The sequence below is a fragment of the Chanodichthys erythropterus genome, chromosome 8 (assembly GCF_024489055.1).
Source record: "Chanodichthys erythropterus isolate Z2021 chromosome 8, ASM2448905v1, whole genome shotgun sequence".
In the NCBI taxonomy this organism is placed as follows: domain Eukaryota; kingdom Metazoa; phylum Chordata; class Actinopteri; order Cypriniformes; family Xenocyprididae; genus Chanodichthys; species Chanodichthys erythropterus.
In genome coordinates, this window is record NC_090228.1 from 40,652,305 (window position 1) to 40,724,393 (window position 72,089).

Sequence of the window (72,089 nt, forward strand, 5' to 3'; positions counted from 1 at the left end):
ATACTTTTTGTATTGGCCGGCTTGTTTGGACTGCCTGCCTGTTTATTGACCTGTTGCCTGTATATTGGATTACGTATCTGGATTGTCCCTCTTAATAAAGCTGCATTTGGTTCTCCAACCTTTCAAGTTTCGGAGCAGTACGTAACAACTCTCATCTTGCACTGTTGTCACTCCTCCTTTTATCCTTTCCTGCTCTTTCATGGCAGTGTTAATTTCATTGACGAAACTGACGAAAACGAGACTAATTAACTAAATAAAAACCAGTTTTGAATGGCAAAAGTTATGATAAACTTTTGAAGTTTTCGTCAATGATAAAATTTGATTAAAATGTTAGGGAGGAACAAGTTTAGGAAGAGATCCAGTTTTTCTACATTTGAATAGTAATGTGCTGATCTACCCAGCAAGACATAAGTTGACATACACTTGCTGCATTTCTCATAAAATGTTAAAAAATGTAAACATCTGGGAGAAAGAGAAGAGCAGACATATGGATGAATCTGAAAAAGTGTGTCACTTTTTGCGATTATTCAAGTCGTTTATGTCTTATGTAAGTGAACAGAAAAAGAAAATCGGATGTGTATCAATGAATTAGATCCTTGCATTAGAGGCACGGTGACAGTTAAGGGGTTACAATGAGAGCAGTCTAATAACATTAATAACATGCTGCTGTCATTAATGGTAATCAAACAACAACAGAAAAAGAAAGATCACTCAATGTTAACTGAATAACTATAATAGCTTTATTAAGGATTAATCAATATTATTTATACAAATGTCTGCTTGAAAGAATGAATAACATTGTATGCAAGTTGCGATAAAAAATGCAGAAGCCTATATCATTAATTAAAAACAAAACCAAGTACATGTACAACCATGTACCATGTACTTGTTTCTTTATGAGAGGTAGCTGGGTCATTCAGTGTCAATTCATCCCCAGCTCAAATTTTTTATTTTGTTAATATTTTTCTTTGGAAAGACAAACATAAATAGTGATGAAAGCCAAAATATTAAATGTCACAGATGTATATTTACTGAGTAATCCGCTATTTTGTAGAGGGGGGTCAGAATGACAATTTTCACCTGAGATTTAGAGCTAATTTACAGGGATGTAAAATGACTTTAGTAAGATGGCAGCTCCTTTTGGTATCTTCAATTTAAAAGCCCTTGATGGTTCAATCCCAGAGATATGGACATGTAAATGTGGCTCCATGAGTAAACATTTTCAAAAACCAAATGTGGGTCACTTTGTATATAGCTGATACTTCTTTCCTTTAAAGAGAAATATACGTTACAAATAACACTGAAACTAGAAAATGTATCTATTTTTTTTTTTCTATCATCACATAGTCTGTCTGAGTGCCATAAATACTCTTTTTCCAAAGTTGTCATGCCTGTAACTCTAAAAGTATTCAAAATGTCTTAATATCCTTCTAGATTCTAATTATTAATAAACTTTTCTTTTGGGACTCCATGTCCAAATTGTTTGGGAAGTTTCGACCCAACTTTATTTAATTTTAAGATAAAGTTCGAGATAAAGGTTCCTGAGTTTGTTTTTAATGACACCCATTTGACTGAACAGCCTTTTTTACCTCAGCATTTAAGTGTGGGAGGGAGAGGGCAGAAACTGTAGCTGAAGCTAAGTCTTTGTATGGGTTTATACCTGCTAAATCCGTATTTTTTTTTTTTTTTTTTTTTAATTTTAGCCCAGAATGCCAAGGTGTTTGTTGTTTCCTCCCCTTTCTGAAGGTGAATAGACCTCCACTGATTAATAATTTTATCAATTGGGGCCAGGCAATATCCTAGGAGGTTTGCAAATTTTGTCAGGCCTTTGTTGTGGTTCAGAGTCTCCTCCACTTTGAACAAAAACATGTGCTGCAGTATCTCCATATTATTTGGGAACTTTGCTCTAAGTTCTTTTCCTAAGGAGATGGTGTAGCTCACACATCTTCACACACAATCCTCCTCCTTGGGAGAGAGGTTCAGCTCTGCTGCCTTGGACTAAAATATATAGCCAAGGTATGGCCGGGGAGAAATGTGTCCATCTGTTGGCTCTTAAAGGACATCAGTTTTTGTCACTGGGTTAATGACTCTGCTGCAGACAGTCTTTATAAGCCTCATTAAACAGTCAATCAGCTTGAGCGGATCCGACTGTTCCCCCTAAAGCCTTAACTACGGACTGCACCTCACTAATGATAGATTTTAAATAAGTAAGATACTGTGGAGGTTCTGTGGGTCACTGTACATGGAATGTAGAACATCTGCCATGTAACAGTGTTCACTTGACATGGTAAGGCTGAAATAAAATTTTAACTCCTCCCACTGATCCACAATTCTGGACACAGCTGGCACTATGGAAAGCCAGCATGTGGCACATACCTTTCTTATCAGTAAAGGCTTCTCCCCACAGTTTATTGTCTGAAAGACAGTCTTGTTTGCCTCTCTGCGCTTTGGAGAAATAGAGAACCAATTATGTTTCTCTAACAAGAAATTCCACACTACTAGGAAGAATGTTTTTGGAGGCAGATCTTACAGGTAACTGTAGTGAGTGATACACACAGCGGATGAGGACTAGATGTTTAAGACCAGATGTTTCTCCTCCCTCAGAATTTTGTGCACACCATTGTACACTCCTGTCATTACAGAGGCATCATCTGTGCCAATTCCACGCAAGTTCTCCTTCTTGAGGCCACACTTCCCAAGAAAAGCTAGAACTTGGCTATTGATCTAGCATCCCCTCCCTCTAGCTCAACAAGGCCTAGGTAGGTGGCCACCACATTTGCCTTGTACTCACTAAAATTCAGAATTACGATCCCAAGATACTTTGAGACATTTACATCTGTACGTTCATCAAGAATCACCAGTCTTTTAATGAAATATGGTGCCAACACCCCATTGATAATTTCAGTACACTTGGTACGGTGCATCTGAAAATGTTTGGCTGCACTGGAATCTGGAAAAGCAGCTTTGCATGCCTTACCAATGTGGTCACAATTGAGAATGGAACAGTGCTCTGCAATAGCCATTGCTGCCTCTGCCTGTTTTGAAGAGTCTGTTTTTGGAGCAAATTTCAATGTAGATTGCTTTGCTTGATTATAAGGTTTGGGCTTTTCATTGTGCTTCTGAGTTGATGCACGCTTTTGATGCATGCATCTCTGTCCTCATTGTATTTTATGATGCTACAAATGATATCCAACTGTAAGAAAAAAAAAAACATTGTTAAAAAGAGTCAGAAATTAGATTCGAAGTACAGAGTTATTGCTATTCAGCATCATAAAACACCGTCCCGTCTCATCTTATTGGTGTAAACTGACAACTTTCAGAACACTGCAGACCGTAGCATTGTAAGGAGTTGAAGGTTTCAACTCGTCTCATTACTGGGCTTTCCATGCTTCAAGGCTTGACAGCTTCTACTACTGAAATACTGAATCTACTACTTTAGAATGCTGAACCATAGCCAACCACTCAAACATGACATAATTTACAGGGTAAACTGGGATGTGTGGGAACCCTGAATTAAGCTCTATTGTAGAGATGGTCATAGAGCCTCTTGAATTTGTTGACCATGCCTTTTGAGTCCAGCTCTATGTCTTTCTGGACATATTTAAATGTCAGTTTAAATGTATATGTAACAAGGTTATTAGATGTGGGAAGAAGCAGGCGGGAACCGGCGAACATTCAACAAACTTTAATATAAAATAAACAAAGAACAAAACGAAAGTAATGCCGGTAGACCCTCGCGGACAAACATAATAAAACATAACATAAAGTCCAGGCCTGGTCCTCTCTCATCCTTCACTGTAGTCGCTCCTCCGTGAGAGACTCGAGGCAGGCACGCCTCGCAGGTGACGCTCATTATCACTCGCGTCACCGGCCTCGCGCCGTTCCCTCACGGCTCTCGCCCGCCCTGCTCGTCACAGTATAGTTCACCATAAATGTGAGACATATTATTGTTTCTAAAAGCCATGTTAACAGTACAAATTTAAAATATTACATTATTTTTGTATTATAAATCTGTAGGGTGAATTCACAAAGGCAATAGGAGCTCTGTCATCTCCTCCTGTCAAGAAGTCAGCCACTGCTGAATGTTTAATGAGCTCTTTAGGACTGAAGTGGGAAACAAGCCTGCCTTACAGCTGCTGAAGTAAGAAGTTACCTCATATATGTCAGCAGTTTCACTTGATTTTAAGTCACCTGCATGGTAGATAACCAATTAGCCTAAATATCCCTATGTTGATATATTAGCAAAGGCCTACCTGGCTGTATGTGCTACCTCTGTCCCTAGCACAAGAAACTGCCCTTTGTGTAAATAAGGCAGATGTAAATTTTTCTGGGAAAAAAAGAAAGAAAGAAAAAATACAATGAAGTACATTCTGGGACTTGTTTCACAGTCAAAGAAATTATAAATACCACTGTTTATGTCTAATTACCATAACTACCACTGTTCACTGTTCCCAATCCAGAGCAATTCAGTATTGTTATGAACTTTTAAAGGTCTATGGGTTAGAACATATCATTTAGTTGTTAATATTGCTGTGATGGTGGAGGCAGTAGCGAAGACCAGGCACAAAAAAACAATTAAACCCAACTGAATGATTAATTTTTTCAAGCCGAGAAGAAACTAAACACTGTGTATGAGCTATTTACAATGTGTGATTTAGAAAAAAATAAAGAAAATACACTAAACTAAGGGTGCTTTCACACTTGGTTCAATTGCCTGGACCGAACCCGAGTTCGATTGCTCCCCACTGGACTGTGTTCATATTATATTATTTGGGTCCGATCAGTGGTTTGTTTGTCATCAAACCAGCAGCTGTTTACTCCATTGCTTAGTAACGATGGCGCAGGAGAAGGCAAAATGCATAAAGTTGCTCTCCCCACTTTTATATTTTTGTTTTTGAACCGTTGGTTTTGTTCATAATGGCATTGCGTCTATCTGCCGTGAATGTAGAACACTAAAGGCAAGCAGAAATGAGATCTCTGCTTGCAGCACGTCAGTCACACTCATTGGGAAAGTGAAACACACACAAACACACATTTTTATCAAATAATACGGCATTAACAGCGGTTCACTTTCACAATTTGGTATGTTTGCGTTCATATCAGAAGCGAACCGTATCCCAGACCACCCTTTTTAAGCGGACTCAGGTACGGTTCGTGGGTGCGCAACCAAGTTCAAAAGACGGTGTTCACATCATCCAAACGTACCGAACTCTGACATCAATTGAATCCAGGTACGCCAAAAATGCTAATGTGAAAGCACCCTAAAGGGGAAAAGGAATGAGGGTGGTGCCAAATTAAATAATTAAAAAAAAAAAAAGGTTCCTACACTAAATCCTCAAAACCCTCTAACTTTGCTAACCACAGAAAAATGTGAAAAACAAACCCGAAATCTTCGGTGCATAGGACACCACAAACAATCTACAAAGAATACAATACAAAATTACAAGGAGGGCGCTTACCCCTTACCTAGCATCTAATGTCTCCGGTTACTCACATAACATTGGTTTCCTTAGAGGAGGGAACAAGACATTGCGTTACCACAATATGGGGGTTATTCCCTTCCTTTCACAAATTCTGAAGCCTGATTGCATCACGCCGGTTAAATAAACCGGCCAATAATGTGCAAGTGCACAAGCTGGTCTGGTCTGGAGTGCCACACCAAACCCTTTGCTTGAGATAACAGATCCCTCTGCAAAGGGATCAGCCACGGAGGGACTGTTAGAAGCTCCATCAGTTCCAGAAACCATATAGCTGGTTGGGCCATTTTGGCGTCACTAGCAGCACATTCTCTCGCTGCTCTTTGATCTTGTGCACCACCAGTGGTACCGGGGGGAAGAAAAGACAGTCAGGCCAGTCCAGGTGAGCTCTGCCTAAGCGGAACATGCAAACGTTGTGTGCGTCGGAGAGCTCAATCGGTCCTCCGCACACACTACTCTCCTTAATCGCCATCTTCTTTGCAATCGCAACAGAAACGGTTTGAGGGCATCATTCTTTTAAAGTGTCTTCAACGGCAAGAAGAAAAATATTTTGATGCTTTTTGCTTGTTTGTGAAGGAGAAGATTCTGATGCAATGACGGTGACCTCCAAGTTATACAGGTGCTGGTCATATAATTAGAATATGATCAAAAAGTTGATTTATTTCACTAATTCCATTCAAAAAGTGAAACTTGTATATTACATTCATCCATTACACACAGACTGATATATTTCAAATGTTTATTTATTTTAATTTTGATGATTATAACTGACAACTAAGGAAAATCCCAAATTCAGTATCTCAGAAAATTAGAATATTGTGAAAAGGTTCAATATTGAAGACACCTGGTGCCACACTCTAATCAGCTAATTAACTCAAAACACCTGCAAAGGCCTTTAAATGGTTTCTCAGTCTTTGGCTGTGTTCCACTCCAGTTGTAGACACGCACTCGCGAACTTCCCTAAACACTTCCCCTCGGGGGAATCCCTGCCGCCATTTTGAAGTGCGTTCCACTTCGTGAAGTGGACGAGGGAAGTTTACATAGACACACACTCGCTCCCTCGATTTTAATTCCAAGGTCAACGCAGCCATATACCAGGAAGTTTTAGAGCACTTCATGCTTCCTGCTGCTGACCAACTTTATGGAGATGCAGATTTAATTTTCCAACAGGACTTGGCACCTGCACACAGTGCCAAAGCTACCAGTTCCTGGTTTAAGGACCATGGTATCCCTGTTCTTAATTGGCCAGCAAACTCGCCTGACCTTAACCCCATAGAAAATCTATGGGGTATTGTGAAGAGGAAAATTTGATATGCCAGACCCAACAATGCAGAAGAGCTGAAGGCCACTATCAGAGCAACCTGGACTCTCATAACACCTGAGCAGTGTCACTGACTGATCGACTATATTCCGCATTGCAAAGGAGCCCCAACTAAGTATTGAGTGCTGTACATGCTCATAATTTTCATGTTCATACTTTTCAGTTGGCCAAGATTTCTAAAAATCCTTTCTTTGTATTGGTCTTAAGTAATATTCTAATTTTCTGAGATACTGAATTTGGGATTATTCCTTAGTTGTCAGTTATAATCATCAAAATTAAAAGAAATAAACATTTGAAATATATCAGTCTGTGTTTAATGAATGAATATAATATACAACTTTTTGATGATATTCTAATTATATGACCAGCACCTGTATAGTGGAAGGCTCCGCCCCCAGCTTGTGCGCTCGCACGTCATTGGCCTGTTTATTTAACTGGCACGATGCAATTAGGCTTCAGTATTTGTGAAAGGAAGATAACCCCCATAGCATAGTAAAGCAATGTCGATAGACTGACTCGAAAGGGAACACTTGATAACTGTATATCACACAACCTGCTTACATGTTCATTCCGCAAAAAATAAAGAACAGTTAACTCTTAAAAACAGAATACAATCATATTTGTTTCAGTTAGAGACCAAACTATAGGCCTACTGATTTTTTTGGTAAGAAAAGGCACCACATATGCACAAGTAAACAGTATACACATTAGACTTTTGCACCATGTTTTGGTTTGTAACTTCACAAAACATTAGTAAATTTATCGATATTTGAGGATCCGATTGCGTTCCATTGATAATGTAGTATTTGAAATGTTGACTAGTCCAACCAATGTAAACTTGATCTAGGATATGGTGGGTAGGGACAATAAATAGAGACCAATCGACCACTGTTACAATTTTACGCCCTTGAATTCAATTCAAGGGATCGCTCAAATGGATAGGTCTACCATTTACTGTGCACCCTAGAATAGGATGCCAAACACTGAAAAAGACATCGCTGGAAGATCATCATTCTTCCACCAGGATTTTATTACTTTTCACTTATTCAATGTTATTATAATAGTTTAAGTAAGCCACTTAGGTGTGAAATCATTAGAAATGATGGAAGAGGACGGACAGAAGAGCTTAAAAACTATTGTATTCTGAGCTTTATTAAACCTCAGAGAGACATCAACAGGGGGGAGAGACCTCAACATGGATATTTTCCCCCAGGGACATCTGGTTGAGTTGACACAGAATTTACCATTTACAGTGCCATGCGGAAGTTTGGGAACCCCTTGCAGAATCTGTGAAAATGTGAAAAAAATAGATCATACAAAATGCATGTTATTTTTTATTTAGTACTGTCCTGAGTAAGACATTTTACATTAAAAAAAATAGCTGCATGTTCACCTGTGCATTCTCTCACTAAAGATGAATCAAATAATGCAGTGCAATATTCATTATTTCATTCGGTTTGTCTTTTTATTTATAGTTTTTATAGCATTTACAAATCAGCATTTCACTGCAAAACAGAAGTTGAATTATAATATTATATAATATAATATTTTAATTCCAACATATCAATATGGACCGTTCTACAGAATTGGTGCAAACTGCTTTTTTTAAAAAAATAGCAAAAATAGTAGCAAAAAAAGTCTGATGTAAACAAAATCTTACGTGAATATAACCCTTCTTAAGTTATTTATTATTGTATTTCGGTAGTGACATTTCCTGAAAATAGAATGAAAATTAACTGCACAATTACTAGAAATTAGTACCTTGGATATTATTTAATTTGCATACATACAAAATTTGTGGAAAAAGATCAATTGTTTTCAAGACGTTTTCCAACTCTGACCTTGAACCAATTCTGTAGAATGGCCATATATGAAATGGAGTGACGCCTATACACAATGGAACACCTTGAGAAGAAAATCCAGTTTGTCCCACATTCATCTGCGGCGTGAACGTAGCCTTAATTTCACACAGATACGTATTTTCTGATGCCATTTTAAATCGCTGAGCCATTTGAAACTTTTTCCACATAAAGAACACGAATAGGGTCTCAAATCTTTGTGACTTTTCAGGTGTATCTTTAAGTGTGCCGGCAAAATAAATTTTTTATCACACTGATCACAATTAAATGTCTTTCCTCCAGAGGGAATTTGCAAATGTCGTTTCTTGTCTCTTTGATATGTGAAACTCTTCTTACGCTGAAGACATGTGAAAGGCCTCTTTCCACTGTGAAGTCTCATGTGAGTTTTAAGCTTCCCTTCACTTGTAAAACTATTTCCACAGTGATGGCATATGAAAGGCTTCTCCCCTGTGTGAGTTATTACATGATTCTTAAGCCGATTAATGTCTGTAAAACTTCTTCCACACTGATGACATATAAAGCAGTTCTCTCTGGAGTGAATCCTCATGTGTCCTCTAAGGTTTTCTCTACATCTGAAACTTTTTCCACACTGAACACATGTGAACGGCTTCTCTCCAGTGTGAATCCTCATGTGGGTCTCAAGGGTCTCTTTACGGCTAAAACTCTTTCCACACTGACCACATACGAACGGCTTTTCTCCAGTGTGAATGTTCATGTGATACCTAAGGCCTAGTTCCCGTGTGAAGCTCTTCCCACACAGTTTGCAGGTGTAAGGCTTCTCTCCGGTGTGAATTCTTAAGTGCTTTTTAAGGTTTCCATTTTGAGTGAAAGTCTTCCCACACTGTTGGCAGGTGAAAAGGCCCTCTCCAGTGTGAATTCTCATGTGTTTTTTAAGATTTCCCTTTCCACTGAAATTCTTCCCACACTGCTGGCAGTTGAAAAGACTCTCTCCAGTGTGAATTCTCATGTGGACTTGAAGGTTTCCTTTTTGAGTGAAACCCTTTCCACATTGTTGACAGATGTAAGGCCTCTCTCCAGTGTGAATTCTCGTGTGAACATTAAGGTTTCCTTTTTCATTGAAACTCTTTCCACAATGTTTGCAGGTGTGAGGCTTCTCTCCATTGTGAATTCTTATGTGTACTTTTAGGTTCCCACGTTGGTCAAAAGTCTTTCCACACTGATGGCAGGTGAAACACTTTTTAACTGCTGTCTTTTTATCTCTTTTTTGCGAGGTCTTTTCAATCAGTGTAGACTTTTTTCCAGTCGTGAAATCATGATCTTTTTCATCAATTTCATTCTGCTCTTGACCCTCCTCTTTCATCACCATCAAGTCTAAGGTGAAAAAAGACAAATACAAGTTAACACATCTTACATTCTATATCCAATAAGGCAGTGGTTTTCAATACTGGTCCTAGGGACCCTCTGCTCTGCACATTTTGTATGACTGATTAATCTGATCACCAGTCCTTTAGGAGAGACCTTCATGAACTGAACGGAGTGTATCAGATAAGACATGACAGGATTGAAAACCACTGCAATAAGTTACTATTTACGTTGCTTCATAACATTAAAGGTGCCCTAGAACATTCTTTCACAAGATGTAATATAAGTCTAAGGTGTCCCCTGAATGTGTCTGTGAAGATTCAGCTCAAAATACCCCATATATTTTTTTTTATTAAATTTTTTAACTGCCTATTTGGGGGCATCATTAACTATGCACCAATTCAGGCTGCGCCCCTTTAACCCTCTGGAGTCTGAGGCTGATTTGGGGCCTGGAGAAGTTTTGACATGCCCTGACATTTGTGCTTTTTTCAATTGTTCATAAACATATTAATGTAAAAAGTATCATTACACTGTATTCAGCACAAACTAGGCTACCATAATATGCGAGGAACATGTATGTACATGTTTGTATTTTTGAAGAAATAACATTTATGCGTGGTTATTGAAAAAACAAAAAACTTAAGTCACTGAAATAAGGACAAAAAAATAATATTAAATCTGTGTTCACAAGACTTCTGGGTATTGGAGATTGTAGACGAGTTTTTGCTTCAAAATTATGTAAAAATTATCATTCCTACTCCTTCATATAAAACAATAGACAGATTAAAATTTTCTAAAACATCTTTGGTCAAGAAACACTATGCGTGGAGGTGTGAATCATCATGAATAATGGGTGATTCTCACCTTAGAAGACAAAAGAATCACATAAAGAGCTCTAATGAGCTGCATAAATAATGAGCTGTTTCAGACAGGTAGGCTGTGAAAAAAACCTCTGTGATCATGTCTCAAAGCTCATCATGGTGTAAATCAAACATACAGAAAAAACAGCAATACTGTGAAATATTATTACAATTTAAAATAATGGTATTCTATTATATACTTTAAAATATAATGTATTTCTTTGATGCAAAGTGTCTGAACAATTATGTTACCTCTATGGCATTTCATATAGGCTTTTAGCTTAAAAGCATGCACATTTGGAGAAATATTGATGGATTCTCATATGTTTGTCAATTTTCTATACAGAGGAGTAATATTTATTCAGGAATTATTGTCATTACTATGAGCGCTGGATACTGGGTTTTCAATTCATACTTGCAGCCGGAGGGCGCTCTGTGCACCTTTAATCCACAAATGCCTGCTAAAGAAGAATATGCAATCCAGGAACTAACCGAACTAACAAAGGCCAGAGATCGATAAATACACAATAAATACACGATTGAGACGATGTATGCATGTATTGACTGAATTTGTGTCTGAATAGCGCTCCCTCCGTGGGCATGGCCGCATTAGGGGATAATGAGCTGAATCATGGACTTCTGACATGGCTGTCTTTTCATACAGATTACATAAACACAGAATATTTGTTTTTGATTTGACTTACACGATTTAAAACCTGACAACGTTTCTTTAGACATAAGTGTAATTTTTTGTGATTAGTATTCACAAAGTTACAGTTCATTTTCTGAGAAATGAGACGAGAGATCACGCATCATGTTGGTTTTCTTTATTTTACAAAAAGCACAACATTTTGTTTTTACTCTGAGTGTACACAAATAAAATAAGATATTCCACAGATTAAAATGATGTATAACTCTTAATTGTATGTGCAACAATGACAGTATTTTGAGTCTCTTTCACACTGGTAAGAAAAAAAAAATGCGGTGGTAACGCCGGCGATACCTCAGACTAGGCCTGGGACGGTATTGAATTTTTCTTACCGCGGTTGAAAAGCAATAAATTCCCGCGGTATTGTGGTAAATTATTTTCCATATTTTTACCTTCAGATTACGCTACAGTCGTCGTCATCAAACAATCACTTAAACTATAATGACTTTTGCGCACACAGAGGCTAAGGCAATTGAGCATAAGGAACACGTTTATTTAACATTTATTATTTCACATTTAGAATAAGAACATTTAGAACAGAAATCATGTCTGAAAAAAAAAGTGCTGGAAAAACGAAACGCGCTATGGTTTACATCCCAGCCTTCATATTTTTTGCTAGAAAAACTAGCATGTTCACTTTGTCAGGTTTAAGGGAGGCCCTGAAAGACGTAACGACGTTACCTGCAGCACTGAACACACGTTCTGAGGGAATGCTTGTAGCGCAAATGGTCATATATTTTCGGGCTACTTTGGAAAGCAGAGGGAATCGGACACTAGTGTCCCACCACCAGACAAGAGGGTCTGCGTGGTAATCCAGGGCTTCCTCCTGCAAATACCTTCTGATCTCTGTGTCTACACGAATTCTCTTGGGGGTCGGAGTATATGTTTTTTCTTTTTTTCCCCCCCAAGTAAGTCAGCCAGATTTGTTTTTGTCAGAGGATTGAGTGCACTTGCTCCCTTTCCATCACAGTCATCACGCTGCTCTTCTGGGACATTCATCATCTCCTCCATGAGCTCATCCTTCACCTCGTCAGAAATGTCAATGTCCTTATACCTAGGGTCGACAAACGCGGTCTTTGCCAATAGCTGTTGAGTTGAGGGTACACTGTATTTTTCCATCAAAACGGCAGACATTTTTTCTTTCAGGTTGCGCGTCAATTGGGTGTCCTCCTCAGCGGGGAGTAGCAGATCCTCGGTGACTAGCTGCAGCACCGGTTTCAAAGAGGATGCAATCACTGCTCGCTCAGAAGACAGTGCATCCGTGAAATCTGCAACATTTTTCAGGGCTGCATTCACCGATTCCATGACCTCGATTCCATGACCGATTCCATGTCCTGCCACGTCGGAATTAGGTGTTGTGTGCGCCAGTCATCCAAAACCCTCCGAATGGCAGGGCCTTGTTCAAGAATACGCGCAATCATTTTTTGCTTTGTTCCCCACATGGTGGGGCAATCCTGTGAACAAATTAAAACACATTTAGGATAGACTTTGCTTTAACATTATTTAAATTTACATATTTTTATATTACTTGTACAGATATGTAATATAAAATATAAATCATATTAAATATAATTCATATATTATATATGTTTAGCTATATTAATATTTATATAGATATTACGTGTGCGCTTTGTCTCAGTGATTAATGAAGGCTATTTAACGAAGGCATATAGAGTAATATAAATATGTAGACATATAGGCTAAATTAATATAAATATTTAAAAATCTATAATATATATAAATATTATTTATATTATATATTTTTACATATTTATATTTATTTAGCCTATATCTCGTGTGCGCTTTGGTCTCAGTGTGGTACAAGGCTATAATTTAACGAATGCTATTTAATTTAACAAAGTGTCACACACTGCCGTGATTGTAAGCCTGGATATCATTTTCGATGGCCTTTTAATGAAAATGGAATTTCAGAATCACATACTTAAATGTTTAATTGCCTACAATAGATTATTTATTGATTATATTGAATTAAATCTTGCAGGCCTAGCCTATTTGTAGTCAATCTTTCCAAAAACAGAGTTGGAAGAGAGTTCAAACTTACCAGTACTAAGGAGTGCTGAGGCAGGTCCAGCTCAGTTTGTTCTTTCTGAAGCCGTTGTTTCTTTTGCCAGCTATGGGAGAAAGCGTTCACAAGCGTTCGACACATTCATGGAGTTAGTGACAGCTAAATGGAGGTTGTGGCCGAAGCATGGTAGCCATCCCCATCCAAGTTTTCTCACCGTAGCCACAATGTTTGCTCCGTTATCACTAGTGACACAAGCCAACCTCTTCTCATCCAGAGACCATTCTTTAAGAGCTGATCGCAAAGCCTCGGAGAGGTTATCATTTGTGTGACTTTCTGGCATGAAGGATGTCTCCAAACACCTTGACTTCAGCTCCCAGTTGGTATTCAGGTAATGAATTGTCACGCTCATATAGGGCATCATATTAACGCTTGACCACATATCTGTTGTGATAGAAAAATGGTCAGCGTCCTTTAACTCACGTGTCAAACTGTCCTTCATTTTCATATACTTCTCTGGTACTGCCTTTTTTGAAAAGTATTTTCTGTCAGGGGGGACATATTGTTTGTCGAAGGCCTGTAGCATCGCCTTAAAGGCTGGCTTCTCAACTAAGTTAAATGGCAACTGTTCCTCGACTAGGAGGAGAGTCACACCATCCGTCAGGGTTCACCACTAATGGCTGTCGCGTTGGTACTTAGTCCCTTTAGCAAACGAGTCTGCAATGCCCAGCTGTCATCCCTGGCCTGAGGTTGTGGGCCGATCTTCAGACGAAGCACTTGTTGTGCTCATAAGGGCAGCAAATGTTGCCGGATGATGGATTCGAAGATGCGTCCTCAGGTTGGACGTATTTGAACGTGATACCGGAATCTTTTTGTAGCAAATTCTACAAATGGGCTCATTAAAATTGCCTGGAAGTCCTTTTTCATCAGGTTCAAAGCCAAAATGTGCCCATATTGGCGACGTGACATTTGGCTTTGCCACCAAGTTAGCCCTCTCTGCCATGTTTTGATGGAATAATAGCTTAAATGAGCAATTGTCGGCTGCGCAACCACGTGAGAGAATTGTGTTAAGCAGAATAAGCATGTGCAATTAAAAACTGAGGTCCTGCTTTTTTGGCTTTCTCATGAGTCATCCGCCTGTATTTTATGCTTTAGTAAAATGAAATGAAATTCAATATATAGGCTAAAAGACATTACACAGGTACTCTAGGCCTAATAGTCAATACAAATGGAATGCTATTAGCCTATTAGAGGTGCATAGATACATTTTTTAATCTAGATTAATCTCACTGTAATCTTGGAATTAATCTAGATTAAAATGGCTCATTTGACTTCTGCCGAAGGCATTCTGATGTGCAGGCCAATGTTTTTTTTGTGCGGTGACGGTTACAGGTTTAGACCCGTTAGGCGTCACGTGACCGCGGTATTGCGGTAACCGTCCCAGGCCTACCTCAGACCTCAGAGTGTTAAATCTCACGCTCCCCGCCCCCAAGCTCTCGACTATAATACAGTGCATAAACAAAGTTCACACTGCTAATATAACCCTCAAATGGATCTTTACAAGATGTATGCTGCATGCATGCTTCGGATCATGGGAGTATAGTATTTATTTGGATGTTTACATTTGATTCTGAATGAGTTTGATAGTATGCTCCGTGGCTAAAGCTAACATTACACACTGTTGGAGTGATTTATAAAGAATGAAGTTGTGTTTATGCATTATACAGACTGTTTAAAAATGAAAATAACGACAGTCTTGTCTCCGTGAATACAGTAATAAACGATGGTAACTTTAGCCACATTTAACAGTACATTATAAATGTTTTATTATTTTGCTAAAGACAATTTACAAATATCACAAAAAATATCATGATATCATGGATCATGTCAGTTATTATCACTCCATCTGCCATTTTTCGCTATTGTTCTTGCTTGCTTACCTAGTCTGTTGATTCAGCTGTGCACAGTTCCAGACGTTAATACTGGCTGCCCTTGTCTAATGCCTTGAACATGGGCTGGCATATGCAAATATTGGGGGCATACATATTAATGATCCCAACTGTTACGTAACAGTCGGTGTTATGTTGAGATGTTTTTCGGAGGTCTTATAAACAAATGAGATTTATATAAGAAGGAGGAAACAATGGTGTTTGAGACTCAGTCTATGTCCTGTCCATGTACTGAACTCTTGTTATTCAACTATGCCAAGGTAAATTCAATTTTTGATTCTAGGGCACCTTTAAGGTTGAACCACTGTAGTCACATTAACTGTTTTAAATTGGGCATCTGAAAGTGTTGATTATCTTGCTGTAAATGGAGGCCTCACTGAGCCACTGGATTTTATCAAAAATATCTTTGTGTTCCGAAGATGGATGAAGGTCTTATGGGTGCGGAACAACTAACCTTTTAAGCCCCAGGTATAATCAATTTTCTGTGTTAATTCGTTACATTTATATAGCACTTTTCTCTGCTCTCAAAGCGCTTTATAAATGGAAGGAGGGAATCTACTCAACACCACCAATGTGACAGCAGCCATACTGCAACCAGAATGCCCACCACACACCAGCTTATTGGTGGAAAAGAGACAGTGTGATGAAGCCAGTTTATATATGGGGATGATGGACAGAGGTCAATAGGCAATTCTGGCCAGGACATCAAGGATAAGACTCCGATATACTTCAAACGAAGTTCTTTTTCGTTCTTCGTTTAGGGTTAAAACGAAGTTTGAAATACGTGAGCAGCGATATACTGTAATCGAACATCTGACACCACCCACACTGCTGAGAGCGGTATTTAGATGAATATTTAAATATGTGCAGTGCACTTTCTTCTCAGTAACAAAATAAACTACAAAAATCCGGAAACAGCAAGCATTTGTATGTTAGTTAGCACAAGCTCTGCAAATTAGCACTCCAGTCACGTCACGTTTATTTTTATAGCACTTTATTCAATAGACTGCTTAAAAGCAAGCAGCTTTACAGTATCAAACATGAAAAACAGTGTCAGTGACTCATTTCATCAGAAGCACAACTTAATTTTGTACTATAAAGTGGCTATCTAACGTGTTCATTTTTTCAACCGCAGAGATCTTACCTCAATGAACTCAACAGATGAAATGAGTCAGAAAACTTCCACGTTAAAGAAGGTGGAGCCTCAGCGCACACCTCCTGTTACATTATCGTCACAGACCAATGATAGTATAAAGGTGTTTTGCAGCTGGAGCAAACTTTTCCTGAAAGTTCGCTTTGGCAAGCTGTTTCGAACTCCCAAAAAGAACTTCATTTTGGTCTGGTTTTGTTCGAAATTACGTCACATCAGTTCGCTGTTCGTTTTCATTTGAAGTATATTGGGGCCTTTACACCCCTATTCTTTTTCAAAGGACATCCTGAGATTTTTAATGACCACAGAGAGTCAGGACCTCAGTTTAACATCTCATTCATCTCAAGTCTGCACAAGCTTTTCAAGGTATACTCCATGACCCTGAGTGTGGAAAGACACGTTCGTTGCGTGCGCTCTAGTGGCGGACTTTTGTTCTAAAGCGCTCAAATCACTCACACATGCAACGTTGTGCTTGCACCATCCAGTATCTAAAAATAAATGTTAAAATTGATGGCTTTCAATTATACTGTAAATGTTAAATGGCTAAAATTGCAAAAAACAAACAAACAAACAAACAAAAAACAACAGCAACATTTTCATAGACTCTTTCAGTAGCAGTATTGATATCAATGATACAGACCCTTATTCATAAAAAAAAAAGATGCAATTAAACAAAAGTTTAAAATATACTGTTTGTTGTTTCTACATTAATTTGGAGATTCAACGTGAAATGAAAATGTGATATATACAGTGCCCTCCACAAATATTAGCACCCTTAGTAAATATGAGGAAAGGTGGCTGTGAAAAAAAAATCTGCATTGTTTATCTTTTTGATCTTTCATTCAGAAAATTCACAAAATTCTAACTTTTCATTGAAGGAAAAGAATTGAAAATGGTGGAAAAAGCTCCTTATGAAATAAATGTTTTTCTCCACGTTTGCCACAATTATTGGCATCTCTAGAAAGAGTAAAATGAGTACAAATATGTGTAAACACAAAGGCCAAATCCCCTTAATCATTCATCACAATGAGAAAAAAACAAATAATATAATTTTGATGTGCAGCAAAAGATCGTTGAGCTTCACAAAATAGAAAATGGCTGTAAGAAAAAAGCTAACGCATTGAAAAATCCCCATTTCCACCATCAGGGAAATAATTAAGAAGTTTCAATTAACTAAAGATGTTACAAATCATCCTAATGCGCAGTGAGGAGGAAAGTTTGAGTGGCCAAAGACTCTTCAAGGATCACAGCTGGAGAATTGCAGAAATTAGTTGAGTCTTGAGTCTCAGGAAACCTAAAAAAAAAAAATACCAAACAGCACCTACATCCCCACAAGTTGTTCGGCTTCTGTGGTAAGATGAAACTAAAAAAAATAGCTTTTTGGCAGCAAACCCACCAGATGGGTTTGGTGCACACATGGATAAAAAGTACCCCATGCCCACGGTTAAATATGCTGCTGGATCTTTAATGCTGTGAGCCTATTTTTCTGCTGGAGCTCCTGGACATCTTGTTCAGATCCATGGCATCATGGATTCTATCAAATACTAACAGATAAAAAAATCAAAACCTGACCACTTCTGCTAGAAATCCAATAATGGGCAGTGGTTGGATTGTCCATCAGGACAATGATCCAAAACAAACATCAAAACCAACACAAAAATGTGTTACTGAGCACAAAATGAAGCTTCTGCCATGGCCATCCCAGTTCCCTGACCTGAACCCTAAAGAAAATGAGTGTAGTGAACTGAAGAGAAGAAGCACCAACATGGAGCTGGAATCTGAAGGATCTGGAGAGATTCTGTATGGAGGAATGGTCTCTGATCTCTCCTCAGGTGTTCTCCAAACTCATCAGGCATTATAGAAGACGACTCAGAGCTGTTATCTTGGGAAAAGGACATTGCAATAATTGGGTGCCAATAATTGTGGCCAACATGAACTAGAGAAAAACATTTATTTCATAATGAGCTTTTCCACCCATTTTCAATTCTTCTCCCTCAATGAAAGGTTAGAATTTTGTGAATTTTTTTGAATGAAAGATCAAAAAGATAAACAATACAGATTTATTTTCACAGCCACCTTTGCTCATATTTACTAAGGGTGCCAATATTTGTGGAGGACACTGTATTATATATATATATTAGTGGTGGGCCGTTATCGGCGTTAACGTGCTGCGTTAACGTGAGACTCTTATCGGGCGATAAAAAAAATATATCACCGTTAATCTATTCTCAAAGTTGGGTTGGGAGCTGGGTCTATACTACGCAAGCTATGATGACTTTCACCTTGATATTTTAGCGCAGATGTATACCTAGCCAAATTGACCCTTCACAAAGACCCGCCCCCCTTAGTTACTGTTGCTTTGTCTGACAAGCCGTGGTGCTGTCACGCCACAGTGATAAATGCATCACGGAGCAAAGAGGACACTGACAACACGTCGACAGACAAGACAGAGCAGGTTACTTATGATATTTAACAAAGTCCCAGCTTTAAAACTGTGTAGTTTTTTAAGAAATTCAAACTATAAAAAACGTTTTGTTGCTCTTTATTGTGTCGTGACCATGGTCGTGACAGATTGCTGTAGCACCTCAGCTCAAGAGGCTCGTAAACCAATCATCTCTTACTACGAGTTCATTTATAGCATCAAATAAACATGAATGAACATGAGAATCAATGTTGTTTCAAAGGGGGAAAGATGTCAATATACACAATTTTTCAAATTTAACTCCACCGAGGTTAATCTTCTAACTCCTGACTGCTTTGTCAGACAAAATGGCGGATTACTTTGTCATTATTTGGGTAGCACACATATTCTGAATGTCTTCGGCAGAATTCAAATGAGCCATTTTAATCTAGATTAATTCCAAGATTACAGTGAGATTAATCTAGATTAAAAAAATTTATTTATGCTCACCACTAATCTATGCCCACCATATATATTATATATTATATTATATTATATTATATATATATATATATATATATATATATATATATATATATATATATGCATGCATGACAGCCATCTGAATTGTAATCAAATTGAATCCTGAGGTGTCTAGAGATTCCTACCCATACTGCTCAAGAATTGACCCACTAAATGTCGAATAAAACTGCTTTAAATAGGAAACTCTTGAGATTCTTCTAAAACGAATTCATTTCTGTAGACAATTTGACTAAGTTCAGATTTTGAGAATGAAACAAACCTATTTGTTTCTCAGTATCTTCTTGTTTTACTCTGAATGCTTCTTCAATCTTCATTTCTTCACTCTCCTCTTTAACAAACGCCATTTTGTATGTCACGTGGATCTCAGTTGTATCACAAAGAGTTTTCCGGTGTGTTCGGATCCTCTGTCCTGTTTAAGATGAGAATAAATAACAGAAAGAAAAATAAATCAAAGCTAAATCTCTGGGTGTGTCTCAATCAGCTCACTAGTTTAGTAGTCAGCGCACTGGTAAGGGAGTCAGTCAGAGTGAGAGTTAAAGGTGCCCTAAAACTTTTTTTTAAAAGATGTAATATAAGTCTAAGGTGTCCCCTGAATGTGTCTGTGAAGTTTCAGTTCAAAATACCCCATAGATTTTTTTTAAATTCATTTTTTAACTGCCTATTTTGGGGCATAATTCATTCGGGGTGTGTGGCCCTTTAAATCTGGTGCTCCACGCCCCAAGAGCTCGCGCTTGCCTTAAACAACAAAGTTCACACAGCTAATATAACCCTCAAAATGGATCTTTACAAAGTGTTCGTCATGCAGCATGTCTAATCGCGTAAGTACAGTGTTATTTTGATGTTTACATTTGATTCTGAATGAGTTTGAGGCTGTGCTCCGTGGCTAACGGCTAATGCTACACTGTTGGAGAGATTTATAAAGAATGAAGTTGTGTTTATGCATTATACAGACTGCACGTGTTTAAACATGAAAATAGCGACGGCTCTTGTCTCCGTGAATACAGTAAGAAACGATGGTAACTTTAACCACATTTAACAGTACATTAGCAACATGCCATGCCAAACATTTAGAAAGACAATTTACAAATAGCACAAAAAATATCATGTTATCATGAATCATGTCAGTTATTATCGCTCCATCTGCCATTTTTCGCTATTGTTCTTGTTTGCTTACCTAGTCTGTTGATTCACCTGTGCACATCCAGACATTACTGGCTGCCCTTGTCTAATACCTTTCATAATGTTGGGAACATGGGCTGGCATATGCAAATATTGGGGGCGTACACCCCGACTGTTACGTAACATGTGTTATGTTGAGATTCGCCTGTTCTTCGGAGGTCTTTTAAACAAATGAGATTCATAAGAAGGAGGAATCAATGGATTTTGACTCACTGTATGTCATTTCCATGTACTGAACTCTTGTTATTTAACTATGCCGAGGTAAATTCAATTTTTGAATCTAGGGCACCTTTAATAGTCTTTGTTGGATAAGGCTGGTACACACTGAGTGATTTTGGCTACGATTTGGTCTTCTGGGACAAATTTTGAGAATCCTAAAAGATTCCTATAATCCTAGACAAAAATCTTTGATCACTAGTTTGACATGTTCACCAACAGCCGATTAATGACAGCTGCGATAAAATTTTACCTCAGACGAAATTCTGGCAGTGTCAGAAGATTTGGCGCACAGTCCTGCAGTGTGACTTCTACGACAAATGTCAAATTGTCTTCGTTTTTCAAGATAAGCCGTGATCAAAATTAATGCTAGAGATTTCTTTGTTAAGCCACCATTTCAGTCCCGCATGTAATGCAGCTCACAGTCACTGAACATGTATGGGTTGATGATATAAAACTCTGGACAAGTTTTCATGGGCACATCCGTTTTTAATGCGTCTTGACTGTCGTACAGTCTGACATTAAGGACAGCTGAGATCCCACAGTGTGACATGAGGATCATGTTCGTACGGTCTGACGAGCAACAATCGTAAAGGACTGTTATAAATCGCACAGTGTGCACCCAGCTTTAATTGGGCAATTGTGGCCTTGCGGTTAGAGAGGCGGACCCGAAGGTCACGGGTTGAGTCTCAGTATTGGTAGAAAATGTAGGTGGGGTAGTGAATGAACAGTGCCCTCTTCCACTCTTTTTATTCACAATTGAAGTGCCCTTGAGCAAGTCACTCCCAAACACTACCCAGGCGCCACAGCAAAAATGGCTGCCCACTTCTCTGGGTTTGTGCACTTGGATGGGGGCACAAATTCTGATTATGGTACACCATGCTTGGCCACATGTCATGTCACTTTTCAAAAAAAAAAAAGAAAAAGTGGCATTTATTGATTTAATAATATCACATATGGCTCCAATTTGTAACATGGCTCCAATTTGTAACAAACGAATTTCCGTCACCATTGTCAATGAATGGTTGCCAATTAAACGAAAATTAAATGAAAAGAAAATTAAACTTAAAGGTGCAGTATATAAGACTTCTGTCCGCTAGAGGCCTGTTCAAAACAAAGGCTTAACTTGACGTGTGGTATTCACCTCGCTGGGCGATATATCGCATGCGATTGTCACACGCATTTCGTCAGTAAAGCCGGTTCCCTGATTGCCGCTAAATCGCCATCACCTGCTTTTAAATGGAGCAGCATTTAATAGACAGAGCCGTAGAACACTGATAAGCCACGCAATATCGCAGATGTATCGCCTTCGATAATGAACGCGATATTGCATGGCTTATCAGTGTTCTACGGCTCTGTCTATTAAATGCTGCTCCATTTAAAAGCAGGTGATAGCGATTTAGCGGCAATCAGGGAACCGGCTTTACTGACGAAATGCGTGTGACAATCGCATGCGATATATCGCCCAGCCCTAGTACTCGCTAAAAATCAAGAAAATGTAAACAATAGGTTGTTTGCACATGACATCACCTTCTCAACAAAGGCGAAAATTGTATTACTGTCCTTTTTTTTTTACACGAACGATATCATGAGTTCCTATTACAATTCTCGATTCAGCATAAATTACCTACAATGGCGACATTTTTCACAATCCCGACAGAAAATCAAAATACTGCTCTAACTTCACTAGTAGAAAGGCAGCGTGATATAAACAAACCCAGACTAGAACTGAACGCGGCGTGACGGCAGCTTCACATCCTCTATATCTGCCTTCTCGATGGCAGGAAAGTCTTTTAATTCAGCGGAAAAGTCGCTCTTCTTCATAACATAAGGATCACGTCCAACATGTGTTGTGATTTTTTTGTATTTATACCTTTCTAAACCAGCAAAGAAAGGACTTTTCCCCATCTCTTCCATTCTAATTTTCACTGCTTGCCCTCCACCAGATTTTCGCGCATCACCAGAACCACATGATTGCAAACAACCTATAAGACTAAACGTGTTGAGATAACAATAATTAGTTTTCTGTCTATATATCAAAACAGTTGTTCCCTTGTCTATTAAAACATGTAAATATTAAAGCGTCTTTGGTGTTTCCATGGTTTCTACAAAATAAAACCTTAAACCGAGGGTAACGCAGGTACGACGCAATTGACAGGCGACTCCTCACACGTCCCGGAGCCTTAGTTCAAATTACAATTTTTTTATTAGGATTTCCAAATAGTTGGAAACATTTGGGATATTGTAAGTACTCAAGTGAACAAAAGGTCTAATGGTTTTTGGATATTTTACTTCAAAAATCTTACATATTGCACCTTTAAGGTTAATATTTCAAATGGTTTATTTAGCCTCATGTGATTCCACATCATTTGTGTAATTTTCCATTTTTATATGCAACATTATGTGAGTGAACCACTTGAGGATGAGTAAATGATAACAAAATACTAATTTCTGAGTGAAATACCCCTTTACGTATAGCTACCGATAACAAAGTTAATTAAGGAAGCTGATACTTTAAAAAAAAATATATATTTTTTTTTTTTAATCGCTAAAACAAATATATAAAGCAGACTAACTGCCAGTCTCGCTATTCAATTCGTATTGGCTGCTTTTCTACCACTGTATTCAATGATGGTCAATTATTGTTTTGCTTTCTCGGTAATTCAAAGTAAACAAGCCGTGTTGTGACCCGGAGGCGCAAGAGAAAAGGCTAAAATGTTGTGTTTGAAGATTTATATTACATTAGGGTCGAATCTACAATAATCAACCAAGAAATTGAGACGCACCTTTTCTGTTAACGTTAAATCGAAGGGATGCGCTTTAGTCATTTATAACTAAAAATAACGCTAATGAATGTTTCAGCATTAATGTTACTTTGAATAATAAGTCATTCATTTTATCACACTTTCAAAAACTATAAACTTGTCTGAACAGCTTGTATGTATTTAAACACTTTAAAAGCTTAAAAACACAAACCTTTCTTCAGACACTGGAGCGCGGCGCAGCCTTATGACGTGTTATTCTTCTGTGGATTTACTGGCGAGTTGCAAACCGAAGGGTGCATACCGCCACTGATGTGCTGGAGTGTGATAAAGAGCTCATTATCGCCCTTATATATAATGGAATACATTCTAGTTTCTGGTCCAATATTTAACATATTGCATGAAGGGAATTATATGCTTCCTAAAGCTTGTAACTCACTTATAAGTTTTTTCCTGTTCATATTTGGCAAATGGCAATTTGTTACATTATATCAAAATATGTTTTACATTTTCAATTTTCTGACATAGACATGTGTTGTATCTGCCTATAATGTGAAGTGTAGCCCATTCTTAAATTTGCTTTTCAAAAAATGCATATTATATATATATATATATATATATATATATATATATATATATATATATATATATAATATATATATATATATATAATATATATATATATATATATATAATATATATATATATATATATATATAATATATATATATATATATATATACATATAAATATGGCTGTGTATTCCCAAGTTGTGGAAATTAGAAATGATTGCTTAGTTTTCATAGGTTTTAAAAGTAACCAAATGCTAAACATTAAAATTAAAGCAGAACAAACATGAACAGAAATGTTTGATCCGAGCTTGTTCAATTTGGTAATGATCTGATGTGACTTATATTTTTAAGGTCTAAACAACAAAAAAGATAACTATATTGCAAAATATAATTGATCAGATTTTTTAAATATTTTATTGTTGAGACCAGTGGTGTAGTCTAGTTTTTTGTAGTGAGTATACTGTGATTTTTCCCTCACAACCTCATACTCACGCACCCCCATAAGCACCACCACACCCGCTAATGCATATAGTATGTATCTGATCTAGGCTACATGAAATTGAGGGCATTTTGAAAGACTATGTGTGTGTTATCAACATGTCAATTTATTATAATCAACACAAGACTTTAACAGCCAATGACATTAACAGCTCTGGACTGATTTTCTACTGTTTAGTGTCAATCACCATCTAACTCAGCCAGTTAAGATCTACATTTAGCCTTAGATGGTAGATGAATATGGTATCTGAATCATAGGTTTTATCAGCTGGCAAATTTCAATGCACATTTAAGAGTTCAAGTTGCAACTATTATTACAAAATGCTGGATTAAAAACAACCCAAGTTGGGTTGAAAATGGACAAACCCAGCGATTGGGTTAAATGTTTGCCCAACGTGCTGGGTAGTTTTATTTAACCCAACTATTGTGTAAAAATTGCTGTATTGCTTGCTTAAAATGAACCCAAAATATGTTGGGAATATAAGAAATTATTTAAAATATAATAATTCAACAATAAACATTTATTAAATAGTTTATTATTAAATGATCACCTTTTGATTATTATTGTTGCCTCTAGTAATTGTCTGATTTTTAATTTCCAACCTATTTTGGGTTCATTTTGGCCAGCCACAGTCATTTTTAAACAATAGTTGAGTTAAATAAAACTGCCCAGCAAGTTGGGCAAACAACCCAAGTGCTGGGTTAAAACAACCCAGTCGTTGGGTTTGTCCATTCTCAACACAACTTGGGTTGCTTTTAACCCAGCATTTTTAGAGTGTAACAATAATGGAAAGATTATCAGTATGTCACAATATCACCCTGTTTGGACTGTTTTGCACCATTTCCTGCCAGTCTGTCATCATAGTTATGCATTTCAATTCACTAACTTGAAATTCGATTCAATATCAGTTATTTTGGATATACTGTATATCAGGTCAGTATATGGCAAATTTCCAAAATATCTCAACTGATGTAAAATATACATGGAAATCAGTTACTACATTAATATTGAAGGTTAAAATGAACTGATTTGCATACAAACTTAAACTACACTTAAGGATTTTTTTGTAATAAGAAAGTTATAATAGCTCACTTTAAATTATTTCTACTCCAATTCGTTTTTTTGAAATATAAAACATTTAAATGGTGGCTGTCAACTTGACAGATTTATTCAAACATGCATTAGGTTATATAGGCTATTTAAGAATATTAAAAAATTATAATGTAATATGGTGCATATATTTAGCTAAATGCTCCTCTCAAGAGTTCATTTTTTCTAGCTGACTAATGAGTTTATGGTCACTGAATATGTTTCTTCTGAGGTAATGTTAGCCTAAATGTGACATTGTTTACAAGCTGTAACGTCTTTCCGCAGTTGAAACACTGATTACTCGTATACACGAAACATGATATGGATTTCATTAAGTTGTTCTGTATCTTTTATCATACCTTCAGAAGTTCATTCATGTTTATTTCACACTGTAACTGATATCAAAGCGGAAGAGAGAACCACGTGCGCTTCACACTGCCGCGTCTGTTGAACTGATGAGGTGATCACGACATATTAAAGAGCGCCAAAACAGTATTTTTTTTTTTATTACGTAGTAAAATGGGCAGAATTTGAAATATGAGACTTTGTTTCATGTTAAAAGCAACAAACCACAAATCTTATTGTGATTTATTGGATGGTTACGTATCCTCGTGCTTTTTTAAGTGGGTATACGGAAATCCTTAACCTTTCCTAGTGGGTATACGCCGTATACCTACGTATCACGTAGACTACACCACTGGTTGAGACCCATTCAAAAGCATGGAACATGTAAAATTAAAAAAACTTGCAGAAACTGAGAAGAAATAATTAAAATTACAATTTAAAAATGCAATTTATTTACAGTAAAGTTGCCCTCCCGTCCATTTCTTTCTTTTTTTATATACATTTGACCTTTAAGTAATCCAAAAGTAATCAGATTACATTACTTTCATATTGTGGTACGTTACTGAATACTTTTATGAAGTAATTTGTAACTGTAACGGAATACATTTTTAAAGTAATCCTCCCAAGCCTGGTTGGCTCAGACCGCGAAAGGTATCGGACCCATTGGAATTCTGCACAGAATGCTGTATATAAGCGATATAAAGGACATTATGAGGAGAAACGGTTAGAGATTAGCAGGAAACAGAGGTTTTACAGAGTTTAATGGCTCTGGTGTGCTGTAACGCTATTGGCTATTTAAAAAAAGGGGCGGGGCTGTTTGAAAGATCGCCCTGTGTTCCTGTTTCATTTGAAATTACATCAACACACTGAATAATGCTGCTCATTCCAACACTCTTCAGTGGGCCTTTAAGACAGAATGATAGATGTGTTACATAGCCTACACTTTCAGTGGTATTTATTTTCAGCACACCCTTGGAAAACATAAGAATGTAACTCTAAATACCTCTGACAATTGTCGTTGTGTGTTTTCATAAATTATAATTTTCTTCTCACTTAGATTTCTATGCACTATAGGTGTCTATAAACGTTACAGGACTTTTATTTTGGTCAGGTGCTGTGACGTTATAAGTAAGCGCCGCGCTCCTGCGTCTGTGATTCGGCTGAAGGTTTGTGTTTCTAAGCTTTTAAAAGTTTTTAAATCGATACAAACTACTGAGGTAACTGTATAGTTTTGTAAAATGAATTATTTTTTTATTTAATGTAACAATGCATTGCTTTATCTGACATTTATGAACGTTATTTTTTGTGAGTAAAGCGCATCTAACTAGACTAATAGTAAAGCTGCGTCTTCGGCTGCCTTTACACTGCAAGTCTTGCCCCTGGTTTCACAGACAAGGCTTAAGCTAGTCTCAGAATATTTTAAGATACCATTGTTTTATTTTCAAGATGCTCAATGGTAATGTTTTTTTCTAAGGCATGTTTATAAAACCTACTTAAATGTTGCAATTAAGCTAAGGCGTAGTCTAATCCTGGCTTAGTCTGTGAGGTCTTAAAGGGGACCTGTTATTACATAATTCACTTTTAAATGTTGTTTGAACACAGATGTGTGTCCACAATGTGTGTAAAAATCCACCCACTCCTTTTTTATTGCAAGAAAAGAAACAGCACTGCATTAAATACATTAACATAAATGGAAAAAAACATACAAATAACAATGGCACCTCAATATGGTCATAGTCCTTAAGAAACTTGTTGTTCTTGTTATTATCGTTGAGTTTAAGAGATTTAACAACAAGGAAAATTCAATGTAGACATCAAGGCAATCATCTAGGCAAAGTCTTGAAAATTTTGTTTTTGTGAATACAAAATTTACAATGCAACACAAAGAAATTAACAAGATCAAATAGCATAGTCACTCCTAGAAAAATAAAGGAATATATTATTCAAAGAAAAGTTTAAATCACATTTGATAAAAGGAGAAAGATAACAACTTAAGCTCTCCCGAACATGATTGCAATGGTAGATTAAGTGAAGCAAAGTTTCTTCCTCAACTTTGCAAAGAGAGATCAAAACACAAAAGTGGCAATTTGGGAGTTGGTTGGATAAACATTATGTAAAAATTTAAAGTGTACCTTTCTTATTTTATTGGACATATAATATTTTTCAGGGAATAACCATGCTCTCTTCCAGTGAATACTGTATAATACTGTGTAATGTAACAATTGCTTAAAATTTTTAAATTTTTTATTAAGAAGGGAAACTCCATCCAATAAAAGTTTAGGCATAATTGTTTTTCTCTCATTAAAGAAAAGTTATGTTTTAAATAAGTGCACATAGCTTGGAGATAAAGCTTTGATGACAGAATTGAAAGTTTTAGCAGGCAAAGGGAAATTATACGACATAAATTCTTCATATTCCAGTATACTGCCATCATTATTAAAGAAATCCAAAATAAAAACAATATCTCTATCATACCACTTTTCCATAAAAAAGGATTTGTTTCAGATTAAAATATTCAAGTTATTCCACAGAATTTCTTTGTGGGGAGAAAAGTTGTGCACATAACACAATTTCGAAACAAGTAAAACTTGATTTTGAATTTAGAGAGAGAAATCTGTAATTTAGAAGGGGTAAAATTGCATTATAAAAGAAACTCTAAGCCACCTAATCTATGAAATATGGCATTAAGGACATAGTGCCAAATTGAGTCATTACTACGAAGACATTTTTTTTAATTAACTAATTCTAAAAGAGCTGACAAGACCATTAAAATGTAAAACTTTCAGTCCACCCTCAGAACATCTATTAGACAAAACAGATTTCCTAACTTTGTGAGATCTGTTCTTCCAAATAAAATTTTGTCAATATAATCACAAATTTTGTTGCTAACAAATAAAGATGAAGAGGGATAAACACAACGAGACAAACCCTCTGCTTTGGATATAAGAATTCTGACATAAATTGACAAGTCTTCGTTGTAACCAACAATTAAAGATTGTTCTAGTACAATAAAGAGCAATCTATCTTTAGTAACGAAAATCCCAGGTACTTGAGGTGTGTTCACACAGCCTCGGAATTCCTGTAGTTACGAGATTTTAGCTTGTAAAAAGCGTTCACGTCCTCGTAGAGCTCGTAATTACAGCTTGTAAGCTGGGAGTTTTCTGAAAACTTCCAGATGTACCACGTGGCCGCTGTACCACCTGACCGCTGTAGATTCATAGGCGTTGATAGTGGTGCCATAGAAACGTGTAATTCCCAGTCAAAGGATGTGAACAGCTCTGAATATAACGTCATGTGTTGTCATCTCAAGATTCTGGTAAAAACGAGGTGGCTTGAACGCAGTCTTTTACTATCCGTAACTCTTTTTTTGTTCAAAATGTACAAAAATTATATAACTAGTTCAACATGCTGAAACCTCACCCTCACCCCATCCCCACTAGAGCCAATGATGCGGAACACATGGCTTAAAGCCTGTACACACCGGGATGAATATCGGACGCACTTATTGCCAGCATTTTTCGAGACATTTTTTGTGTTCATACCCAAGCGATTTTTACTGGCGATGCGTACAAATTCACTCCCTGACAGTATATGGCGCTTGTGCTGAACAGTAGTGCAAATAAAAATATTTATGATATTAATAAAGTTAAAGAAGATAAAAATACATATATAAAATGGCATATACATGACATATGAGAGATGGTAGTCAGAAACGCGGTAGTGCAAATAAGTCACAATGACAGTAGTGCAGGTGAACGGTAGTGCAAATAAACATTTATGAAATAGACATTCTCAACTATATTTCTTGAATGTAAAAGAAAAAAACAAACAGTAAAAATACAGAAATAATACACCTCTATTGGTGTGGCCAAGAACTGACAGAGCACCCATAACGTGCATCTTAGTCAGCTCCCTAGTTCAGTAGTCAGGGCACTGATCAGGGAGTCGGCCAGTCGGCCACATTCATTTACACGGTATACTGATACGTAACCTAGGAAGCTAGGGAGCTGTTTGAGACGCAGGGCTAGTTTGTAGGGGTCTTCCTCGTCTACTTACTTTCTCTTCATCTTATCAAAGGTGTGTACAGGCCATTTGTATGTCCCAGCCTTAACTTTTCACCCTTGTTTTATATGGAATGAGAATGTCACATAAACCATGCGAAATCCGATTAGAGTGGTCAGACTGAAACTGATTTCCAGAAATGCTGTTTGAATATGTTTTCAAAACGCATATGAATGTCCCTCAAAACTGATCTGTAAAAATTGCATTTCATGTGAATTTTTTTTTCTTTATTTTTTTTCTGTTTTTTTTTTTGAAAAAATTTTTTTTATTGCTAAATATGATCAGATTCTAATTGGATATGCACAAAAATTTGATTTGGACTGACAGTCTGAACAAGGCTTTTGTCACAAACTTCAAATCATATTTGATCTTTTGACATGCACACTCTACTCATATACAGTTTCATTCTGTTTGTGCATACTAGCCATCCTCCTCCTTCTATCTGTTCTCTAACTCAGTGTTACCCAACCCTGTTCCTGGAGGCACACCAACACTACACATTTTCCAACTCCTCCTAATCAGATACACCTGATTTAACTTATTAGCTCATTTGTAGAGACTGCAAAAAGAAGACCTAAAAATGTATGGGTCAGATAAGGGAGACATCAAAAATGTGCACTGTTGGGTGTGCCTCCAGGAGCAGGGTATGGATACACTGCTCTAACTGACTACTGAACTAGGGAGCTGAATGAGATGCAACCAGAGATTCAGTTTGGGTTTATAATTCTGTTAATTATTGTCATCTTAAACATGACAGAGTGTCCGGAACGAACAGAACAACTCCAGATGAACCAACTGAGAACCACATGACACTAATAAAGATGGCATTCATTAAAGAGGAGAGTGAAGAAATGAAGATTGAAGAAGTATTCAGCCTGAAACAAGAATACACCGAGGAACAAACAGGTTGGTTTCTTTCTCAAAATCTGAACTCAGTCATTTGATTCTGTTTAAAATGTCCTAATACTAATGCTGCCTTCAACAAGGTCTCCATGGTTCCTTAAAAAGTCTTTTCATTTCTCTTGGTTGTTTTGGTCTGGACCAAAAAGAAAATTATGTATTTAGTCCTGGTTGGCTTTTATGACGTATATTTTAATAACTTAAAACAAACGAAGAGCTTATAATATGTCAAAAATGAGTCAAAAATGCACTATAAATTCCTCCATTGCACACAAATCTCCTGTAAGTAGACGCGGTTCTGACACCTGTACCAAACTGTGCTACTATGATTAGAAAAACCAGGTATGCTTGAGCATCCTGTAATTTTTGGGGTTGCATCTTAACAATTTTATCACCGAACCAAAAGATACCAAACCTAAAGGCATAGCGATATATTTGCAACCTCATTGGTCGGATTTTATGACGTATTGCCTATTTTGAGACGGAACTTACTGAATATCCAAAACAATGCGCTTGTTGTGTGTGTGTAGTTTGCATATGATGGTATTTTGGCCAGAAACTGTTATAAACTGTGTAAAGTAGTCAAAACAGCAGCGGGAATCCCTCCGTCACGCACAAATGATCTGCTGCGTGGAAACGCGCATCTGATGCCTGTCATGCGCAAACTCGTGACTATGATGAGAGAAAACCGATATGCGTGAGGATTATGTTGTTTTTAGGGTCTCATCTTCCTGTTTTTGGTTCGTTTACATGTCTTTGGTCCGTGTTGCATTCATATATCATTCAAACCGCACCAGAGTTCATTTGGAAGAATCTTTTCAGTGGTCTCGGTCCGCTTGTTTGGTGCGCACCAGTGTTCAGATGGCAGCATTCACACATGCTCAAATGAAATGCACTAACAGAGCAATCGCACCAGGGTAATCGAACCAAACATGACAAGTGTGAATGCACCCTTATTTACACTGTTAAAGAGTTGGATTCTCACGCTAAACGTGACCAAAGTTTCAAAACCTGAGTTGGACGTATGACGGAGTATTTCTGTGCCAAAAATACTCTTCCATATCCTCATAAACTTTGTGGTCTTTTTTTCGGGTATGGGGCTGTGTGACGTCATATAGCTTGGAATTCCTCGTACAGGCACTTCTCCCAGAAGAGCATACGTGCACACGTCGACCAGAGTGAGAGAGCAAGAGCACGCCCATCAACACGCTTCGTTCGGCTTTACGGAAGTTGTCGGCAGCGCTGCACAGGTCACAGGACTTCACAAAATCAGCAATGTCACCAAAAAAATTTGTTTTTGGTTGTGAGGGAAAGATAACATTGCTTCCCAAGAACCCAGCGTTAAGTGGAGCTGAGAGTTTTGTGATCACATATTACATTGATGCGCTCTCGATATTTGTTATTAAAATAACCATAGAAACTGATCATGCACCTAAGTGCATATAATATAAACAACACGAACATAGTGAATTAATAAATTCATTATTCATCATTCACTATATGCTCATTATAGTGTTTCAAGTTTCTAGCGCGGCCCGAATAGGCTGTTGATGAGTGAATGGCACAGCCCAAATTGAGCGTTCACACGTCCGACGCCCTAGACGCCCAAGTTGTGAAAATTTGCACCGCGTTAACCAATCAGGAGCTTGCTCTAGTAGTGACATGATGTAGCGAGCTGAGGCAGAAATCCAAAACAACAATGGAGGGCAAAATCATCGTTGCTGTACATCTTCATACTTTTATAGAAACAGGAAAAAAGAGGATCTTGCTTGAAAGAAAGTGAGTGAGGAGGTCAGACAATCTGGTAAGTTATAAAAACAGTCTTTACTCAATCTGAGATATATACACACATTGAGGCTACAGCGAATAAGATCAATTTGCCAGCTTTAGCTAGCTTGTAATTTACAACTATTTTCCCGCTGACGAGTTGTTTATTCAGAAGAAGTGTGCAGAAAGAAGTGGAAGAGTCTGGGACACATAAAGGAGCGGGAGAGCCCCTCTCATGAAATCGGCAAATTCGCGTCTGTTGTGAAGTGAATGTCACGCACGAATGAAGCGAGTAAACTCGAAATGTTCAAGTGTCCAACTAGACGCGCAATTTGTGTTTGGTGTGAACGCAGCATTAGGATGGCCTCTTCGGACACCCAAAAGTACTTCATAGAGTCTGTGCTCTGTAAAGCTTTATAAAGGTGTCTGAATATGTGCTCCCATTTTCTCCCTCTGATCACCCATGTGCATTATCACCCGTATGCCATCAGGTGCACCTTTACCATGGGTTTTCTCTGAGAAATTCCAGGTCACCTCCTTGAACCCCAAAATAAAGGGCAATATGGTCAGTAGATAGAAGTTATTCTTGTACTGGGTAACAGGCCTGTCACACATGAAGTGGAGTGGGTTTCTGCTCCTTCAACTTCACAGCTCTTTCACCATGACATAAGCTGTCTGAGATTGTGCCATATAATTGAATCTCAATGTGCGCACTGCAACCTCAGCCGAAACCTGTTGATTCAAAGCAAACTACACTGGATAATAGGGGTGTAATGGTACATAGAAGCCACGGTTCGGTACATACCTCGGTTTTGGGGATATGGTTCGCTACAATAGGAAAAATGGTCAATTTAGTTTTAGGGTCCAATTCTCACTTTGAACTAACTATTAACTTCTGCCTCAATAAACCCCTAATTACTGCTTATTAACACAGGGTTCCTACGCGGTTTGGAAAAGTATGGAAAAAAGAAATCAGAGTATGGAAAAATATTTGTGTTTCCAGACTATTGTCTCTCTTCAGTTTTCTAATTTATTATACCTGCAAACTAGACACTTTACAGCGAAATTAGCTCTTTTGAATCAAAATACATAATTTATGTGAATCGTGTAGATCCGAAGAGGTTTTTTTCAGGGCGAGCGCGTGTCTCAGGATTCTCACAAGAATCGAAAATGGGCTACTTTCCCATAGACTGGAGTGAGTCGTGATCTTTCTTGGTGCTCTGTGGCGTGATAGATCGCTGTAGTGCTCGTGAACCGACCATTTCTTCTGCTTTACTAGTTACAGCACAAAATAAACATGATTGAACATCCGCAGGAATGTTGAAAGATAAAGTACAACTTACTGAATTCTGTATCACATGCAATCGATCAATCATTGTTTCAACTGCAGAAAGGCATCAATAAAACAGCATGTAAAAATATCACATTTAGCCTACCTCAGAAAAGCCGTTCAATGGCCAAAATCTCATTATTCAGCTACAAAAATGAACTTCAAGAGGAGCATTTTGCTAAATATGTGCACTATAGGCTATCGCATATTCATTGTATTTGTACTTAACATGTGCTTCGATATTAAATGTATAAATCTGTTTCATGACAGCCACCATTTAAATGTTTAGGCCTAAATAATAAAAAAAAAAGAGAAAAATAATTGTCATTAAAAATTTATATAAACTTCCTTATGTGTAATTTAGCCTATATGAAAGTAGCTTGCAAATCAGTTTTAACCAATTATTATAATGATGTACCAGCTGTGGTTCCTTGTATAATTTACAGCATTAGTTGATTTTTTTTTTCTTTGAGGAAATTTGCCATGTATTTGACCTGATAGGCCCCAAATGAATCAATATTGAATCGAAGGTAATCAAATCAAAATTTTCAAAATCAAAATCAAGCAAGCTTCTGAATCAAAATCAATTGTGAAATTTGTCAATTCTCAGCCATACTGTCAATAATTTATTTTTATTTTTATTTTTTTTACTTGAAGGAAATGTTGGTTTTCCCATTTATGTTGTTGTCAGAGTGCACCAGAATGCTTCATTTACATGTTAAAATCACAAAAATCTTCTCCTGGGGGAGGATGCCCCTAGACCCCCCTACACATCACCTTTTACACCTCTTTTTACTTTGCAGATGTTTAGAAACTTGTGAATTTCTAAAATATTTCTAAAGTTTCTAAAACTGATACTGCGCTTTTGTAGGCTACTCGTACTCGTAGGCTACTCTATAGAAATGTTTTGATACCAACAAATACTGACAACAGAACAGAATGGATAAATCAGAGAAGGATGTCTGTGAAGTAAATGTGTCGAATTATTAGAATGTTAAACAAATTAAATATTTACGTCTATGTAGCGAGTGGTATGGCAGAAAGGGAAACAAAGTCACTACCCTTTTAAACAGGGAATATATTAGTACTTGTAAATTAATCCACAACAGAAGTCACACAGCAACGTAGTTTTAAGAAGAGAAGGGCCTTGACGTAAATACTAAATACAAAAGTTTATTTCAACAATCAAACACTGATTTAAAAATCACTAAAAGACTGTAAGAACCCTACTACAAACATGAAGCAGAGAAAACATAGAAAAGGAGACAGAGACTAACCAATGGCAGAAAAACGTTTGGAAGGAGGTCTGGAAATTTGAGTCTGGAAAAGTATGGAATTTTGAAATGGAAAATGTGTAGGAACCCTGTTAACATTAAGTTTAGGTATTGGGTAGGATTTAAGGGATGTAGAATAAGGTCATGCAAAATAAGGCATTGATATGTGCTTTATAAGTACTAAAAAAACAGCCAATATATTTGTAATATGCATGCTAATAAGTAACTAGTAAACAGTGAGAATTGGACCTTAAACTAAAGTGTTACCGGATAAAGCATTTCATTTATTTTGAACAGACAGTAGTGCAAATTACAGTTTGTTCTGAAAGCGGCATTTAGTCTCCCTGAGCATTTAGTAAACACATGAGTAAATTATCATAAAGCTATACTACTAACTTTTCCTTTCACGTTTCATCGACATCCTACTATAATCACCAATGTCCCATAATAGTTGTGTCCACCTGATGTGTGTAAGTAATCTTTAATTGGAAACATCTTATCTAACTCAGTAACTTCTTCCCAGCTATCTGACCTTGACGACAAGTTGCTTCTCACAGAAACTGTAGATTGCTTTTCCATTTTTCGTTGAAGTTGCAAAGCTATACAAAACAATATATCTGAGTTTTTACCAAATTTATGACAGAAAAGTAACCCAATACTTAGACATAAAAATAAAAGGTAATGTGTATATCTGACTCATCAATCAAAATCTAACCCTTACATGTATGGCATAACCTCCGTTGGACAGCGACCTGCTTGAAAAACTTCGGTTTGTTTGATCAATCCAGTTGTTACAAGGTTTTGAGATTTTGGGTAACACTTTTTGCAGTAGTCAAGTCACCTTCATTTATATAGCACTTTTTACAATGCAGATTGTGTCAAAGCAGCTTTACTGTGATAACTGGTATATAATTTTGGCAGTTATTATGATTCAGATGGGATCACAACAGTCAAAGTATTTATTCCAGTTCCATCCAGTTGAGGATGGAGCAGGAGACAGTAGCTTAGTGCATATAAAATCTAATTGTTTTGTGCCATTAAACTGGGGATAACCTGTATTTGTCTTCTTTCTTTCTTTTTTTTTACTTTAGACCTGATGACACTGAAAGAGGAGAGTCAAAAATTGAATGAAGTGGAAGAAAAAAAACTGTTTGAGAAACATGATTTCATAACTAGAGATAAGTCTCAATGCTCACGGAATGAAAAGACTTCCTCACAAAAAAACCCTCAAAATTCAGGAACTAAAAGTAATTTTACCTGCCTTCACTGTGGAAAAAATTTCAATCAAAAAGGAAACTTTAATGTCCACATGAGAATACACACCAGAGAGAAGCCTTATGCATGCCTACAGTGTGGAAAGAGTTTCACAATTAAAGGAAACCTTAATACCCACATGAGAATTCACACCGGAGAGAGCCCTTACACCTGCAAACTGTGTGGTAACAACTTTTCACGAAAAGAAAGTCTTAAGAATCACACGAGAATTCACACTGGAGAGAAGCCATACACGTGCCTTCAGTGTGGAAAGAGTTTTACACGTAGAGGAACCCTTAATACCCACATGAGAAGCCACACTGGAGAGAGTCCTTACACCTGCAAACTCTGTGAGAAGAGCTTCACACGAAAAGAAAGTCTAAGGACTCACACAAGAATTCACACCAGAGAGAAGCCGTTTGTATGTAGTCAATGTGGAAAGAATTTCAGATGTAAAGAAAATCTTAATCAGCACATGAAAATTCACTTAAGAGGAAACTCTTTTCCATGTCATCAGTGTGGAAGGAGTTTCACAAACAGGAAAAACCTTAAGAATCATGTAACAACTCACAACGGAGAGAAGCCTTTTATGTGCCTTCAGTGTGGAAAAAGTTTCAATCTTAAAGGAAACTTCAAGGTTCACATGAGAATTCACACCAGAGAGAAGCCTTTCACATGTGATCAGCGTGGGGAAAAAATCAGGCATAAAGTAACCTTTAATTACCACATGAGGATACACTCAAGAGAGAACTGTTTTTTATGTCATCAGTGCAGAAAGAGTTTCAAAGACAGTGAAGAACTTAAGAAACATGTAATAACTCACACTGGAGAGAAACCTTTTATGTGCCATCACTGTGGAAAGACTTCCATAAACAAAATAAACCTTGATATTCACATAAGAGTTCACACTGGAGAAAAGCCTTTCATCTGCCTTAAGTGTGGAAAGAGTTTCTCACGTAAAGGAAACCTTAAAGTTCACATGAGAGTTCACACTGGAGAGAAGCCTTTTACATGTCTTCAGTGCAAGAAGAGTTTCACATATCAAAGAGACCTGAATCGTCACTGGCAAACTCATTCTAGAAAGAAATTGCAATGTTCTGTGTGTGGTAAGAGATTTATAAAAAGGAACAATTTCAAAAATCACCTGCGCATTCATTCTGGAGGAAGGAGATTTAATTGTGTTCAGTGTAATAAAAAGTTTATTTTGCCATCACACTTAGAGATACACCTGAAAAGTCATGCATATGTGAGACCCTATTTGTGTTTCTTGTGTGGAAAAAGATTTAAATGGCTTGGCAGTTTAAAATGGCATCAGAAAATATGTAGAGTACGAAATTAATTTCAATTGTATAGTGCCATTTATTAGATTCAGTTAAATACCTTGGAAACAAATATTCTTTTCAAGTGAAATGAATATTGCTGTGAAATGCCACAATGTAAGTGAACAGTCAGAAATAAAGAGACAAACTGAATGAAACAAGATAATGAACATTACACTGCATTTTCTGATTCAATTTTAGTGAGTGAATCCACAGTTAAATATAAGGAGGAGTGGGGGGATAATGCATAGTATTGCAATATTTTGTGTGAGGATATTTTATCAATACAAGAGCGACAAGTATCGATCTTTTCAGTGCCTGGGAATGATGTCACACCAGAGTTGACCACATTCCAGAGCACAAGTCGAAAAACCAAGATTGATGCTAGAACTAATAGCTGAAGTACCCGGATTTTGCGTGTTTGCACCGCAGGAACTAGGAACGATTTTTGTTCCAGGAACTCTTGGGGAACTAAATTAGCTCCTACTTCAGAGTCTTATAACCACTACTCTTTTTTTTAATTTAAGTTATATATCAGAGTAAGGATTGAATGCTTAAAACTAGGTAATAAAAAAAATGAATATTGACCTTAAATATTAACCTTTGGTTTACCCAGCAAAGTACATGAAGTAACAAACCTAAAACTTGCAATGAATTTCACGTATATTATATTCAACAACCCAATCAATCATCACAAAACAAAACAACAAATAAACCATGTAGAAAATTTTTTTAATTAAATTATCAAAAATATTCAGTGTTTGGGTGACATTGTTCAATTAATGGTAATCCAATTTTGACAAAAGTCAAATTTGATGCAAAAAAAGAGTCCTCCTGTCTTCCACATGTAAAATCCACCACCACTTTGTGTTCATGTAAAGGCAGGAACACACCAAGCCGATGCCACCGAACTAGTGGCGACAAAAGCTGACTGCCGGGTTGGCACACGTCGACAGCGTCGGGGTCCCAAGTTGGCCTGACACATCAAACCGATGCTCAACAGCCAGGTAGCACATCCATTCTATGTCTGCATAAGATGAAATGCCTTTCTGTACCAGCAGGTGACAGTAGCTGAACAGCCAATCAGAATGATCAGATGGCCCGACGAGCTCCGACGCCGATTCAACATGTCGAATCGACCGAAACAAAGCCAACGAGTACGAACTTCAGCTGATGGTGCGGAACACACTGAGTAAACCCAGTCGGCCAACAAACAAAAACTGCTCGATGGCCAACCATTAGTTTGGTGTGTTCCTGCCTTTAAATGTCCCAAGTGTCCAGCAACAAACAACAAAGCGGGCATTTTGTGGAAGCAAACCTTTTGAACTACTTCCCTCATATGAAAGAACACCTAGGAATAAAGGTCCATCTAAATAAAAACACTTTCACAATTAACATGCATGATTTTCTCAATGATCAAATACATACTCAATACAACAGTTACACATTAATTCAAAATCTCCAAAAACATATAATGCATAAAAAATAACACTACTTACTGATTGACCAAAAGGAAACAAATTCCTCAATCATAGGTCCTCAGAAAGAAAGTTGGAATAATACAAGAAAGCCATTGCTTCCTCTATCCAAACATGCGATTTATTTTATTTTTTTCCCCAAACGGTTCAGCAGAAATCCCTGCCCTGCAACCAATTTCATTGGCTGAGGTTACAGTGACAGCTAGGTTTTGGATCAGGGTTAGGTGTAGGTAATTGACATGGCCAATGAGATGTTTAGAATCGTCTCCAGGGCGGGATTTCCGCTGAACTGGTTTGGGGGGGGGGGAATCACGCCTATCCAAACACTTGCCTCCTCCTTCAGGCACAGTACCTGGCTAAATACTCAGAAGAGAAGATGGTTAGCGCCCCCTAATGGCGTGAGAAATACAAAACACAGGTAACAGTAAATTATGCATTTACATTCCATCTCCATCACAAAACCCACAACACAGCACCGATCATGGCATCCTCCTTCCACTGGTTTTTAGTGTATGTAAATGGCGTGCTTAAAGACGCCACTGTTAGCCAATTCAGAGTTCCTATTTCCGGTGCGAATGCAACCAGGAACATGGCCTGGGGGAAAAATTAGTTCTCAGGGAACTATCCTAGTGGCTAGTTCCTATAAGTGGCTAGTTTCTAGAACTATTCTGTGTGAAAGCCCCTTATTACTACTGTTTCACTTACTGTTGATGCGCTGAGCATCCATTTTGAATTCTGAAGTCAGGGTTGTTGCAGTTCCTCCTTGTGATGGGAAGAACAGATCATTTCACTGACTTGGATCTTTGAATCTCAAACAGCAAAATAATTTAAAAAAAAACTTTATTCAATACATTTTGTTCATCTGAACAGAATTACATTTTTTTAATAGCCATATTACCCCAACACATCTACATATGCAAACTTTGATCATAGTCCAAAAAATTATGACAAATTATGAGAAACATATGATTAATTTACGGTCAGAGTTGTTCCTTGTCACGTGAATGCCACATAGGCTTAGGCTCTGCAGGTGTCACGGTTAGCCAAGGATGATGAAGTAAGGGTCTCAATTTCAGCAATCTTTATTTAACTAAACATAACAACAACACTCTGAAAATCAACAGGAGAACCACTAAGCAAAACAACCTTCCCACAGACGAGGACTGACAAAACTGAATTGAAAACACAGACATAAATAGACAGGTGAAACAAGATAATTAAGAGGACATTGTTTGGCTAACTTCAGTGGACCATAGATCACCACTTCAGATTTTGAATTTTTAATACAATTATCCACAGAACATTGAGCAGAATAACGGAGTATATACAGATTAAATGAGTTAATTAATAGAATGACAAGTGAATGGAATCAATAGTCAATTTAACACACTAGGTCACCAAAAAGAAAAAAGAAACCAAGCCAAAACAGAGCATACATACACCCCCCTCCCCCTCTTCTGGAAAGGCACATCCTCGCGCAGAAAGTCCAACTGAGGAGGGAGGGCAGGGGCTACGGAGGAGGACGAGAGGAGAAGGACAGTCAGGGGCAAAACAGTCCATGGGGAGTGGAGGGAGGAGCCATGGGCAAAGGGGGCAGGATGATGATCGGGACTGACCGGAGACAGCGGAAGACTGGCCAGAGGAACTGACTGAAGTTTCAAGGGGAGAAGGAGGCTGGGAGGGATCATAGGAGACTTGGAGCTGGGTGGGACCAGCAGGGACTTGCACTGATAAAGTCAGATATTTTCATTTGGCTGCTCAAGGGACTTTGGCTCTTTATTCGTGGTGGGCTTGGGCTTTGAGACTGTGGTGGGCTTGGTTGTGTGGTCCACAGGTGGCTTGGCTGCTGGTGCCATGTGCACTGTGGGTGCTAGTGGGTCTTGATTCTCCTCACTCTTACTGATGGTGTAGGGGAATCCGTATTGATTTAATACCGATCTTGACTAATTCTTTTATCATCCCTCTAGGGGATGCAGAGGCTGACGTCGTTGTTATGCACAAGAGGGACCAGATCTAAAAATCTCTGTGTGTGTACCTCGAGGGAGAGAACCACCTGGGAGAGAAAGAGGATCTGAACTACTGCTAGATCCATTTTGACGGCCAGATCTTCTGTCATGCAGTGGATGCAGCGTTTCATAATTAGAATATAATTTCATATTTTCATTTTCAAAGCTTCAAAAAGATAACACTGATACATTTAATATGGTAATTATAAAAATCTATAAAAAAAAAGTTTGGATGCTCAAACTTCACAGAAACGCCTGAACAGTAAAAATCGGTTTCTGCTGGAACACAAGCTATACAGCAGAAGAGCTTCAATGAGTCTGGATCATTGATTTAGTTCATTAATTTATTATTTAAAGCCACATCAGCAGAAAAGGACATTTTTCATGGTAAACTAAGAGTAAATTATATATACTCCACAGTTACAGTAACTCTGTGTTCATCCATCCAGATTGGTGACAGAAGTGGATGATACAGTGTTTCTTATGACCAGCAATATGTGAAATATTCAACTATTTTGACTCAATGTCTTTTGAGTCTAACATATCTACATGTTGTAAGATAATTTTTCCATGGAATCAGATCTGGGAAATCCTTCATCAGGGTCTATGAGAGAGAGGAAGATCAAAACATCAAGTCATGAATGTTGATGTAAAATAAATATTATTCTTCATACACATGGATCTGTGTCAGTGTGAACAATAAGTAAAATGTCATTTCTTTGACATGCACAGCATGTAAAAGATGCGATTTGTGATTCGTAATCTTTAGCTAATTATAAAAACATCAGATCTACTTTTAAAACAGCGAGCAGTGATTTAATGTCTCAATGAAGTTTCAGCATGTGAAAGCATAAATCATACCTGTTCCTTCACCTCCACCGGGCATTTTCATCAGAAAGAGAAGAAGAGATAAATGTTTAATGTTATAAAACTCAAGTGTTTGATGATCTTCCAGTGGATCTCTTCCAAAAATCACCCGTAAGAGATCTAGATCTGACAAAAGACAAACATTAGTAAAATATGATGAACATCTCAAATGACATGTTGACACACGAATATGAAAATAATTTGTAGGCCTACATTCACAAATGCTGCTTACGAACAGATAATTGCATTTTATTTATTGTCTTAAAGTGTGTTATCTTAGGAGACTTACCAGGTGCTCCAGGAATCTTCTCTCTGAATTTCTCCTTCAGTTCTCTGATGGTGGTTTTATTAAACTCTTCTAATGAATCCGCTACTTCTAATACTTTATTCTTGCTGTCAGTAAAGTTGACGAGGACCTGATAGATCATTCTGAATCTTTTTTAGCAGAAAATGACCATGAACAGAGAAGAAACAGGAATCGTTTGATCGCTGTAAGTTAAATCATGAAAGTGACTGTCAGTTTCACTTTCACTTTCATTCAGTGTCTGTTAAAGGGCGTGTTTAACTGATCATAACCCAGTAGTTAGTTCAGAAGGTAAATGAGTACAGAAACATGAACATTATAAGGTCAGTAGGCCAATGTGTTTATTAAACTTTAGTTTCACTTTATAATAACTTTCAACCTTAATAATATTATATATATATATATATATGGATGCACAAAAGTTGTCTCCATATACACAACAAGCTATAAAGGTAAACCTTGTTTTATTACAGCACAAACCCATCTGCCTTTATCAGAGATCAATATTTCCAACAGTTCTTTTAAACTGATGTAACATAATGGCAGTCCTAGTCGAGTGAGTGGCTGCTGTCATTGCTAAAGAAAATCGAGTTTCCCCATTGCATCCTCCAAAACTTGAAATCTGTTTCCCCTGAATGAATTTCTTGAAGAAAGATAAGATCAGGTGCACTTCATGCACATCATTTAAAATTACAACAAACCCCAAACAAATAAAAATATAACCTTTCCTAGATTTACCCTGAATGTAAAGGGAGAGGTGGATAATAACCCATAAAGCACAGGATTGTCAAGGTGATAAACAAATAAAGAGATTAATAGTTAATGTAATGTTCCTTCGTTTCATTCATTCTCGTGTTACTCAGCACATTTGAGCTTCTGCTAGAAGTTTGTTCGCTCATGTCAAGCAGGTTTGGTTTATATTCGCTGATCAATATTTATATGGGAATAAAAAGCCTAAATTCAATCTGTTGATCATTATAAAGTGTTTGTGTCTCTTCAAAAAATGTTGACTAAAACCGCTCAATACATATGGATTAGTTTTATGATCTCTTCATGAACTTTTTGAAGCGTCACAGTGGTAGTTGTGTAACTGTCAACGGAGAGACAGAAATATCTCAGATTTCATCAAAAACATCTTCATTTGTGTTCTGAAGATGAACGAAGGTCTTACGGGTGTGGAATGACATGAGGGGGAGTAATTAATGACAGAAGTTTCATTTTTGGGTGAACTAACCCTTTAATATTAGAGCAAGCAGCAATGTAAAGTGACTAACTTTAGGCTACGGCCCGGTTTCACAGACAGGGATTCAGGGCTCTCAAGTCTCACGCATTGGGCGTGAGACACATGCATTTCACACGCTCACACGCCACACCTTGTATTTCTCATGCAGAGAAATCTCCAGGATAACGCACAACAAGTTGCGCCGCTATTAGATGAATCAATCAAGCGAGTTCCCCATAGAGTTCAGAAGGCCCTGCCACGCACCAGTTAATCTAATAAAAAAATAGCTACCGGACAGCCAATCAGAAAATAGAATTGCTGTATCTGGGTAAGATTTAGATATTCCCGCCACAACAATGTTTACGTTCTGATTCCAACGATACTTGAACGATACATTCTGTGATTCACGGGCTCGCTCACTGATTCAGATGCTCGCTTAAGTAGTTAGAAGAGGACATCTGTCAGTCACATTGATTCACATCTGGCTACAGACTGATCGTGATTGATATGGGACCATATCCTATGAGTACAGTAAGTCATCTTTGTGTCCAGGCAGCTGGTAGGTTAGTTATCAGTTTGTCCAGAGTACTTTACGTGAACTTTCCTAGCTAGTAGGATGGGCATTTTTCCAAAATATAGTATTCGAATATTTGGGCTAATAAAAAAACGAATATTCATGTATTTAAAGCTGCAGTCTGCAACTTTTTTGTGTTAAAAATTTACAAAAATTATATAATGAGAATATACAACATGAATCCATTTTCCAAACCGTGTTTTTGTTTTATCCTGAATCATTATGGTACACTTATAATAAGTGTTTATATTCAGACTATTTCAGACCTGACTGGTAGGACCCGCCGCAGAGTATCACTGTAACTGCGTGACTCACCATAGACATACACGGAGAAGAGCTCCAGCTAAAATGTTCCTCCGCAAGACGTGTGCAGTTCTGTTTATTAACCGCTAGAGGGCCAAAAATCGCAGACAGCAGCTTTAAATTACGATTATTTTGAGAAAATGATTCAAGTTGTCAAGTTTTTATTCAAGTTGTCATCACCATTTCTGAACAAACTTATTATTAGGTAATATACAAAACAAGTTTAAGCCTAAAGAACAAGCATTATAAGCTCAAGCAGTGACCGGGAAAAAACACTGCAGAACGTAATGTACATATAATGTATACTAGAGTCAGAATATGGTTACCATGATTATATTGTTTCACATTATAATGTTGAGGAAAAAAATAAAATAAAATGTGTATGATTATATTACCATTATCTCTCTATCTCTCTCACTCACTCACTCACTCACATACACACTAAAATGCTGAATTAAATAAATATTTTTTTATTTGTACGAATTTGTGTCATTTTTCATATCAGACCCCCATCCCCACCCAAACCCCGTCGTTGCTGCCGCCACCGCCGCCGAATTCTCACTCTGAACTCAGTTCAAAACTTGAGAGCCCTGGGGATTAGACTAAGCCAGGATTAGGCCTTAATTCAGTTAGGGTATTTCAGTAGCTTTTATAAACGTACCTGTTGTGGAAATTTAAATTTTTCATATGCTTTTTACCTGTATTCTTATGAAATATGATGCTTATGGAACATGGTATGATGTTGGCTTAAGTGGTAATGTTTAACATAGTGTTAACATAGATGTTAGAAATAGAAAGAGCAAGATATGGTATGGGGACATGCAAGATGTATGTTAAAAACATGTCTGTGCTAACAATGTGTGGAAAGTTGCAGCCACTAAGAGATGTTCCTAATATGGTGGAGGTTAGAGATATAAAAGTGAGGGGAAGCTTTCGTTCTTTGTGTTTCTGTATGACCTTTCTGACCTTTCTTGCAAGAAATAAAACCTTTAAAGACAATTGGACATGTTTGTCTCTTATGCAGTAGAGTCGGGTTGATTTTTTGCCACATACCCTAGAGAAAAACATTATTGGTGTACATAATGAGACAAAACAATGACACTGGCATATTGTAAGATCTGAAAGCAACTTGTACTGACCTTAGAAAAAGCTCAAACATGCATTTTAGTCTGGGAATAACTTATATGTTTTAAATATGTTTTAAATCAGTCTTTTGAGGTCACATGTCAGCTTTTTTGTGGTCATTCTTCACCCTCTACAAATGTTCCCACACTTTGATTTTCTACCCAATACTAACTAAATAATGTAGTCAATCAAGCCTGGTTTCCTCGGCTATCTATTGACACTGTTTTAAGAAGAAGATCTTTATTTTGACATTAAATGATATTTAAATTGTGAGATAATAGCCCAAGTCACCATGTACTCTCTGTAGTCAGAGGATCGACCTGCTGTCTGTTCTGTCTTTCAGGAAAAGCCTCAAGCCGGAGGATTTAAGAGGTGAAAACCTGCTTCGGGAGGATTCATCAATTTAGACCCCTGAAGGTCAAATAAAATCTGCTTCAAGAGAATGAAACAGACTGAAATTTTAGTCTTAATTAAAATCTCCTTTGACTATTTTAACACTGGACAAGCCATTCAATGTGTCACACTTCAACTTCTAATGAAAGAGCAAAAGTTCAGTCCAAGGTATGAGGGTAGATGGAAAATGGAGTCCAAATGATGTATGTAGTACAGGGTCGAGTGCCCTCTGGTAGCATTGATGGGCACTCTCACTGGTGATCGTGACAGATACACTATGGCAATTCAAAGTGGTCTACATAAAAAGGAACAAATACATAAGAATTAAAAAAGATTGATATAAAATGCATTAAAACAGTTAAGAGAATACAATAAAAGAATAAAAAAAAGAGAATACTTGAATAAAATACATTGCAGTCAGTTTGGACGTATCACAATGCTCATTCAGTAAATGCACAGCTAAACTGAAGTGTTTTGACTCTGGATTTGAGTGTGACTACTGTTGGAGCACATCTGGAGCCTAATTTCTGTAGATTTCATCCTAAAAGTGTACATATGCACAAAAGCTAGATTCTGCATATGCACAAGTTTTCAGATGTATAAAACCATACGCCAGAACCTGTGTAAAAGGAAGATTGCAAAGTAAATGTATACAGTTTTGATGATAAGGTGAACATATCTTTTAGGATGTTTATAGGCTATTTTTAGTGGAAACAGATCAGATATTTATTGGCAGTGTATATACAATTGTCTGTCCTGCGTGTCACTGACAAAGTGTTTTAAAAAGGAAACATGTAAATCTTAAAATAATCCACCCTGCTGGAGATGAAAACATGAACAAGTTTCTCCAAGTCTTGCAATATTTTTGAGATGATAGTGTGCAGATTTAAGTTATTGCTTTTTAAGAGACTACTGAAACTAAGATCTGACTCCAGAATCACACCAAGATTCCTGACTTGATGTTTTGTTCTTTGACTCCAAGAGTCAAGGTGTGCGTTCACCTTGAGATCTTTGTTTCCAAATGCAATGACTTTAGTTTTGTCTGTTCTACTTAAGGAAGTTTAGGCACCTCAAACTGTTAATTTTATCAATGCATTGGCACAGTGAGTCAATGGGGCTGTAGTCGTTAGGTGATAGGGCAAGGTAGATCTGGGTGTCATCTGCTTATATGTGATGGGCAATTTAGTTCTTTCTCATTATTTGGCTCAGTGGCAGCATATACAGATTGAACAAGAGCGGTCCAAGGATTGAGCCTTGAGGGACTCCACATGTCATGGATGTTCACTCAGACTTATGGATACTCACATAATAACCTCTCCATTCTGAGTTTGACCTGAACCAATTCAGGTCAAGTTTTCCCCAGTTTTCCAGCCTGTCGAGAAGTGTTCTGCGATTGACAGTGTCAAACACAGCACTGAGGTACAGTAAAACCAGCACTGATATTTTACCTGTATCAGTATTTAAGTGAATATCATTTATAATCTTTATGAGCGCCTTCTCTGTGCTGTGATGAGGTCAGAAGCCAGATTGAAAGTTGTCAAAGTGTCCAATTGAACTTAAGAACTTGTTCAGCTGATTGAAAACAGCTTTTTCAATGATCTTGCCTATGAAAGGGAGATTTGAGATTGGTCTGTAGTTGCTCAATATGGTGTTATCCAGACTGCTCTTTTTTCAGGAGGGGCTGAACCACTGCAGTTTTCAGAGAGTTTGGAAAAGTCCCAGAAAGAAGTGAGGCGTTTACCATGTCTAGAAGATCTGCTTCTAAACAGTTCAACACACTTTTGTTGAGTTTCTCCAAGGCAGGGACGTGCACAGGGGGGTTGCTCAGGTTGCCTGGGCAACTGCCCATATGCCCTTCTCGACTTACGTTGCCCTTCCGAGGTGAAAAAAAAAAAAAAAAATCGTACAATGGATGCAGAATTTCACGTAGGCCTAGATAAAAAATAAAAAATCGCAAAGCCTCATTCACTTCCATATTCGGGCACCCGTCCGAAAGTGAAAGTCAGTAGGGGAAGGGCAAACTCTGTTTACTTGGCTGCAGCGCTGCACGCGACCGGCACCTGAGCTGAGCCTGCATGAGCGGCACTAGAAGGAGATTGTCGCGGTTGTCGGGTGAGACGACTTAACATTGTCGGAAAGGTGAGTAAGGTTATAATCGTTAACGAAAACGAACAAAAACTAGGTGGGAAAAAACATCGTCGTTAACTGAAATAAAAATAAAAACGAGGCATTACAAAAAAACGATAACTAACCAAAACTGTAATGTGTGTTTGGCAAAACTAACTAAAATAAAATAAAATTATAGATTAAATGTCCTTAGTTTTCATCTTTGTCATGTCTTTCATAGAGCAAACGTTCAGCTGCATTTCATTTCCCTGCGTCTCTCACTCACGCGTCTCTCTCACATACTCGCGCGCGCACAGCCCCACCCCTCCGTGCACACCGCGCCTCCATGAGAACGAGTGTTGGAAGCAAGTTCGCGAAAGGTTGGTATCTCGTGAAAACCTTTACACAATCACACATTAAAAAGTGGTATAAAAATATTTTTAATTCTGAATATAATTTTGTCAGTGTGTTAATGTCGACCCGAGAAGCGATTGCTAGTTAACTAGACGCAAGTTTGAGGTAAAATGCACTTGGGTTGGCGATGTCAAAACACTATTTAAGCTGTGATTCAAGTAAGGGGCCGTTGAATCATTAGAAAAATAATGCACACCTGAGGTGGTGATTCGGTCACGACTCGAAGCGGAGTCAATTATTCCGCTTATACCATATAGACCGTGTGGTTTTTTTTTGTTGTTTTTTTTTGGGGGGCAACTGCCCCTCAAAATTCCTGTGCACGTCCCTGCTCCAAGGTGTTTTGTGTCTGCCACTCTTCTTCCTGACTTTCACTGGAGCAAAATCATCAATTACACTCTTAAATTTTGAGTTATTTTAATCAAGGAGAAAATCAACAGAGTCCACAGATATGTTTGGTGTTAAATATAAAGCCTTCATAAACAGCACACTAGTGTTCTCATTTAAGACACTTAAATGTATTAATATAAAGTTTCCTTGAAATAAAAACAACTGAACATGCTCATGTTGAATTATTATACTAAAGATGATGATGATCATGTCTAGTAAACTAGATTCAAAGTCATGGAAATATTATAAACATCTGATCATACATGTCAGAGCAAAAGCCACTGCTGTTTGAATAGCTGAAAACAAATGATCCGTTTCAATTTTAGATTCACAATCAATCCAGTTATTATTATCAATATTAAATCTATGTCTACTGTGCTGGAGTGTGACACGGATGAAGTCAATCATACTTTTGAAACTTCCCTGTTTGACCGACTTGAACCTGAAAACTGACATTAGACTTGTTTGAGATGCGCCTAGCCTCGCCTGAAGTTCAGCCGAGAGTAGGCGGCTGCAGTGAGGGGAGGAGTGAAAAATGTGCAGGCAAGACGGACAATTCTCCGTTCTTGTAGTGCATCAGACACCTGCGAGATCAAAGGCGGATATTGCGGGATTCACACTTGTGCGCTGTGTTGCTGATAAACTGGGTGTAATTTACTCTGTTGCTTTTAAATGAAAATAAACATAATGAACAATACACCCAAAGTACTTGTTATTTACTTCCATTCGAAGGATGTGTGTATCAATCATTTTTATTTTAATTACAGACATGTTTTTATATATTTTTATAAATATGATAACAATCACATAACCCATAGAGAGATCACACTGTCAGAGACTTTTGGAAAATTCACACATAATTTATATGCATAAAATCATGGTATTAGTGTTTTAAAATCAAACATTTTAAAAGAGATCAATACATCACGGTTGTTTAAACCAATAAGCTTTAAGCTGTGTCGTCAGCAAGTCGTTTCCCATCATGCTTTTGGTCAGCGCAGTCGGTGGAGAGCAACTGCGCTCGACTGCAGAATCCGATGAGGCCGCCTCGCCCTCACGAGAGGTTTTTGACACACGTCAGCATGACATCAGAGCAAGGCGGACCACCCTCGGACACATTTCTAACCGGCATGCATCTCGCGGTGATCACCGGTGATCGATTCTGCGCAGAATTTGCTCATCTCAAACAAGCCTATTCAGAGAGAGAGATGCAGTAAAGGAGCTGATCACTCACTCATGGCCTGATTACTCTAGGCTCCTCCCACTCGTCCTCCTCCACGAATCAGAATTCTGGAAGACTCATTGATCGCAGCTGCACTGCAGTACAGAAGCTTTGAAAAGCTCTTGTGATGAATCAGTGCCTGTCTGACGCTCGCTCAGATCTCTCTCATTTTCCTCCCTGTGGTATGGTAATATAATATTTTCTCCTTTCAGCTCCAGTTTCTTCTGGGCTGTTTGTTCTTTTGGCTTTTTATCAGTTTGAGCCTCTATGTTGGGCTCATTATGGGGGAAACCTTTAACAAAGCCATTTTCAGACTCTTACGCATTTGCTCAGGAGTTTTTGTCCAGCTAACAATCTACATGAAGAATACAAACTGACAAAATAAGTTTAAAAATTCACAGTCTTCTGATAAGATGTGTGAAACAAGAAGCCATGAATGAAATCACAAAAGCAGCTGATAACAAACATGTAATTTCTGCTTTGGTAAATAAATGATCTGTTCATTTCTACAGCACATTCCCAGAAAGAGTCCCAGCGCACACAGCAATCCATGACACTTGCTGAGGAAACACCAGCGCCACCTAGAAATCAAACACTTGATGCTTCCTTGCAGTCATTCTTGTATCACTACAGGTTTATATTTCCCCATACAGAAACACAGAACGAGGCTCGTGTTTGATTTGTCATCAAGAAATGACTCAAAATAGTTTCAATGGTAGCGCTCGCTCTCACCTTTGTGATGGAATACTAGACTTGTTCGGACCACAATTGTTCAGTGGATCATTGTTTGAGAATTTAATACAAGTTTCAAACAACTGCAGTGACCGAAATCTCTCAGTAACTGATGTGTGTGTGTTTGTGTGTGTGGGTGAAATGTGCTTTTCCAGCAGCCAGACAGTCTTTACTGACAGTCAACAGCGTTCACACATGGCTTTCGTCTTGCTTCAGAAAAACACTTCAATCACGTTTGATGTTGTTTCTTAGACTGCACACTCTGTGACCCACCAGTTGAGAAATACATTTCATAGATTAATATATCATGTCTTCTACATTTAAAATAAACACATTGTGCACAATGAGGCTCAATATGTCATGCCAAAACCGACTGACTAGTAAATCCAGTCAAGAGTCTCAACACTAGTGTTACAGGTTCAACATTCACTTTATTGATGATCATCAGGTTACAGAAACAGCAGCTGTTGAGAGAAACTAACACACTTGAGAAAGCACTAGATGTTACCTGGGCACATGTTTCGGTCCAGATTTACCTTAATTTACAAAGGTTACCGTGATCCCCTTTCTTGGCTGTAATTGTACAAAGCTGAAACTGGGTGTTCCGTTGGTGGTGGTGGTGGTGGTGGTGTTGTTTTTTTTTTTTTGTGCTGGTTCATTACCATGATTCTCTCATGGAGTGTCAAGCACCCGTCTCAAATGCTCATCATGCTTTTTAGTGGACAGAATTCATGTGTGAGTCCAGATTTGCATTCAGGCTTAAACCAGATGTTATCTTTCATGGATCCTCTTCTCCTGATTGAGATCTTTGCCCCGGTGTCCTCCTGAGGGCATCTTATTGTTCTGCAGCCCCAGAAACCTCCCCACAAAGTTCACCTGACAGGAGAAATTTGTTAAATTATGTGCAACAATCACTGCATTGCACAGACAAAACTCAGTGTATGATGACTAGGGCAGGGCAAAGCAATTTTATTTGTATAGCACATTTTATACCCAATAGTAATTCAAAGTGCTTTACATAAAGAACCAAATACATAAGAATAAAAAATGGAACACATAAGAAATAAAAATAACAGTACAATAAGAATACTGCTATCTGGATGGAAGAGTTAGGAAGTTTCAGGGAGTTTTTTGTTGTCCGTCAGAGCGGATCTAAATGGATCTTCCTCACGCGGAGGAATAACCATAAAAATATTTGTCAGGTAGCTGTGCGTTTAAACGGTACCCTTACAGACAAATCTTCCTGGACTAACTCTGTCAGAGCTCCATCCAGGGATAACAAATGCTTACTTCCTAATTCTCCCAGCTCTTTCAACCAGACAGTAAGATTTAAAGTGCATTAAAAGACAGAAATAAAAAGATGATAGAAAGATGACATAAAAGATTGATATAAAATGAATAGAAAATCAAATAAAAACAAGAATAAAAAATGCATATTAAATAAAGTGCAGTCAGTTCGGACATAGCACAGTGCTCAATCAGTTAATGCACAGCTAAACAGATATTTTTTGAGTCTGGATTTGAATGTAGCTACTGTTGGAGCACATCTGATGTTTTCTGGAAGCAGGTCCCAGCTGCGGCTGGCGTAACAGCTAAAAGCACTCTCCTTTCTTTGAGTGAACCCTTGGTATTTCTAAGTGACTTGATCCTGAGTGAACGTATGTATTGCAATGTATTGAGGTCCTAGGCCATTAAGTTATTCATAAACAAGTAACGGTACTTTAAAATCAATTCTAAATGCAACTGGAAGCCAGTGCAAGGACCTGAGTACTGGTGTAATGTTTCCATATTTTCTGGTTCTGCTCAGAATCCTTGCAGTAGTGTTCTGTACGAGCTGCAGCAGTCTTATGGTCTTTTTGGGAAACCCAGTGAGGAGTCCATTACAATAATCCACCCTGCTGGTGATGAAAGCATGAACAAGTTTCTCTAAGTCTTGACTGGAGACAAAGCCTCAAATTCTTGCAATATTTTTGTGATAATATGCTGATTTAGTTATTGTCTTCACATGGCTACTAGTAGTAAATATGTTAAACGACCTGTCACTTTTTTGATGGATAACCTTTGACCTGACATTTGAACTAATGAATTATGATATTAGCCCTCGGGAAATTTTCCCTCACCCTTTGACATGGGTTATGAATGTCCATTGATTCCTGGCATTTTTGAAATACCTATGGTGTTGACCCGTAGGTCAATTATGGGGTGGAACGAATGGATAATTTTTGAACTTTGACTGTTGCAAATTGGAATTCCTGAGGTAATTTTTAAAGGTTGAGGGTCACGCATGTGTTGGACAGATGTGTGGCAGCATCCGCATTCCAGCTCATGCTCTACCGCAATGTATTCTGCAGAAAAGAAGCGTGAAACATGGATAGTTTAAACTCACCTAAAACCCCTGAGACAGAATAGAACGAAGAAGAGATGACAGAAAGCCTGACTTTGGCTCCAAGAAAACCACACGGATATGTCTATTTGACAAATGTTCTACACAACAGTAAGGGCTGTGTGGGCAGAATTTGAAATGAATAGTAACCACGTATTTGGTTACATATTCAATAAGGAGTCCCGTGTCATTACGCTCTACACTGCTGACAGCACTGGGAAATTTGTACCTGGAGAAGACCCCTGTCTGATATTTCCTGTTAAAGACTGGACTTTATTTCACAGTTGCATCTGGAAAAATCTGAATGAATGTGGAGAAGAACCTTTTTGTACGTCGTCTAGTGGGAGGGGTGACTCCAAATGTTCGTTATCACGTGGTCGATGATCACTCTAATAAGAAACGGTCTTCATACTCTGTTGTAAAGACAAGACAAAGCTCAGCAACCATAGTGGGGTAATCCTACATGAACATCATGATATGTACAAGATGCAATTTTTGTTCAAGTGGTGTGATCTGGCTATGTTGAGTTCCCATTTATTGATCATAAACAAAATGTTTAAGTGGTGTGACGTGTGATGGATACAATAAAGTTAGAGTACAGCTATTCAACACAAAGAGATGCGCACGCACCAGCACGTATGCTCTGCCATCCCCGCCCATTCACTACAACCATTTATAAGCATCAGTAAGTCACACCCATATCCTCAGAACTGCTTTATAAGCCATTGCTCAACACGGTACTTCAGAGCTTGCTCACATTTGCAGAGTCTCTTTTGACTACGGATTTGACCCTCCTGATGACAAATACAACTGACCATATTCTGACAGACAAACCTGGCGCATCTGACACCAATAAACAATGGCTAGATAAATTCTGCACTGAGCTTGGACAACGCAACCTGAGTTTCCTGACTGATCACTGCGAAAGTACATCTACAATGACTGATAAGGGTTTCGACGCTCCTGACGGTTGCTTCACCGACGATGGATTCAAAATCGTTAAAGCTATGATTTGTAGTGCTACTGCTCATTGGCAATAAGCAGGAGGAGGACTGCAAAGGATGTGCTATAAATCATCCGAGCCAAATGAAAACATTCCTGCCTGTTTGAGCCCCTGACATACAGTGGGTACAGAAAGTATTCAGACCCCCTTAAATTTTTCACTCTGTTATATTGCAGCCATTTGCTAAAATCATTTAAGTTCATTTTTTTTCCTCAATGTACACATAACACCCCATATTGACAGAAAAACACAGAATTGTTGACATTTTTGAAGATTTATTAAAAAAGAAAAATGTGAAAATATCACATGGTCCTAAGTATTCAGACCCTTTGCTCAGTATTTATTAGAAGCACCCTTTTGATCTAATACAGCCATGAGTCTTTTTGGGAAAGATGCAACAAGTTTTTCACACCTGGATTTGGGGATCCTCTGCCATTCCTCCTTGCAGATCCTCTCCAGTTCTGTCAGGTTGGATGGTAAACGCTGGTGGACAGCCATTTTTAGGTCTCTCCAGAGATGCTCAATTGGGTTTAAGTCAGGGCTCTTGCTGGACCATTCAAGAAAAGTCACAGAGTTGTTGTGAAGCCCCTCCTTCGTTATTTTAGCGTGTGTGCTTAGGGTCATTGTCTTGTTGGAAGGTAAACCTTTGGCCCAGTCTGAGGTCCTGAGCACTCTGGACAAGGTTTTCGTCCAGGATATCCCTGTACTTGGCTGCATTCATCTTTCCCTCGATTGCAACCAGTCATCCTGTCCCTGCAGCTCAAAAACACCCCCACAGCATGATGCATGATGCTTTTGGGACTGTATTGGACAGGTAATGAGCAGTGCCTGGTTTTCTCCACACATGCCGCTTAGAATTTAGGCCAAAAAGTTCTATCTTGGTCTCATCAGACCAGAGAATCTTATTTCTCACCATCTTGGCAAACTCCATGCGGGCTTTCATGTGTCTTGCACTGAGGAGAGGCTTCCGTCAGGTCACTCTGCCATAAAGCCCCGACTGGTGGAGGGCTGCAGTGATGGTTGACTTTCTACAACTTTCTCCCATCTCCCGACTGCATCTCTGGAGCTCAGCCACAGTGATCTTTGGGTTCTTCTTTACCTCTCTCACCAAGACTTTTCTCCCCCGATAGCTCAGTTTGGCCGGACGGCCAGCTCTAGGAAGGGTTCTGGTCGTCCAAAATGTCTTACATTTAAGGATTATGGAGGCCACTGTGCTCTTAAGAACCTTAAGTGCAGCAGATTTTTTATTTTTTATTTTTTTTTGGTAACCATGGCCAGATCTGTGCCTTGCCACAATTCTGTTTGAGCTCTTCAGGCAGTTCCTTTGACCTCATGATTCTCATTTGCTCTGACATGCACTGTGAGCTGTAAGGTCTTATATAGACAGGTGTGTGGCTTTCCTAATCAAGTCTATAATCAAACACAGCTGGACTCAAATGAGTGAGGTGTAGAACCATATCAAGGATGATCAGAAGAAATGGACAGCACCTGAGTTAAATATGAGTCACAGCAAAGGGTCTGAATACTTAGGACCATGTGATATTTCAGTTTTTCTTTTTTTTAAAAATGTCAACAATTCTGTGTTTTTCTGTCAATATGGGGTGCTGTGTGTACATTAATGAGGAAAAAAATGAACTTAAATGATTTTAGCAAATAGCTACAATATAACAAAGAGTGAAAATTAAGGGGTTCTGAATACTTTCCGTACCCACTGTACTACTTCAACACCCACTTTGACAAGCTGACCCGCAGACTGTTTAAACCCTATCTCCGAACCATTATAGCCTAAGCACTACGTCGGTGTGGGTTAAAGTCTCATCCTGAGTGAATTCTAGGAGCAGCCGGAGCTATTCTGCATGAATTAAAAGACAAGCCTATCATCACCACTAGGCTACAAGAAATCAGGGACAAACTTCTGGAAAAATCCTGCGAGAAAGTTGTCAACGAGACCATCGACCTCTGGAAGGTATTCTCTGTTGTGAATGGCAAGTGAGCAAGACCCCGCCACCATGGGTGCTGTATGTAGCCAAAGGAGCTTCACAGAAATTCTGTTTAAAGGTCATTACAGGAGACATGATTGCATTTTTGAAAAATTTGATCGAAGAAGCCGTCGATTTTTAGGATGTTGAGGAGGAGGAGGAGGATACCTCCCGTGAATCAAAATTCAAGAAATACATGTTTCATATTAGAGGGCTAGCTGATTCATGGGATGATTTGACAAACGTGTGTTAAAGGGGCTGAACTATATTGTGAGATGATACAAAATGCTCTGGAGGTGATGACTCAATGTAGCAAATGCTTTCGCCTCAGTGACATCCTCTGTATCTACACATATGTAACAGATGTTTGTGTGGAATTGGTTAGAAAACGTAATGTGGATTCTGTCACCATCAGTGATATTGTTGAAACAACTGTCAACTATGTCCTAGGCCACGATTGGAAGTCATGCCGTGAATTTCTTTTCTGGTTAGACTATCACTAATCCTTTTTTTTTTTTTTTTTTTTACATTTTACTTGGGGTATGCGGTCATTATCTATCTTTCTGGGCTAGATTACATCTTATATCATTATAACGGTTTACTTACTGTGTAGAGCATTTTGATGTATTCTTATTTAGAGCATGCTGTCATTATGTAATCGAATTTCAATTTATTCTTTTATTACCTAAGGTATGCTGTCATTATTTATCCTGTTTTAATAGTTTTCTTTTTAAGAAAAGATTGAATCTCCACATTATGTCTTATTCTTTTGTGAGGGTTGAAACGACAGCATGTCGAACCTCATGAAAAAAGCTTATTACACACCGTCTAACCCTGGTTCTTTAGGTGGTAAAAAAAGATTAAAAGAGTCCATCTTAAAGGATAGTGGAGTGCGTCAAACCGATAAAGAGGTTTCGGAATGGTTGGCCGGGGAAGACGCGTACACATTACACAGAATGGCCCCAATAAAATACAAATGCAATAGAGTTGTAGTATATGGAGTGGATACCCAGTTCCAAGCGGATCTCGTGGACATGTCTGCCTATTCCAAGGATAATAATAATAATAAATATTTGCTAACGTGCATTGACATATTTAGTAAGTACGCATGGGCTTGAGTGTTATAACATAAATAATTTCACAATGGCTACTGATTTGAAAGCCAGTGTTGTGGAGCATTTTATAGAACACTAAATTTTTTTTAACGAAGTTATGTGAATGTTTTACAAGATATCATGCAGGGCTACAACACCAGTTATCATTAGGATTAGTATTAGGATGAGACCGGTGGACATCAAAGAAAATGAGGGTCTGGTATTTCAAAATCTGTACGGAGATACAAAGAAGAATGAAAAAGCAGTATTTAAATATAAAGTCAGAGACGTTGTTCGAATTTCTAAAGTGAGAGGACTGTTCACCGTTTAAGGATATGAACAGAACTACACAAAATAATTTTTCACAATATCCTCATGTATTCCACGCCAACCTCCTGTTTACAGACTGACTGATTATGACGGTGAGATCATCTGAGTTTTTTTTATGAAAGAGTTACAAAAAATAATTGTGAGCAAAAACAACGCGTTTAAGGTGGAAAAGATTTTAAGGGAGAAAAAACGGGGGAGATCTATGCTTGTCTTAGTGAAATGGTTAGGATGGCCGTCGAAATTTAATATGTAGACAAAAAAGCTCTGGTGGACTTGCAATCGCCTTAAAACAATTGAACGCATAAAGGATTTGATCATTTGAGTAAACGGGGTACCATGGGCGACAATGGATTCTACGTTACGCTGCCGTGCAGCGGTTCTTTGTCGGTTTATTCGGAAAATCGTATCTCCAGTTACAGAACAAGGTTGGCGAGTCCTATCAACTTGAAAGGTAAATGGGAGGGCGTGCTCATTGAAATTGAATATCCTAGAAGTTGGTACCCTCTTAATGATGAAGACGGAATTTTCGCCGTAAACACCGTACCTGCACCAGTCCCAAAACATTTGCAACCTAGACCTGCCTCCATGCCATTTAAAGAATTATCAGGGTTTTTCTGTATCGAGGAAGGTACAAATAGAAGGCGGGTACTGTGTTTTTCCATGTGTTACACATCGTTGGAAAGCTTTGAGACTACACTTTCAGAATCTGTGAATAACTCAAAATGCCCCAGAACCGACTTGTGTCCCTACTTTCCGTGATTGGTCACATATTAGGAATCAACCATTTCCACTTTTCCAGATGACCCATAATTTTCTCAACAACCCATTCCCAGTTCTTCTGTTGAATCAAGTCATCACCCAAAAAAAATCCTAGATATTTTATACCACCTTTACCCCAAGTTAACCCATCGGGAAGGTTAGGTTTGCCATTGGCCCACCGCTCAACCAAAAGTCTCACATTTTTTCCAATTCACTCTGGCAGAAGACAAAAGAGTAAAATCATCAATTAATTTAAGTAAAATCTGCACATAATTTTGTCCACTGATTAAAAACCATAACATCATCAGCATAGGCAGACAAACGAATATAGTTTTTACAATTAGGTAAGCATAACCCATTCACCTTTAGTCTTATCTGCTGTAACAACGGTTCAATAGTCAAAGAATATAACATTGCAGATGCGCTCCATTCCAACCTGGAATGGAGCGCATAAACCACCATTGCATAAACCACCATTAATCTTCAGTACACTCTCAACTTCGCTATAGAGTACCTTGACCATTTCTAAAAACTCTTGACAAAAACCGAAAGCTTTTAAAGTTCTCCATAAATAAGAGTGCTCAACTTGGTCAAAAGCTTTTTCCTGATCCAGAGAAATCAGGCCAAAATCTAAATGTAACAATTCTGAAGCTTCTAACAAATCTTGAATCCAGGAAACATTATCAAAAATGGATCTACGAGGAACACAATAGGACTTGTCTGGGTGTATGACCTGATCCAACACTCCAGATAACCTGTTAGCTAGAGCCTTGGAGAGCAGTTTATAATCACTGCAAAGAAGTGAAAACTGGGCGCCAGCTCTTTATATCAAACAGGTCACCTTTTTTAGGTAAGAGGGTGATTATTGCAATTCACCGGCATCATACCTTTAGACAAGCTGTCATTCAGTACCTTCAACAAATCCACTCTGAGCTCTGTGCAGAAAGATTTGTAAAACAACTGGGAGCCCCGTCAATCCCAGGAGCCCTCCCAGACTCCTTGCCTTGCAGGGCCTTATACAGCTCTTCCAAGCTCAGAGCACCTGAGAGAGCTGCATTACCCTCTTCGGTCATCTGCGGTAGGGAGGCAAAAAAAGCACTTTCTTCTTCAAACCCAGACTTTAACGCACTTCTGTAAAGATTTTTGTAAAAACCGCTCTCCTTCAAATATCCACAGGATCTAGCAACACATGCCCATCTTCAGAGCGTAAGGCCTGAATTAACCGCCTCTGCCCACTCTTTTTGCCCCCTGTGTTTTATAGCCTAGTAGATCACCTAACCGAGCCTTTTTTCTTAAAGAAAGAATTATCACCAGCAGATTCAGCTAGTATTGTAGCTCTCTAGTTACATTGTGAGTGTACTGCTGACAGAACTGCCTAATCTGGACCCACCACTGTTGTGAAGTTTGAATCTCAGGTTTAGTTTTCCTGTAGTTGTCCCAAAAAAACTTGAAAGACTCCCTAAAAAAATTATCACTCAACAATGAAATGTTAAAATGCCAATAAGCACTTCTAGGTTTAGCAGAACCTAAAACAAAAACACATTGCACCATAGCATGGTCTGAGAAACCTATTGGAGTAATTGAACAACTATTAAAAAAGTTGAGCTGATGTTTAAACCCGGAAAAACCTATCTAGTCTAGCAAAGCATATTACATTATCCCTCGTATGAACCCATGTGTATGTGCATTTTTACAATTTGAGGTTTATCACTATTTTTCCTTTTCTGGGGAACTTTGAACATATTCTGCTCCATCTCTGTATCGACACAATCCACCTCACATACATTCCGCGAAATCAGTAAGACAGAATTCTCTACAGCATCACATACCTGCTCTTTTTCGGGGTTCCCAGAAATCTGTACCCCATCCCACACTTGAACACCCCTGATCCGACAAGGCTGAACCAGCCTCAGCAACACCAGCGGCCTCCGGTCTCTTGCCGGGGACAACCTCCCCTGTGATCAACTCTGCCTCAACCTGACTCACCCCCGGTGACTCTGAAGTCACCAAGTCAGTCTCAATTGTGTCACTCGTACTGGGAACAGAAACGGCATTCCTTTCTTTGATAACTTCATTTTCTTTCAGTTTATCAGGACACTTTTGAATTAAATGCCCTACTTTCCCACAACCAAAACATTTTGTTTTCGCCGTTGTAACAAAAATTACGTACTTAAACCCATCAACTCTAAAACTGAGTGACAAGTCTAGCTTGGCATTATCCTGGACTATAATATATGCAAAACGCCTAAAAGACACAATGTCTTTTAAAAGGAGATTCACTGCTAAACGGAATCTTCTTAATTGGAGATACCAATTTTTTGTAACGCAATAACGGCTGAGTTAATATATCATCACTGAGAAAAGGAGGAACGTTAGCACTAGCGAGCTGGCAGTGGTGACGGACGCAAGAGCGCATAAGTGTTTTGCTTAATATCTGTTCTGGGTCAGTTGCTTCATTTATTATTTGCTGCTAGGAAGGATTTAATTCGTATCTGTGTTTGTCCTATTTCCTATCTCGCCTATAATTGTATTTTAATTGTACTTGTTTAGAATAACAGACGCGTTTGCAGACTTTATTGGTGTTATTGCCCGCACTTAAGCTTTAGTTAGTTTCGGTTTTCGGTCAGATAGGAAATGGCACAAATCAAAAGACCAATTTGACCTAAGTAGCTATCAGTCTCTGTTCTCATCCTTTTTTGCTGAAATTCATGCTGCTAAATCCTCCGATTTCCACAATAAAATCAACAGACTCCCACACTTTTACCAGCACTGACACACATCATCAACACATCTCTCCACACTGGCACTTTCCCTAACACATTCAAGCAGGCTCGGGTAACCCCACTGCTTAAGAAACCTACATTAAACACTTCTCTTGTAGACAGCTACAGACCTGTTTCTCTCCTACCATTCATAGGAAAAACACTTGAACGTGTTGTTTTCAATCAGGTGTCATCTTTCCTCTCACAGAGCAACCAATTGGATGTCAATTAATCTGGTTTCAAGAGTGGCCACTCGACTGAGACTGCACTGCTGTCGGTCACTGAATCCCTGCGGATTGCAAAGGCTGATTCCAAATCATCAGTTCTCATTCTGCTCGATCTATCTGCTGCCTTTGACACAGTGAATCATCAGATCCTCCTGTCCACCCTCTCATCACTGGGCATCACAGGTACTCCACTTCACTGGTTTGAATCCTATCTCACAGGAAGATCTTTCAGGGTTGGATTTCAGGGTATCCAAAGTTCATCAACTGACCATGGGTGTTCCTCAGGGTTCAGTTCTTGGACCCCTCCTCTTCTCCATTTACACTACATCACTTGGTAGCATCATTCAGGCACATGGTTTCTCCTACCATTGCTATGCTGATGACACACAACTCTTCCTTTCATTCCAACCAGATGATCCCACAGTAGCTGCATGAATCTCAAGCTGTCTGGCAGACATCTCGGCATAGATGAAAGAGCATCATCTACAGCTCAACCTGGCTAAGACTGAGCTTCTCGTCTTCCCTGCCAATCCGTCTCTAAATCATGATTTCAGCATCCAGCTAGGCACATCCTCAATTACCCCATCAAATTCGGCCAGAAATCTTGGAGTAATCCTTGATGACCAACTGACCTTCAAAGACCACATGCTGTCGGTCATGCTGATTTGCACTATTTAACATCAGGAAAATCAGGCCCTTTCTAACAGAACATGCAACACAACTTCTCGTCCAGGCCCTGGTAATTTCTAGGCTTGATTACTGCAATGCACTTCTGGCTGGACTGCCATCATGCACAATCAAGCCTCTACAAATGATTCAGAACGCAGCAGCAAATTCAAGGCGTTGACGCTTGCTTACAGATCTACCACAGACTCAGCACCCTCCTACTTCCACTCACTCTTACGAGTCTACACTCCTACCAGAAACCTGCGCTCATTAAAGGAGCGAAGGCTTGTGGTACCATCACAGAGAGGCACAAAATCACTTTACAGAACATTCTCGCTCACTGTTCCTTGCTGGTGGAACGATCTTCCTGCCTCCATCCGGAATGCGGAATCCCTGGCAATATTCAAAAGACAGCTGAAAACCCATCTCTTTCCTGAGTACTTAACCTCATCTTAAAAAAAAAAAAAATCCTATCCTTTCACTTCCTCTAATCCCTCTCTATTGTAGTTTAGGATAATCTGAGCACTGCCTATAACTTGTATTATGAGCACTTCTTGTCTATTTGCCTCGTGGCTTGTTGTATTCCTCACTTGTAAGTCGCTTTGGATAAAAGCGTCTGCCAAATGAATAAATGAAATGAATAAATGAAAGATAAAGTAACTCTTTGATGGCAATGAGAGAGGGAGAACAGAAACAAACTCACCGCTAAATTTTTAGGATCATAAATACGAAAAAACGCATGTGAAAATTTTGGACTCAGTGTGCAAAGGCCTTAAGTGTTCAATACTTTTGGCCAAAATATGCCATTACCACATTTTCATCGTCTAATATTTTGAATTTAGAATGAATTATAAATCCAAGAGGCAATGTTACACAAGGCAGTGGAAATATGCAAGGAGATCATTGGATGAAAGGTTAATTGGAGAGGAATCATCATCCAATAACACCTCAAGGAGGAAATAATGAACAATTATAAGGCATCTCAAGTGTTATTGAAAGTGTTGAAACTGGAATCAGTGGGGAGAGCTGCAGATCGAGACCTGACAGTGTGTACAATGGGCTCAGTGAGGAAAATTGCATTTCAGGAGTAAAAAAGAAATGGCCTCAACTTCTCACAACACTCCTAAAAGACTAAACACTTTATCAAGCATAACGTCACAGATGACCTCCTGAGGGGACTTTAAAAAAAAAAGTACACCCAGAGCTCCCATGAATAGCAAGGACATTGATGATAAACTCCAAGACTCATTTAATCAGTGGTAAAGTCAAGAATGTAGTGTGTCCTTTTTAATTTAAGGAGATAACAGAAGGAGTTTGCACATTGGAAGTATTTTATAATATAGATCGTCTGCTCATTTTTAAAATCAACAGGACATATCGTTAGTCCATCTTCTGTGCCATTCACCTGCCACCCATCAGTGTCTTTCCTATAACACTGACACTTGGTCCCACCAAACCAAAAAATATGGATTTTACTGAAGAAGCCATAAATGTCATTCAGGAACTACTCAACAATGGAGATGGACATCCTCACTCTATGAACCAATGGCACATGCAGAAATAACACGATATCGAGAATGAGGACACTGTATGCCTCCCTTTGGACATGATAGAGCAGTTTCCATTTTACTACATGCACCAAGTCAATGGCACAAATCACAAATGGCACATCTACCAGAAGAGGCAATGGCTTTTGGCAGTTTTGCAGTGCTTTCGTAATTGAGAACTATCTTGAGAAGTTGAAACGACTTGTAAGGTCAGGAAAGCGGCTGCTTACTCAAGTGTTCAAAAGGCTGGTGGAGATGTCAAAATTTAGCTAAGAAGCATGATGAGTTCAAACACAATGGTTTTTGAAAATTTAACTCAGCGTCATGGAGTGAAAATAGATGGAGGATTGTGTTTGGCTGTAGGAGACCTTGTGAGCCATGAAAACATTGTCAGCTTTGCGAATGAATAATGTGATTGTGTTTTTTCTTAACACTACTGAGAAGGCTAATGAAATTGTGCAAAATGGTGTAGTAATCAAGGGTTCACTCACGCCAGTGCTTCCTTCCTAGGCCTAGGAGAAGAGGTAAAGGCAGAGTACTGGACTCTAAGGAGGGTCTTTTCCGGACAACAAGAAATGATCCTTGCAGAATACCTTAAATCATCAACTGATTTGTTCTATGGTCTGAGCACCCAAGAGATAAGGTATAAAAAATAAAAACAATGTTTTATAGTGTAATTTGGGATATGCCACTGCATAACATGACAAAGTTATTAAAATTATTAATTACATGGATATGTATGCATTATTTTATATTCAGATCATAGCCAGCCATTGAACAGAGAAAATAGAGAGAGACCTGAACTTGAGCACATGCAAGTATGTACAAGTGCACATACTGTAGCTTGTGAACTTCTGACTTGAGAATGTAAAAAAGCATAACACACAGCAAACCATAGGTTTGCTTGTGGAGGTGGGCAATGTCCTGCTTCCTTTAAAAAAAAATTGTGACATTTAAATCCTACATGCATATGAAACAAAGACGTAAACCAGAGAATAAAAAACAGAAAATAAAACAAAAAATCTCAGTTCAGAGGTACTCTTGCTTGCAACATTGAAGGATGTTAATTTGTGGCAGATTTTCATTCTGTTACATGTTCCTTCAATCCTCCACTAAAATGGGGACGCAACAGTGTGTGTGTGTGTGTGTGTGTGTGTGTGTGTACACATACATATATATACACAACTATTCAAAAGTTTTAGATGGTAAGGTTAATATTTTTAAAAGATGTCTTCTCAGCTCACCAAGGCTGCATTTATTTGATCCAAAATACAGCAAAAACTGTTATATTTAAAAATATACAATTTAAAATAACTATTTGGATATATTTTGAAATGTATTTCTCAAGATTTTCTGCTTAATAACATTTCTGATTATTTTCAGTGTTTTAAAAAGTTGTATACAAACAACAAAAAACACTGTCTGCAGCTTTAACCAAGAACACATTAAATTGATCAAAAGTGACAGTATAGACATTTGTAATGTTACAAAAGCTTTCTATTTCAGTTTTAAGTTTAAAGGACCAAAAAGTTACTCAGTGTACCTTCAAGCAATTAAAAGAGTTCCCTAACAAGGATGTGCAATAAAGCTTGCTATTCAAACGGTAGCATGTCCTGATATTGCAGAGTTAGATGCGTTCCTGGGTCAACATATTTTGTTGATTGTGGGACAACATTCTAGTCTGAAAATTTAGCCTTAACCCTATTCCTACCCCTAAACCTAACCCTACCCATAAGTTGTCCCAAAAATCATAGGGAAATGATAGATGAATAACACTGATGTAGAAGCACCAATTCATGATTTTAAGCCTAAACTTGACATAATCTGTAAACTTGTCCCTCAAATCTGATTGATTTGAATGTTGACCCAGGAACAACAAAAATGTTGACCCAGGAACATGTTGAACTCAGCAATATCATGCCAAACGCAACGCTACTGGGAATAACTGTTGTCGCACAAGTTGTTACCTACTCTCTTCATGAACAAATATAGATGAAATAAACTCATGACCATTTCTCACACATTTTCCCTGTTTTGTTTCAGATCCGTCATCAGTTGTTTACCAGTATGGAGACCAGCCAAGACCAACTGGGAGGGTTTTGTTCATGCTTTTTTATTGTGCATTGTCATAAATTCATTGTCTCTTTTTTGTTGCATCATGATAAATAAAATGGATGTAACTGATTGTGAATAGTGAATAATAATAATAATAAAAAAAAAAAAAATATATATATATATATATATATATATATATATATATATATATATATATATATATATATATATATATATATATATATATACTCAAGTCACTTATTTGGAATTTATTATTCAGTAGCATTCATCTAAAATAAAATAAAAATAAAAAGTAAAATTACTGTAATATTATTATACTGTAAAAATAAGTTGCAGTAAGGGCATCATACTGCAACAGTGCTGCCAGTAAGTTACTGCAAAAATGCAATAAAAAGTCTAACAGTGCACGTCAGCAGAGAGAGGAACACTTGTGACCCTTGTTTGGGCAGTTCGTTTTTCTCAGTCGCTTTGGTACATTTCTCAGATCAGTACTGAAATTCTCAAAAATACTTGTTCAATCACCACACATCATAAAAGCAGTTTCTCATTCTTTTGAACAAATTGCAAATGCTTTGGTACATTCAGGCAATTGATTATGTACAATTCTCTGCTATTTATCAATTGATAAATGTATTCTATGGTTCTCTGTTGAATAGTCTTACCCCTCAAAACATCTAGTCATTAGTTCAATTTCTGATAATGGAAGAACAACATGGAAACAAACAGGATCAACAGCTGGGAAGAAGAAGAGGAGTAAGGATGTGTGGTAGAAGGGTAAGGAGGCAAAACAGAGGAAGAGGTAGATAAGGCAAAGGGCGTAGGCACGTTTGGTGAAATAAGGACCACTGTTCTCAATCATGACTTTACAATGGCTTATGCAGCAGGGCCGGGTCTAGGGGGGGGCTAGGAGGGGCAATGCCCCCCCAGATTTCTCTAGTGCCCCTCCAACATCCCCAGGATACAAATTTTTTTGTGATAGCACTCAAAATGTAAAAAATATATAAACACTAAATTAGTTTATATGCGAATTACTAGAAACATTGTGTGGTTGTATTTTTCTGGCGCGCCTCGCGGCGCGCATCCTTTTACAGTTCTCCCTCACAGACATGCTCAGCACTTCAGGTGCTCACTCAAACCATGCTAGAATTGCCATAATTACAAGATTTCAACTTGTAAAAAGCATTCATGTCCTCATCCACATCCTTTTTCTAAGCAGTTTTCCAAGACACACCTTATCTGATCACTTCTCAAGACGGCCACTGACAATCACTTGAGCAGATGACATGCAGCTCCTTTATAAATGCACTCTACTCAATATTTAAACGCGCACACACCGTTATTGCTACACGATCATGGAACACTTGGAAATGTAGCTTGAATTTTAAAAATGTAATTTCCAAGTCATGAAAAATCTTGAAAATTAATAAATTAAAAACTAAAAAAAATATATATAGATGTAACTATTATAGTAAAATATAAAATAGTTTTGCTAAGTTATGTTCAGCTCTAAAATATTCTATCAGCATATTGCGCTATTTGTTGAATAGTATTATTTGTGATATGTGATAACACCTTTCAGAATCTGCAAAATACCAATATTTTAAAAAATAAATAAGTGAGATCAAAAATTGTTTTTTGTTTTGTTTTGTTTTTTGGCACTGCAACAAAAATGTATTATTATGAGATGTTTACATATAGTCCACAATATATAATAAAACACGAAAAAGGAAAGAATCATGCAACCAGGTCTTCTAATGGTTTAAAAAAAGTTGTCTTCTTCCACTTTTAAATCTGACCATTCTTAAAGATTTAGAGTAAATCCTAAATTCTTTCTGCAAAACAGAAAACAATGGCTTTGTTTTAAGGAACTTACAGTAAATTAATATAACATGAATATAACATTTTCCCAAAATGAAAATATTGTTCAGTAGACACTGAATGTGTTCATCTTCCAGTATTATACCAAAAGTTATGTAATATTTAGAAAATAAAGTAATCAAATTAATTGTAATTTTAAGCCATTCGTATCTTAGACCAAAAGTCTCTAAACAGTCCAATTAAACAGTTGTACTAACTAAATAGTCAAAAAAACAAATGTTTCAATTTCAGAATTATAGAAAGTACTTTTGTGATTAGCTAATATTAAATTTGAAGCGGTTATTAATCGGTAAAATCTGAAAAATGGAGGAAACTGTTTAGTAGTTAAAAGGGGGTAGGGGGATCATAAACTTATGAATCATAAATTATATTATGCTGCCCCACCAAGTTTTCTAAATGCCAGTTAATACAGTAATGTGTCCATTTGTACTGTTAAAATTGATATATGCCATGCAGACAAAGTGCAGTTTCAATCAATGTCATAAAAACTGTAGCCATAGTTTACATCTGAAATATTCTTCACTGTTATATTGACAACATGGCTAAGCATTTTGACTATCTTGTTCCAGAACAATGACACAAGGACTTATCATTCTGACAGCACTGATATGTTCATTGACATAAATACTTGCTTTTGAGAGATGAACTAAGGATTTTGAGCAAGTTACATTTTTACAGTTTTAAATTTTAAAGTTTGGGACCAAAAGAAAAAATAATACCAGTAATTTTAGACCTTGTGGGGACATTTTTTGGGTTCATAAATGAAATGAAATGAAATGAAATGTAAAAATGCAGAGTTTTCTGTGATGGGTAGGTTTAGGATTTGTGACATTTGGTTCACAATGAAGGGTTTACCAGGACCACACACATACACTTTAAAAATTGTGGTTATCATCTAAGATGAATTGCTAAATGTGTAAAGAATTCATTACATTTGGTTATTCACATCGGAAATCGCAAACAAGTTATATAGAAACTATGACTATAGAATCAATATCTATAGAAATCTACAGATGTACCAAATTAACCTTTGAGATCATTTGGATTAAATAATAGACAAATGTATTATGTATATGCAAATCAAAAGTTTGATAGTAATAGCATTATGAAAGGCAGTTATTCTGAATGAAACATTTATATAGATGAAACCAGTGGCGTAACTTTGTTTTAAAAAGTGGGTGGGACAGGAATATGTGGGTATTTCCAAGAATTCGGGCTATTTCTGTCCACAGGGTGTAATTTTATTAAAAACTAAATACATTTTAGCACCACTAATTAGTATAAACAAAAACAAGCCTAGACTTTTTTTTTTATGGCTGCTCTTACTAATGATTTTAACACATTTTATTGGTGTTTTTTTGTGGTACATTATCTGTGTTTTGGTGTTGTCCGCCACCAGAGTTTTCACATGTCATGCCATATGTCAAACATTATTCATTACAAATTAAAAAATAAAAAATATGCATATGAATTTGAGTTACCTGAACTAATAAACTACATGCACAGATTAAGCATATATATATATGCATTTTGTACTTTATTTTGCTTAATTTCTACCTGTCCCATGGTTTAGCCGTCATTACCAACACACTCTGCATAAAGACACTTTCCTACTTTTTTTCATCAAAAGTTTATTTGGTAGCCATGGTAACCTAATTTCACAGTGGAGCTCATGGATTTCAAGCTGCAAGACTGATGCCTTGATGTCCAGAAAAGTAAGTAAATCTACTCTTTATTCTTTGTGTTGGGCATGTACACTTATTATGCGTCATTACCATATATGTTGTATTTCTGTATTTTTAAACATTTTTGGATTATTTTTTATCACTTAATAGTTTAAATGGTGTACATTACATGTAGAAAGCTAGCTACACTTGCTAAGTCATCATCTTTGCTAGTAAGGCTAGTTTTTTTTACAAAAGTGTATGTCATCACCACCACAACCTGTCATTACCAGCACATTACAGCTTGTGCTGGTAATGACAGGTTGTGGTGGTGATGACGGCAGATACATTAAACATACTGTTCTTTAAAGAATTTATGTTGAATACGTTATCTTAAATGAATTAATATACATTTACCAATTAAAAGTCACTATATTTTAAATTAGGTAATGCATTTGTTTTTAGAATACTAAATTAATTCATTATAATTGTTGTGTTTAGGTGTGACGTGGCTCCAAAAGCAGCTGCCCAAAGGTCCAAATCTTACAGAAAACGTCTGAAAGATGATCCTGAGAAATATGCACAGTATCTGCAGAGTGAGAAAGAGAGATATCGTAGAAGAAGAGAAACAGGAAAATTGAAATCTGTTTCCCTATTGAGCACGCGAGAACACAGATATGAAAAAAAGCGATGGAAAGTTAAACAAAGGAAGAGAGCTAAGGACAGAGAAAAAAAAAGAGAAATATAAAATTATCCTTCAATGAGTAATTGTTACGGGTGCTGTTGCAGGAGAGATGAGGCGAGTACGGATATCCACAAATGATGGGTTTTATTAGCAATCCAGGAATAGAACATAGCATGACACACGTAACACAACATTAATAACGGACAGGGAGTGAAGGGAGTGAGTCCATTATATAGGCAGTGCTGATGAGGGAGTGCAGGTGTGGAGACAAGAGGATGATGGGAAATAGAGTCCAAGAAACACAGGAACTGTGACAGTAATGTTTTGTGGAAGATTTGGTATCAATGACATGTTTGTTTTTTTGTTGTTGTTGTTGTTGGTCTGAAGTCACTTAGGATCTTAAATTACAATAGCTTATGATCAGTGATTTGTCATCACCGCAACAAACTGTCATTACCAGAACTGCCATGTCATCACCATCACCATACATATTTTTGCCAATAAATTATGTATAAATTACAAAAACATCCTACAATTATATATTTCTGACAATGTTGGACAGTCTAAATGATCACTGTATTAAAAAGTTTTGATATATGGCATTCACTTAAAATAAGCTTATATTCCAAGCCAGGGTAGATTGATGAATCAGAAATTTAGATACTTAATGTCACGGTTCGCAGATGCATTGTTTCCTTTTTGTCGCGTGCTCTGTGTTATGACAGCAGTGGGTGTGTTTGTGTTTGTGTGCGAGTGTGTTTGTGGGTGTGCCCAGGCCACGTGGGTGATCAGTGGACCCAGCTGCCACTCATCACTCTCCCCACCTGCTGCTCATTCCCTCACTCTTTAAATACTCACCTCATTCATCTCTCCATTGTCAGATCGTTGTTTGGTGTCCTGTTCGTGGTTGTCTTGTCTGTTTCTGACCGGAGTCCCAGTTGTTCGTCGTCTATCTGTGGATTACTGTCTTCGTGCCTTGTCTACTGTCTGGAACCTGGAATCATCTCACCGCCACTCTTCTGTCACCACGTCACCAGCCGACCATCTCAGTCCCTGCGCCACCTGAAGCCTGCACGTTTTCATTGACTGTGTTTCTGTACTGCTTGTTGTTGAATAAACAGCGTTACTTGCAATTGCTTCCTGTAATCAATCATGACACTTAAATGACTATAATTCATCTTGCAGGTAAAAATCAACAATCCCATTAAGTTCAGATAAAATAGATTCCATGTGAAACCACAAAATGTTTTAAAAGCACTGATTTATCATTTAAGTTTTATTTTTTTCATATATTCAATGATGTGATGGTAATGACACATTTACATCACAGTTAAGAAAATGGCAAAAAATCATAAATTCCCTTATCTTATGGTCTCCACCAAGCTCATAACGTCGCTCCTGACTTAAGGACTGATAATTTGATGTATTCCAATTAGGAAAATTCTAAATACTAAACTCTAAATACCTCTGACAAATGTTGTTGTGCGTGTTTTCTTCAAATTTCTCCTCCTTTTCTACTAACTATACAGTACTTTTATTTTGGTCTGGTGCTGTGACTTCATAAGTCTGCGCCGCGCTCCTGCGTCTGTGATTAGACTGAAGAAAGGTTTGTGTTTTTAAGCTTTTAAAAAGTTTTTAATCTATACAAACTTTTCGGGCGATTTTGTCTACATTCACTTTAGACACGACTGTTATCCGAAGTCTGTGTTTACAATAATGC

General features: G+C 37.8%; 3 protein-coding genes across 9 annotated transcripts in view; 2 read left to right on the forward strand and 1 right to left on the reverse strand.

Moving 5' to 3' along the window:
• Positions 1-8,199: 8,199 nt before the first annotated feature.
• LOC137024936 (gastrula zinc finger protein XlCGF57.1-like) lies at positions 8,200-24,029 on the reverse strand. Of its 5 annotated transcripts, none has more exons than XM_067392891.1 (3): positions 23,987-24,029; positions 19,875-20,024; positions 8,200-9,989 (listed from the first exon to the last, which is right to left on the reverse strand). In XM_067392891.1, exons 2-3 carry the CDS (start codon positions 19,957-19,959, stop codon positions 8,734-8,736), a joined length of 1,341 nt encoding a protein of 446 aa, XP_067248992.1. In that variant the 5' UTR covers positions 19,960-20,024; positions 23,987-24,029; the 3' UTR covers positions 8,200-8,733. The 5 variants fall into 5 exon arrangements, with proteins under 5 accessions (XP_067248992.1, XP_067248993.1, XP_067248994.1 ...); XM_067392892.1 differs by lacking the exon at positions 23,987-24,029 and adding an exon at positions 22,884-23,005; XM_067392893.1 differs by lacking the exon at positions 23,987-24,029 and adding an exon at positions 12,231-18,553 and having other exon boundaries at positions 19,875-20,005.
• A 3,365-nt stretch (positions 24,030-27,394) lies between these two features.
• On the forward strand, positions 27,395-41,708 carry LOC137024058 (oocyte zinc finger protein XlCOF6-like). 3 transcript variants are annotated; one of them, XR_010895620.1, is made up of 5 exons: positions 27,395-27,443; positions 31,097-31,245; positions 36,702-37,970; positions 39,065-39,190; positions 41,629-41,708. XR_010895620.1 is itself a non-coding variant. In XM_067391217.1 (4 exons), the coding sequence occupies exons 2-4, from the start codon at positions 31,146-31,148 to the stop codon at positions 39,112-39,114; spliced, it is 1,419 nt and encodes a 472-aa protein (XP_067247318.1). In that variant the 5' UTR covers positions 27,395-27,443; positions 31,097-31,145; the 3' UTR covers positions 39,115-39,528. The 3 variants fall into 3 exon arrangements, 2 of the variants coding, with proteins under 2 accessions (XP_067247318.1, XP_067247317.1); XM_067391217.1 differs by lacking the exon at positions 41,629-41,708 and having other exon boundaries at positions 39,065-39,528; XM_067391216.1 differs by lacking the exons at positions 39,065-39,190; positions 41,629-41,708 and having other exon boundaries at positions 36,702-38,318.
• Positions 41,709-71,926: 30,218 nt separating this feature from the next.
• LOC137025247 (zinc finger protein 585A-like) overlaps positions 71,927-72,089 on the forward strand; it is a 25,587-nt gene continuing 25,424 nt past the window's right edge. Inside the window, exon 1 of the mRNA XM_067393266.1 lies at positions 71,927-71,975. The gene's annotated coding sequence lies outside the window, so the exon portion shown is untranslated. The remainder of the gene's footprint in view (positions 71,976-72,089) is intronic.

Coding starts and splice junctions, on each gene's coding strand:
- LOC137024936 (XM_067392891.1), bottom strand. CDS start 19,959: ATGGCGTTTGTTAAAGAGGAGAGTGAAGAAATGAAGATTGAAGAAGCA. Junction 9,990..19,874: donor AGATACTGAGAAACAAATAG/GTTTGTTTCATT, acceptor TTTTCACCTTAG/ACTTGATGGTGATGAAAGAG.
- LOC137024058 (XM_067391216.1), top strand. CDS start 31,146: ATGACACTAATAAAGATGGCATTCATTAAAGAGGAGAGTGAAGAAATG. Junction 31,246..36,701: donor ATACACCGAGGAACAAACAG/GTTGGTTTCTTT, acceptor TTTTTACTTTAG/ACCTGATGACACTGAAAGAG.